This window comes from Gouania willdenowi, chromosome 18 (genome assembly GCF_900634775.1).
Source record: "Gouania willdenowi chromosome 18, fGouWil2.1, whole genome shotgun sequence".
Taxonomy (NCBI): domain Eukaryota; kingdom Metazoa; phylum Chordata; class Actinopteri; order Blenniiformes; family Gobiesocidae; genus Gouania; species Gouania willdenowi.
In genome coordinates, this window is record NC_041061.1 from 23319264 (window position 1) to 23391352 (window position 72089).

General features: G+C 38.8%; 1 protein-coding gene and 1 long non-coding RNA gene across 2 annotated transcripts in view; both read left to right on the top strand.

The window, feature by feature from the left end:
• The first annotated feature begins 26859 nt into the window (after window positions 1–26859).
• Window positions 26860–39395, top strand: LOC114480183 (lymphocyte antigen 75-like). Its single transcript, XM_028474079.1, has 5 exons — window positions 26860–26911; window positions 34054–34413; window positions 34507–34860; window positions 36666–36751; window positions 39255–39395. Exons 1-5 carry the CDS (start codon window positions 26875–26877, stop codon window positions 39393–39395), a joined length of 978 nt encoding a protein of 325 aa, XP_028329880.1. The 5' UTR covers window positions 26860–26874.
• Window positions 39396–69880: 30485 nt separating this feature from the next.
• Window positions 69881–72089, top strand: part of LOC114480877 (uncharacterized) — a 5035-nt gene continuing 2826 nt past the window's right edge. Inside the window, exons 1-2 of the long non-coding RNA XR_003676174.1 lie at window positions 69881–70004; window positions 71839–71924. This is a non-coding gene — a long non-coding RNA (uncharacterized LOC114480877). The remainder of the gene's footprint in view (window positions 70005–71838; window positions 71925–72089) is intronic.

Sequence of the window (72089 nt, forward strand, 5' to 3'; positions counted from 1 at the left end):
CTGTGTTCTGCTAACTCTAATCAAACTTGTTGTCATTGATATTTTAGCCTTGAAAACACTTGTTTTAATTTTTTACCGTAGAGTTAAACGTACGAAGCTTAAATAAAAAGCAATCTCGCCTCTTATAGGCAGTGTAATCTCCTTTAAACTTCCTTTTGTCCTTAGCTTAGCTTAGCTTAAATTTAGCACCTATGGCTTCTCTCTCCTCCCCTCCGCTCTCCTGCCCGGTGTGTCAGATGTTTAGTTACTCCTTGTCCTCCTTTAGGGACAATGGTAGTTGCATAAAGTGTAGCGTACTGTTAGATATGGAGGCGAGGATCAACAATCTGGAGAAGCGGTTCCGCACCCCTGATACCAAAACCGAAGCTAGCAAGCAGGACCTAGCCGGTGCGGACCGTGCTAGCTCTAGCTTAGCCTCCTCCCCGGCCAGCAATGAGTGGGTTACTGTCCGTGGTAAGCATAGTCGATGGTCAAAAAGCCGCTCGGGACACCACCATGTTCACGTCTCAAACAGGTTCTCCCCCCTCCGTGAGGACAACACACTCACCGGGGAACAAACTCTGATAATTGGCGACTCCATAGTGAGAAACGTGAAGCTAGCGAAGTCAGCGGGCATTGTGAGGTGCATCCCAGGGGCCAGAGCGGGCGACATAGAATCAAATCTAAAGTTGCTGGCAAAGAGTAATCGTAAGTTTGATAGGATAGTCCTCCATGTCGGCACTAATGACTCCCGACGTCGTCAGTCGGAAGCAACCAAAGTGAACATTGAATCAGTTTGTGCTCATGCTAAAACAATGTCGGACTCCGTAATTTTCTCTGGTCCCTTACCAAATCTGACCAGTGATGACATGTATAGCCGCATGTCATAATTTAACCGCTGGCTATCGAGGTGGTGTCCAGAAAACGAGGTGGGCTTCATTAATAATTGGAGATCCTTCTGGGGAAAACCGAACCTGATAGGAAGAGATGGAATCCATCCTACTTTGGAGGGAGCATCTCTACTATCAGAAAACATGGCACAGTCACTGTTATGACATCTCATGAATGAGACCATGTTACAGAGGGGGAGTCCTCCACGCCCCTCTGCGCTTGCCTTAGGACAGTTTACCTCCCATTGCTATTATGATAGCTGTGTTCATCGCCATGACAACTGTTGTGATGGTGATGAATATTAATTTATAGAGACGGTGTCTGTCCCCCGACCCATATTTCACAATGATTTTAACATAAAATCAAATAAAAGAGCTATCAATTATAAAAATCTGAAAAAAATTAAAATCTCAAATCTAGAAACACCAAAACATAAAACCATTAGATGTTCTCTATTAAATATTAGATCACTGAGATCCAAATCTCTACTAGTAAATGACCTTATCTCAGAAAATAACTTTGATTTATTCTGTTTAACTGAAACATGGCTGTATCAAGATGAATATGTTAGTTTAAATGAAGCCACTCCTCCCAGTCATTTAAATACTCATATGCCACGAGACATAGGCCGTGGAGGTGGTGTAGCAGCTATTTATCATTCCTCTCTCCTAATCTATCCTAAACCAAAGGCCAATTACACTTCCTTTGAAAGCCTGGTTCTAAATTTATCTCATACCAAATCAAAAACCTGCCAGCCAGTCTTATTTGCGATAATTTACCGTCCTCCAGGCCCTTATTCTGAATTTCTATCAGAATTCTCTGAGTTTATATCAAACTTAGTCCTCAGTTCTGATAAAATACTGATAGTAGGAGATTTTAATATCCATGTGGACAAAGACAGTGATAGCCTGAGCTCAGCCTTTATGTCCCGAATAGACTCAGTTGGCTTTTTTCAAACTATTAAAGAAGCTACTCATTGTTTAAATCATACTCTTGATCTTGTTCTAACATATGGCCTTGATATTAATGAACTAAAAGTCTACCCTGAAAATCCTCTGCTATCAGATCACTTTTTAATATCTTTTAACATTATCCTAGAGGATCTCGCACTGTGCAATAAAATAGTTACGAGTAGAAATCTGTCCAATAGTGCTGTGGCTAAATTTAAAGAGGCCATTCCTGCTGCCTTAAACTCAGTGCACCATCCAATAAATAACTATGACATTAATTATAACCCCTCTCAACTGGATTTGCTTGTCGATAGCTCTGCTAGTCTACTAAAATCCACCTTGGACTCAATTGCCCCATTGAGGGAAAAAACTATTAAACGTCAGAGGAAAGCTCCGTGGTTTAGCTCTGAAACTTACACACTCAAACAAACAACCCGTAAATTAGAGAGAATGTGGCGCTCCAATAAAACAGAGGAGTCATGAATACTCTGGCAAGAAAGCCATAGTAAATACATGACAGCCTTACGACATAGTCGATCTACATACTATTCCTCACTAATTGAAGAAAATAAAAGTAATCCGAGGTACCTTTTCAGCACTGTAGCCAGGCTAACACAAAGTCAGAGCTCTATTGAGCCCATGATTCCTCTAGCCCTCAGCTGTGAGGACTTTATGACATTTTTTAACGATAAAATTCACAAGATTAGAGATAAAATTAGCCACTCCCTGCCTTCACCTGGGCCTGCTGTACCATTAAATGTAAATAGGCCTAACCTAAACTGTTTCACACATATAGGACTTCAGGAACTTAACTATTATTTCATCCTCCAAACCATCGACCTGCCTTTCAGATCCGATCCCAACTAAGCTGTTTAAAGAAGTTATTCCCCTAGTCTGCCCATCTTTGTTGGAGACAATAAATATATCCCTATCAATAGGCTACGTGCCACAGTCCTTTAAAGTAGCTGTAATCAAACCCCTTCTTAAAAAAACTACTCTTGATTCCAGCACTTTAGCAAACTACAGGCCTATATCTAATCTTCCTTTTATTTCAAAGATTCTTGAGAAAGTTGTGGCGGCTCAGCTCTGTGAATTTCTTCAAAACAACAGCCTGTTCGAGGACTTCCAGTCAGGTTTTAGAGCTCAACACAGCACAGAGACTGCTTTAGTTAAAGTAACTAATGATCTACTCTGGGCTTCAGATGAAGGACGACTCTCAGTGCTGGTTTTATTAGATCTTAGTGCAGCTTTTGACATTATAGATCACTATATTCTACTAGAGAGATTAGAGAAATTACTTGGAATCACAGGGACTGCCCTAAACTGGTATAAGTCCTACCTATCTGATAGGTACCAGTTTGTACACGTGAATAATAGGTCTTCTGTGTACACTAAAGTAAGCTACGGGGTTCCTCAGGGCTCTGTGCTAGGTCCAATCCTGTTCTGTATCTATATGATCCCCCTTGGTAATGCTATGAGAAAATACTCTGTTAACTTTCACTGCTATGCTGATGATACCCAACTGTATGTATCAATGAAGCCAGGTGAGACAAATCAGCTATCTAAACTTGAGGCCTGTCTAAAGGACATTAGGGCCTGGATGGACCAAAATTTTCTTCTTCTCAACTCAGACAAGACTGAGGTCATTGTACTGGGCCCACGACACCTTAGAGAAACCTATGCTAGCCTAACTGCCCTAGATGGCATTACTCTGGCACAAAGCACAACTGTTAGAAACCTTGGGGTTCTATTTGATCAGGACTTATCCTTCAACTCTCACATAAAACAAACTTCAAGAACTGCCTTCTTTCATCTCCGTAACATTGCTAAAATCAGATCTATCCTGTCTCAGGGCGACGCCGAAAAACTAGTCCATGCTTTTGTTACCTCTAGACTGGATTATTGTAACTCTCTTTTAGCAGGCTGCCCGAGCAAGTCGCTTAAGACACTTCAGCTGGTTCAAAATGCTGCAGCACGTGTACTGACTAAAAGATCACATTACTCCTGTATTAGCCTCTCTGCATTGGCTTCCCATAAAATATAGAATAGAATTCAAGATTCTTCTTCTCACTTATAAAGCCCTAAATGGACAGGCACCAGTCTATCTCAAGGAGCTTGTAGTGCCATACAATCCCCCCAGAACACTACGCTCTTAAAATGCTGGACTACTCGTTGTTCCATTCGTCTCTAAAAGTAGTATAGGAGGAAGAGCTTTCAGTTATCAGGCCCCACTTCTCTGGAACCTTCTACCAACCACGGTTCGGGGGGCAGACACCCTCTCTACCTTTAAGGTTAGGCTCAAAACATTCCTCTTTGGTAAAGCTTTTAGTTAGGAACCAGCTCATAGCTCATAATTAAGATGCAATAGGCATAGACTGCCGGGGGGGGGGTCTGGCATGCTCGGTTGGAGAGAGGTTGGAGAGGGCGTTAAGAGAGAGGTCATTTAGGTTAGAGAGGGACCGGAGAGGGTCCCATTCCTCTCTCAAACACTCCCTCTATGTCTGCTTCTTCCCTTGTGTGTTTGCTCCTGTACTCCTTCTGGCTTTTGTCTTGCAGGTCCGTGGGATCCTTAGTGTGGAGTTACAGAGTCTCAGCGGCTCTGTCTCCACCCTTTCCTCTGCACACACCCAACACAGCATAACGTGGATGGCTGTTCATCATAGGAATGGGATCCACACAAGGTTCCTGCTGCTTAACAGAAGGTTTTCCTTGCCGCCATGATGAATTCATGTTGGGTGTGGGATACATATGTATGTGTATATACGTATATATGCATATGTGTGTATCCATAAAATGAAGAGTCCGTCCTTAAGACTGCTCTACTGTAAAGTGTCTTGAGATACCATTGGTTATGATTTGGCACTATACAAATAAAGATTGATTGATTGATTGACAACGGATTTAAAACTTAAGGTTAGCCACAGGTGCAGGAAAGTTGATGGTAAGTAGAGGTTGTAGGAGTTGAAGTAGGAAAGTGGCAGTTATTGCTTAACGTGATTTATTTTTATGTTAACCAATTGTTTTATCATCATTTTATTTGATGTTAATGTCATTAATCATCAACATCCTCTGTACAATAATAAATAACATTTAATTATTTTAAAGCTACAAAGAGCCATTGCAAAAGAGTCAAAGAGCCACATGAGGCTCCAGAGCCGCAGGTTGCAGACCCCTTGAGTATGTACACCTCTTTGTACATCCAACCTTTAAACACATTCTCATTTAGCCATAATTGACTACTCTACTTAAGCCCCCACGATATGAATACATACTTCCGACAGGCATTGTACTGGTGTATATAATAATTGTAAAAAAACAAAAAAAAAAAACAAAGACTTTATGGCTGATTAATCTTTCTGTAAATCCGGTCCTTGTATTTTTTCAACGTAACAGGCACATGTACACATATTACAGTTAACATCTTTACGTTCAGTATATAGATAATACAGAATTTCAGTTTCACTTTTAGTAGCCGTTAAACCACCTTGTATCAACTTTTTTGAGACCCAATGCAACGCAGCGGTTGGACAAAACAATGAACTATCATCTTTAATAGACTATTCTTGCGAATGGAAGAGATGAGGAGGAGAAGAAAGCAATATAGCCGCCTATGTGAGGGTTTGAAGCAGCTGACTCAGCTGATAGTTGAGAGTTTACTTTCCTGTGGCGCAGAGCGAGCAGTCACTATCAGTTCCATTTTTAGAAGCAGTTACACCGCCTCATATCGCTTTTTTGGGATGATCTGACGTGTTTATGACCAAGTGTAACACAGCAGTTGGACAAAACAATGAACTATCGTCTTAAATGAACTATTTCTGTGAGGTGAGGAGGAGAAGGAAGACTGTTGATGATTAACTGCTGCTGTTACTGTGATGAACACATGCTGAAGTAGTGTGCGTGTGTTTACGTCTACTCATGCATAGGCAGCTTGTTTTTGTGAGCGCTCTGAAAGTGACTTTTCAAAAGGCTAAAACTCCAGAAAATAGCTATGTTTGGGAAAATAAACCTCAAATTCTATGTTGTTGGGGTTTTTAGAACAAAGTAAAATACTGGATCTTTAAAGGTAAAGATGCATGATCAACATACTTCTGACTGAATCTTGTATTTGTGTTAGTGTGGAGTTTAGTTACTCTTTAAAGTAACTTTGGTCCTTTGTTGTCATACATTAAGTCAGACTTCTTCAATCCCCTGCATGTACATTGTGCTTCCACATTCATTAAAGTGTCTATTTCTCCACAGGTTGGTCTTACTCCACATGCCTACAGTACCACTATGTTGCTGATCAAAAGACTTGGACTGAAGCTCAGACCTACTGCAGGCAGACTTATGCAGACCTGGCCACAATTGGAAACAAAGAGCAGAACGACCAGCTTCTAGACACCATTACATCAGCTGGTCAGAGCTCAGAGGTCTGGATGGGTCTGTACAGCACAATCGACTGGAGATGGTCAGATGGATTCTCAGGAGTCGGTGCTAACTATAGTAACTGGGAAGGTGTTGAACCTGACTTTATTTCAGCTAATGAGTTTTGTGTTGTCGGAACACAAGTATGGTTTGATGTGCTTTGTTCATCTAAGCGGCATGTTGTTTGTTACAATGGTGAGAATATGAAAAATCAAATCTTCATTTCTATAAAATATAATCATAGTGTAAGAATACTCCTCTCTAAAACCCTAATGATTGTCTCAACAGGGTCACAGTTGGATCCCAACGTTTTTTTTGTGAATTCTTCCAAAACTTGGCCAGTTGCACAGAAATACTGTCGAGAAAATTATGTGGACCTGGTGACTGTGACAAATATCCGAGTGGTGGAAAAGATTAACAATGAGACAGGGGGCTCACAGGTATGGATTGGGCTACACAGAGCTCCAAACTTTTTCTGGTCTGATGGAAGCAACTTCACCTTCAGCAACTGGGACTTTGTTCGTAATAAGCTCAACTCCATGAAAGTTATCTGTGCTGTGACCTCATCAACCAAGGGGGGAAAATGGAAGTTTTTATCTTGTGAAGAAAAACTGCCATTTGTCTGCTACAGTATGCCTCATGGTTAGTGGGATAATGATAATCATTAAGTGAAACTGGGAAAGTGTTTTATAAATTAGGCAAATACTGCCTAACATTTTTTACCCTAATCCAAAACATTATTAGTGAAAAGGTGGAACTATTATTGGGAAGATGTTGGACAATCTAGACGTGGATATAAAAGAGGAAGTGGTGTCTAAACAAAGGTCCTTTTATTAAAAAAACCGAAACTATTCAAATTACAAAGCAAACATAAGGAAAAGTAGAAACCAAAGCTACCTAAATAACTGACTAATTGACATTGATGACAATCCAATCACAATGCAGTAAACATGCCGAGTGCAAACACTTCTTTAAATGGTGAGGGAAGACAATCAGTACACACGGCCCACCTGAGTGGAAACACAAGGGACTCAATGCAAACACAGTCTACTTAACAAAACAGGGTGTGTGGAAACACACAGACATGAACCACACACACAGACAACCAACTAAATACCAAAAAAATAACTGAAAACTAAATAAAACCAGGTTCACTGACAAAATGGAAACTCATAGAAAATAGAAAACCAATAGGGTTTGAACCTAAAACCTTCTCGACACAGATTGTGCCACTTATAAAACTAGATATAAATAGTTGCAAAACAAACACAGAAGATAGGTGTACAACTGATACAACTATTTACTTCTTGTACGATACAACTAAAGTTTTAATCATAGTTTTTGTCGACTACATTTTTAAAAATGACAATGGTAAATGGACTTGATTAATATAGCGCTTTATCACCACTCTGGAGTAGTCTCAAAGCGCTTCACAATATCAGGGAATTCACCCATTCACACACCAATAGGACTGAGCTGCTATGCAAGGCACTAGTCGACCACTGGGAGCAACTTAGGGTTCAGTTCTTGCCCAAGGACACTTTGTGAGACGAGAATCGAACCTTCAACCTCTCAATCAGAAGCCGACCCCTCTACTACCTGAGCCCCGGTCTCCCAAATGTCAAAAGCTAGACTATGGCTAACTAAAATAAATACATGTGAACAAAAACAACATTAAAATGTATCAATATTTTTGTTAGTTTATAAAAATGTAACTATAATTTCATCACATGGAACGAAATCCAATCAGAACTCATGTGATTATATGATTTTACGCATTGATCACATCAAATACGTCATTGAATTTAAAAACATTAAATCAGGTTGATCAATGACAACTGAAACTTGAAAAAATGTATAAACTCCTAAGCTTTGTATTTAGGTCTATTATTTCTGTAACAGATTTAGTCGACTAAAATCTTAATATCATTTATTGACTAAAACTATATCTAAAATAATCCTGATAACTTCATTTTGACTGAAACTATGCTGCATTTTAGCCCAAAGACTATAAATAAAACTAAATAAAACATCTGCTGTCATAATTAACACTGATTGTAACCTTGCATATTGGATGATATTGATTGTACCCACTGTTATTACTTATTTTGTAGTGAGGATTATTAGAAAAGACTTGATCATGTGATATTACTCTAACAGAAAACATTAATCAGCAACAGGTATGAGAAAAAACTGGCCCATTCATTATTAACCAATGGATTATGGAGATGTCAACCTTTAAATTTAGAATGCTCTACAACTGAATACAAATAATAATAATAACAATAAAAAGATTTTAAAAAACTCAATAAATCCAATAAAAACTATATATCATGTTAGAAATTTTAGATGCAGGCCAATATATTCCGATTTGTTTGTATTTTCAAAATAAATGTTGTTAAAATACAGCATTACAATTAATGGCATTACTACGAACACTAATTAAAGCTTTTTCTTTTTTCTGATGAGCAGCATATAGACTGCAGCTTAAGATAACTTCTGGGAATTCTGCCTTGGACCTCAATGACCCAGCAGTGAAAAAGGACCTCCTCAAAAAGGTGAATCCCAAACTTTCAAAGGCCAATTTTAAGGTTTTTTATAATAACACAAGGCTTGAATCAGACAGATCTTGTCTTCATGTGAGGGCTGGCAAAGGTGACCATTATAGCTTAATGACACCAATCTGAAATGTATACACCTGCTATAAAGGCAAACTACAAGGTGACCCTAGGTCAGGGTTGGCAATATGTGGCTCTGGAGCCATGAATAGACACCTCATTGGCTGTGGAGGGACATGCTGAAAGTGCTGCCATCTTGGTGCATGTACATCTACAGGGGTTTTGGTAAGAGGTGGAGAATTATTCACTGAATCTTCCAAACTTTTTTATTTATTAAAAATATCACACATGTACAATAGCTAGTACACAGGATGCTTAAATATTTTGAAAATGCTGGTTTTATTATGTTATTACAAATTTGACTTACAATCTTGTGGATGTTTAAATGAACCAACATACAAACCACATTCTGTGGAATCACTTTTCACAGGTAATGTTTACGTACAGGTAATCAAACTATGATTCTGAATCAACGCCATGTTTCAATTTAAAACTAAACTGAAGGCAAAGGTATTAATTGAAAACAGCTATTGACAAATGTTGCTGGGGGTGGGGTACTGCAAAGTAACCCCTTAGCCCTTCAGCTGGCTGCTCCGAGAGGTGACAAAAATGTTTAATCTTTGAAGAAGAACATTCAAACAGCCATAACTTCTTCAAATATTAATAGATTTCTATGTGTGTGACATCAATGGAAAGCTTAGAAACCACACTTTCAGAATCTGAAAATAACTCAAAATTATTTCTGACAATTAGTATGATTTATATGTGTCTTTTACATTTAAAGTCATTCAAAATGCCCCATAGGACAATTAGTTTATATTTTAATATCAATTTTAGAAAGAGATTGTTCTAAGGGTATATGATTTTTTTTCAATGGCTACATTTACATGAGAGCTTTAATTCCCCTTTAATTCAGAAAAAAAATGTAATCCTCTTTAAAAAGATTATTAATTCCCTTGTAAACACGTAATTCCTAATTAAAAAGGCCAATTCGAAGTCGGCGGTTGGTTTGTTCTGACTTTAATTCAGAATTGAATAATTCCTCAATCTTGTATACGTTTTGTTCCGCTTTAAATAACTACTGGTCGTTCTGCCATGCTCATCCTGTCACGATGATGTGCTGACGACGCCCGAAGCAAGCGTTGGACTTGAGCCGAGATTATTTAAGAGCCTTAGAAAATATGGATATAATGAAAAAAGTGGATGGACGGACATATTACACGCACGCACGCACGCACGCACGCACGCACACACACACACGCACGCACACACAGAAAAATACACAGGCTTCATTGGGTGGCATGAAGCACTGCATCAGGCCACATAGCTTCACAAATGTTGTGCGGGTCATTGAAAGTTCTCCTTCTACTCAAAATCCTGTAGAGTGGAGGTAGAGCAGCCATTGCACAAACTCCTGGCTTTGATTGGCTACAGTATGGTCTTCTGCCTCTATTCTCTGGTACTCTATCTCACTTCTCCTGCTCAGCTGACGAAAGTAAAACAGTGTGTTATTGTCAAGCTGCTGCTTCAAAACAGTCAAAATAAAAGTGAAAATAGTAGCTATTAAGTGGTCTTTCTCTGTTGTAGCCGAAAAGAAAGGGTTTGTTTTTATTTTTTTCCGGTAGACGTGAATACGTTTTGTTCGCCCCCTGTCCAATCAGAAGCCTTCCCAAACCACAGGCCTGAAGCAGATCCGAATGAAGGCGATTAAACATGTTTTCGATGTAAACCTCAATTCGGAATTACTATTTCCATGTAAACACGAAGCAGAACACTTTAATTCTGTAATATTTAATTCTGAATAAATGATTCAGAATAAAAAAAAAGCATCATGTAACCGTGTTAATTGTTTAAAAAAGCCACCTTCAGCGTTTCAATCGTGTGTAAAGTTCAGAAATCGCCCAATGCAGGGGGCTGAACAGACCATTAGAAGTGCTGAGTAAGGAGAGTCTGCAGAAAAAGGTATTAGGCCAGCCAATGAAATAACAGAAGAGGTGTCAAGTTCAAGGCACTTTAAAAGTGTAGGGTTTTCAGCTGTGTTATAGTCTCAGTGTTTTATGATCTGATCTTTTGGCTCTTGCTAACATTTTCATGTAACTCACAACTGGAAAACTCTCCTCACATTTTGTACATGCATTGTCATTGTTTGTGTTTTAGGGGGATTGGTTTTGGGGTAGTGCAAGATTAGACAAATATCATTATAAAGTTCTTTTAGAGTCTGAGTAGTAGCTCGTAAATCTTTCCATAAAAACCTAGAAGTTTAAATCATGTTCATCCAGAGTCATTCAGTGATTTTGTGTCTAAAGTTGTTAGAAAATACAGAGCAGAAATCATTCTGAATGACTGAAGGAGGCAGAAAAAGGCTGACAGACCTCAGGAAATGAGCAACAAACTAATGTTCTTAACTCAACTCTAAAGGAAAACATTTGAACCCTAAAGTTGTGTGTGAAATGATTTTGAATTGTGTAACAATCTCAGACAAACTGTTTTCCAGCTTGAAGAAAGAATGAAGTCGAAAGTAGAGAGAAAAGTCACCCTGAAGTGGAGAAACCCACAAGATGGGAAGGTCTTCAAAAAGCTTCATACAGTTGTGGACAGTAATGATCCTGAAGACTGTGATGGAGATTATGTTTAAGTGCTGTAGTCATACTTTAGGTTGAAACTTTAACAACAAATACTGGACTTTCTACTCAACTACATCAAGGCTGTAGGGAAACTAAGTACTGATACTATAAGTAGATGTTCTAGTACTTCATTCTGCAATATTTGTTCTTTATAAATAGTTGATCACAGATAGACTTTGATGCATTTTACTTTATCTAACACTGTGGAAGAAGAAACCACAAAGATTATCCTTAAAGCTGCTGCTGGCTCTCCTTATCACCTTTTTTAACACAGATAAAGACATAAAGTATGTAAATATAACTGTGTTTCCATTACAGATCTTTGCAAAATAAAAGCAATATTTCTAAATGTCGACAAAGTATAATTGTGCTTTGAACGCGTTTCCATTCAACGTTGTTTTGGGCTGGAGCCTCGTAGCTCCCGTGAAATCTCATCCCGCGAGACTTCGCTGCAGAAAGTCAGACTCTCCAAACCTCTTTATAACACTCTGTATTCCTTTGTTGTTTCACGTCTAATGTTGCAGTAATAATTTTAAAGTATAATGCTAAAAACTGTCCCGGTCTCCTCTGCTGTCCACACGTACCGCATCATGTTTTCTCAGAGAGCAGTGGTCATGTGACCGAGTACGTCACATGTAATTGCAGAAAAAGTGGCACTTTTGTGACACATTTTATTTTTAAATGTTTGAAATTCCTTCTCATGAAAGCGTCAAAACTTTTGAGCGATTTTTGAGTGTTTTTTCGAAAGTCAGGTGTTTCCATTTCAATTGTGCTATTTAGATTTTCTGCATTTCTAAAGATAATGCTTGTGACTTCAGGGAAACAAAGTGGAAATATTTAATGACAGATTCCATCAAGGATAGCCTAAACTTGACACAGAGCAACTTTGCTGCATCTTCAATAATATTCTACAATACAAAGTTAGACTGAAGTTTAAAGTTACATTTCTTATATTTAAGAAGCGTTTTGACTTAATTTTTACTGTGATATCTTGTGTTTTTTAGCCAAACTGTGATTCACTTGATGTTATTTTTGTTCCGGTTTGTTTGTGGTGTGATATGACGTCACTCCTCAAGATTTTGGCACAACTTTCAATCCGTGAAAAAAAACAGAAATGTAAGGGGAATTGCTTTGTTAGTGTGTTTGGGGTCACACTGGCATCAGTAGAGGACGAGAACAACTTTGGAATGAAAAACAGGTTCAGTTTTTAAAATGCTAGGAATCGTCACCAGCAGCTTTAATTTCAAACTAACAACTTTTATTTCAGTGCAGAATACATTTGTCTGATATTTTGTCATTTAAACTTTATTATGTCACACCAGTTTGTGTGTCTGTAGGAAGAACTGATTAATAAATAATAATTAAAATAGACTTTACAATGTCCAGCTCTTAGTTGTGCTGTGCCTTTCTTTCTGTTTGTCTTGCAACAGCTTAGAAAAAGGTATAACACCCTTAGCACTGCTCTCAATGACTGTTTTACTCGTATAAACTATCCTGAATGTAAGAAATAAAATGCCTGAAAATGTGTCTAATAATATGTAAATAAAATAACTCACATGACCATCACTATGTTTGTTGTCCAATAATGTCTGTCCTGAACAAACCACAAAGATTAACACCAGATTGTCTATGACTCCAGAACATCTTCCATGCTCCGCTGTCCATTAGTTATGGTGGACATATTAGAGTAATGCATTACTAAGTAACTAAGTTACTGGCATCTGTGCCTCTCAAGGCAAATTTATTTGTATAGCGCATTTCATACACAAGGCAACTCAATGTGCTTTACATGATAAAACATTCAATTGTTTAAAATCAACACGAACAATTAAAATCACCAGTAAAATCAATTAAAATCAATTAAAATCACCAGTAAAATCAATTAAAATCATCAGTAAAATCATCAACAAACACATGACATCAACAACATGACCAAAAATCTCTCTCTCAATCATACGCATTATGATTTAAAAATGTTCACATTGGATGCTGACTTCAACTCTGCTGGCAGTTTGTTCCACTTCTTTGCAGCATAACAACTAAAAGCAGCATCACCATGTTTACTGTGAGCTCTGGGCTCCACTATCTGACCTGTGTCCATATATCTGAGAGACCTGCTGGGTTCATACCTGACTAACATGTCACTGATGTATTCTGGACCAAACCCATTCACAGATTTATACACCAGCAGCAGAACTTTAAAGTCTATTCTGAGGCTGACTGGGAGCCAGTGTAAAGACTTTATAAACACAAAGAGCCTTCAGCCAAATCAGGTTAAAACTCAACGAAAAACACAATATTCCATCTCCAGGGCTCTCAAGTTTTGAATTCAGTTCAGAGTGAGACTTTGGCTGCAGCGGTGGTTAGGGTACAATCTGATAAAAGACACATACATTTGTACAAAAAAAATTTAGCATTTAACATTTCTTACTGCAGGGGTGCTTATCAAGTGCATGTGTTTATGGTTAGTGTTGTTCAATGTAGGTGTTAGTGGCAGGTTTTGAGGCCTTCAGCACAGGGGAAATTACGTCATTGCCTACTTTGATTATTTGTCCATTTGCATGTTAGTGTAATGGATGCTGCAGGGGAAGAAGAACCTCACACAAAAAGTTAGTAAAAAAACACCTTCAATATGTTTAAAACTACAAATGCTTAACTTCACTAATCAATCAATCTTTATTTATATAGCGCCAATTCACAAAACAACACTCAACTAAACTTTATTTATATAGCGCAAATTACAAAGTCATCTCAGTGCGCTTAACAAAATATAAAGTTCATAGAAAGAAAAAGAACCCAACAAGACCCACATGAACAAGCATTAAAAGACAGCGGGAAGAAAAAAACGTCCCCTATTTTATAGGAAGAAATCTCCAGTGGAACCAGGTTCAGAGGTGGCAGCCATCTTGTTTGACTGGTTGGGTTAGTGAACAAAAGGGCAAATTTCAGTGTATGCACCCTGTATTTTTTATTGAAGAAATGTGAAAAACTTTTTTTCCCCTAAAACCACAGTGAGTTTGGTAGGTTGTCAATAAATGCAATCCAGATACACAAAACACATGTGCTGACAACATCAACTGAAAAAATAACTATTAAACCACATTTCTACATGATTTTGCATTAATTTAATACAACAACAAAAATAAAAAAAAAATTGGCTTTTGCTCACTTTTTTTGTCAATACTTTCATCTTTACATTGGCAATCAACTATTCCACCAAGTTATGGCATCAGTCAATATGCCATTCTTTTCATCTAACTGTATACTCATTCCACATAAAAAATGATAAAAATCCAACCTATACCAATAGAACTCACTGGACTAAAAGGACACAGGGTAAAGTAGTCCCAGTTTTAAAAGTTAATAAAACAAACATGGTGCAAAATAATGCGTTTTGTTAGGTATAGATCTTCTAATAGCGACATTTAAAAGGTTTTAGGCAACATTTGTAAAAACAGTGGATGATCCCTTTAAAACACGTCTTTTTTAGGCAATATATTGATTCTATTGGAATTAACTATGTGCACTCTTGCACATTTAAATGCTGGTACAATCATTTTAAATGTCAAATCTTAATTGAAAATAAACTTATTAGGAGTTATACCCCTTTCCCCGCCCCCCAAACAATGACATGTTTTGTCACAAACACAATATTCCATTATCCACTAAAATATAGTAGAACAGCTTTATAAAATACAAGCAATGGATATGGAGTCATTAGGTTATTGTGAATAAATAGAAATGATTTTATATAATTATGCAAGAATACTAGTATAGTTTCCTGGCAAGAAAATAAGTGTACATAACTTACAGAAGGGGCACAACAAGATGGTTTGTACTGAGTGCCCAAAATGTGGTGCTATGCCCCTATGGGTACCAGCTCATGTAGAGGTAGAGGGCCAGAGGGGGCTGATTCTACCGCTAAAATATAATTCATGACAATGTTGATAATTCAATTGCTTATGAACTTCCTGAATATTCTGAAATAATTAAGACTTTAATAATTGATTGTTGTTTAAACTGTTGGGTAAATGATAGTAAAGGAATAGCTTATTTTGCTATCCATGCCACAGTGAGAAATGGAAAACCTATTATTATTATTGGGATCTGATGGTCAGACAAGCTTCACTATGAAGGATCTCCTCAATCTGGACAGCTGGAGTAAAATTAAATTGAATAGATAGTTGAATATCTTCAAACTGTTGGATTATTAAACTCAATTTTAAACATGGAATCAGTTGAAGACTGAACAGCAGGTGGCAGCAAAGTATTGTCTGGTCTGCTGTAGGAAAAGAAGATATCCCAGGGATTCTGAACTCATTTTGGGGGACACGTTGATTTAAATGACTGTAACTCTGCTAATATTTACTCTATCGCAGAAATTCCACCAGTTTCTGAAAGCTGAGGAATTGCTTCTGAGAACCAGTATCATGTCATTTTGGTAATTTTAGACAAACGTGACAGAATCATTACAGATGTGCTTTGCTTTGACATACAGAGAGAAGACTAAAGTCCAAGAAGAATTAAGAAACCAGATGATGGTGGATTTAATTGAGAAACATCAACAGGAATAAGCTCCTGGAAGATAAAACCTCCATGGAGGTTCAGAGAGGAATTTGAAAAGGTTTTTAAATTAACATTTACAATAAAGTGCACCACATGTCATGTGAAATTATTGATACAAAATGCATGATATGACAACACACAATAACTAAGAATAAAAGGAAAGACAAAAACAGCTGGGAAACATTTTAGTGATTTTCAGGTTTACAGTGTTTACAGAATGAATGGTACGGTTTAACAGCTTTTTCTTTTTTCAACATATTTTATAGTATTGAATAAATTGATGATCAAAATGATGTCTGTTTGGTTTTGTCTGTGCCCATTTTGTTTCATGTATTTTACAGGAAATGAAGTCAGTCATGGTGGGACTGCAGCTCCCTCTAGTGTCAATAACTGAGTTTACAGCTCACATAGTGTAATGTGAAAAGGAAGAGTGGAGATATGTTTGAAATGTTTGGAGAGCTCTGCATCTTCTCAGTGTCACACATGCTGCTCCTGTTAGTGACAGTTCATGAGATATCATTAGTAGTTTGTAACTTTACTGTTTCTCAGTCCATCTGTGACTGTTTCATCAACTGAACTTTGATGATCTCTTTCTATCACGTCTTACAGAGACCACCATCAACTTTATTCATGACAGCAGCTGCCTCTTACCGTGCAGATTCAAACATGGGACCACTATAATCATCCAGTGGAATAAGCCTTTTCACACACTGGAAATGCGCATGCGTGACCTGGGGGTGGGGTCATAGGTCGAGAGGGATAAAACCTAAACAAGCTCATTCACTCTGTTGATATTTCCAACCTAACAGTGTTTGTAATGTTATCTCAAACTAGACATTCTGCCTGCATGGAAACACCTGGTGCTAGACTATGTGTGAGTGGAATAAGAATGACTATGGGGTTGCGTGGACATCAGTAAGCAATGTGTAAGTAGTGTGATGTATACAACAGTGGTCAGAAGTGGGGAATTAACTACAACCCCAAACATAATATTAACATGACAAAAAATTCCCACTTCCTATTACCAAAATACATGATATTTCAAAAAATACATAAGTACTGTGACTATTTTATATTATTATGTTCAAATGTGCACTATTTATCAGTGCACTATTTAATGTGTGCTGTAGACTATGGTTCTTACTTACCCCAGTTTCAGGGGGACATGTCTAAGAGTAAGTCAGAATCCGGACCGCGAGGTGAAGTAGAGAGTGACTTTTATGCTGAGCTGTATTGCCGTGTTGGTATGTTCCCAAGTGGAGGAAATAAAGAGAAAACTAGGGTTAAGACTATCGTATCCCGTTTTTACTCAACGCCAGAAGGACCTGGAGTGAAAAGAGGGTTACAGTACATTCAACTCAGGAGGTAAATAAAGAAGGTTTTCACTAATGGATCACATAATTATTTGCTAACACCAACAGTAGAAAGAGTATAAAATGAGGGACTCAAAAGGGTCTGATCAGATTATTGGTGTAGCATTTTAGTTAAGAAGAAAATGACATGATGAGTAGGGTTGGGCATTGTTTAGATCAGGGGTCACCAACCTTTTTTTAACCAAGAGCTACTTCTTGGGTACTGATTAATGCGAAGGGCTACCAGTTTGATACACACTTAAATAAATTTTCAAAAGAGCGGGGGGGGGGGGGGGGTAGTTTGCTTTTTAAAGAGAAAATGAAATAATTCAATTTCACAGTGTTCTTTTATTTGAAAAACACATATAAAGTAAAGAAAAAAATTCCACAGTACCCGTGCAAATGGTAACTGGTGGTAGTAGTAGAATAAATAAAATAAATAACATAAAATTAAACAAAAAAGGCATACATTGCATAAATTATCCATCAATCTATGCAATGTATGCTTGAAATAAAAATAATCAACAAAAGGAAAATTAAACATAGCCTATACAACAACGGCTATAACCATAACAGAAACACTTCCCTACACATGGTTGGATTTGATTTTCTCTCACTGACATTGTCCGGGCGGACCATCCTCACTGAGCGTCGTTTCCGGCCGGACAATAATAACGATTACACCTCTTCTTATGCGGTGTAATCGTTATTATTATTACAACAATATTATTATTACAATAATATAATTACACCGCATAAGAAGAGGAAGAAGAGTCTTCTTCCTCTTCTTATGCGGTGTAATCGTTATTATTGTCCGACTGGAAACGACGCTCAGTGAAGGATGGTCCGCCCGGACAATGTCGGGCAGAAATCAGGAGAAAATCGGGAGAATGGTGGCCCCGGGAGATTCAGTGATACCCTCACTGGTAAGTGCTGCTATTTGAGCTATTTTTAGAACAGGCCAGCGGGCGACTCATCTGGTCCTTACGGGCGACCTGGTGCCTGCGGGCACCGCGTTGGTGACCCCTGGTTTAGATTTTAACGATTCTGATTCTGACTCTCAGTTTTGATTCCTGTTCTAAACAATTCTCAATTTTGATTCTTTGAGTTGTGCAGGTCAGCAGTTTACAGATTTCACAGGATAATGTTTTCATTTGAAAAAGCCTTTACACAGCCCATTTTGATTAATTCACTGAGTTGATACAGTTTAATGTGGTTGCTGTACTGTAACTAGGGTATTCAGTTACAAAGGTCCCCAACTGTAACTGTAAAAGTGAAACTTGCTGAAATAAAACTACAAACAAGTTGTCATCAGTGTAAAAAACAGAGCTGCAGCCCAGGTAGATGTGAAACTATATAAAACAAACTCAAACCCTGGAGCAGTCATATGACAAATCAATCAACAGTTTTTGTTGAGAAAGATTACGTTAATTCGGGTCGTTCTGCGCTTGTGCGACTTACGGAGATATTGATGACATAATCCAAGATGGCGGTGGCCTGGACTCCAGCCTAGAATATTTAATAAGAGCCTTAAAAGACATGAATATAATAAAAAGAGTGGATGGACGGAAGTATAAACATGCAGATTTTCACACGGACTTATTAAACACACACGGACCTCGGTAAACACGTGCTCCGTTTAAAGTTGAGTAATATTAGAGGTGCCCAATAAAGTCCTGACAGTTGTGCGAAGTTTTCCCTCGGTAGGGGAACGAGGTGGAGTTATTCCCAAACCCCTCATTCTTTAGGGGCGGCGGTTGAGTTTCTTGCTGATTCTGAGGTTTTTATTAACTTTCTGGAGACGGACAGCGGTTGAGTTTGGTTATTAGTGCACGGCCGTGCCATTTCTGCCTGATCAGCAGATAGCAGACTGTCAGTACTACCATGGGCAATAATCTAAGTGTAGACTCCGCCAAGATGGAAGTAAAAAGGAGCGTACCTCTTATTAATCAGATGATACCAGTAAAAAGCAATTAATTAACGCTAAAAGGTTGCCAAGCATGGGGGGACAATAAGAGCTCATTGACCCGAGAGAGGAGGTGGACTGGCTATCGCCGCTGGTGGGTTAGATGAGGCCTATATTCTATTTAGACACTATGCAGCAAAACCTTGTGAATGCATGAAAGTGAAAATTGAGGCATGAACGTGTACGGTGCATGAATGACAGAATGATGACACATTATGTATGCCTGAGAGAACCACGTTGTGAGTGCGAATGTGCCGTGGACGTGTCATTGAGTGATTGACCGATGAATGGCTGTTTGACTACACATGTTACTCTGTTTCACCTTCCTTTCCTCCTGGGTTTTGATGCACTAGATCTTTTCCCTGTTTTTCCCAATTATGTAGTGGGGTGTTCAGATCTCACTGCTGCTTGTTAATAGAATTATGGTTTTAGGCCTTGGGCCTTCTAAAAAGTTTACCAGGTTTTAAAGGTTATTTTTCTGGGTGTTTAAAAACACCAAACGACATTTTTAATATATAATAGCACTTTCAGTGGAATGACTGGCTTTGACCTTGACTGACCTTACTGTTCATGTTCAGTGTCCATGTTTTTGTTGTTGTATGTGTATACTCGTTGTTGTGTGCACTTGTCTATGTCTTCGTCTTAGTTGTTGTTCACTTGTCTATGTCTTCATCTTAGTTGTTGTTATTGTGTTGTTTTTTTTCCAATATACAGGTCGCTGTATACTCAAAGGAGACAAATCAAATCCAACTAAAGAAAAGGGATATTTTAAATTATTCATTTAAGTCTTAATGTTTTCCTCTCTTTCTGTTTCTGAGTGTTTCCGAACAGAAAATGCCACCGCCTTTTCGACTCCGATCCTGCCTCCTACAGCCGTCATGCCTGGTCACTGCTTCTTATGATGAAGGATGAGAATTAAAGGGAAGTATTGTCCATAACTATAACTGGGAAGCAAAGGGGAAATAGATTGAAATAAACACGTGACAATATGACATATTGTGGATGTTCTAACATAATATCTATTCCAGAGACTACAGAGACTTCCAATCTAACTGCGAAAGTGGGGACAGATCTTCAAATTTCCAAAGGGAGCGTACAGTTGACCCTGGCTTTGACCTTTATGGCTGAGGAGGAGGAGGTCGAGCAGGCTGGAGGGCACAAAAGCAGGCGGACACAAGAGAGAGGAAAACGGAGACACATCCAAAATGATCAGATAAGTGATTTTCCAATGACATTTATCATATGGTTTTAAGAATCCAAATGCATTCTTATGTAAAAAAAAAAAAAAAAGGGAAGGGAGAGGGCCAACGTCCCTCTGATTTTTGATTTATATTTTATCATGGGAAAATAATATACCTCAAAACCCTCCAACCATTTTCTTCTTGTTCCACCAGCACTTAGCGTGCAAGACCATAAAACACCTTCACTGGGTTTAGACACATTTAAGGGAAAAATTAAGTGTTCTCAACATTGGGTTGGTGGCCCAATCTGGGTCACCTGAGAGTTAAAAAGGGTCCTCCTGAAATTCTTGATAATTGATTGATATAACAGATAGTTTAATGTTAAGTAACTTCCAACCATTTAAGGAAGCTCTCCAAACCGTGCTAGGGCTCGTCACTCCTACGAATGGGATAAACACAGAGCCTTAAAGGGCCAATAATCTTGCTTAACTCTGGTTCAGACACGGAATAGGAGACACTTTTGCCACCAATTTACCTTCAAAATTAAGTAAATTACATCTCAAATAATAATTATGAGGGAAAATAATGAAATAAATGAACTGACTAATTCAGCTCTATAAAATAATTAGGTTATTTTATTAGGTGTGGAGTGTTAACATTATTCAGAATAAATAAAGGATAGAATAAGATTTATCCTTCATAAATAAGAGATAGCAAAGAAAAATAAAACAAACAATTTAAATAAATAAATAACATTATTTATTTATTTGGTTAAACTTATTTAGCTTTCTCACAACTCCATGTCTCCCAATTGTATGTATTCATCTTGAGAAGACATGTAGTCACACTCCACACTTCTCCGTCTGACTTGCATGCCCTTGTATACAGTGGTTCTCAAATTGTTGCTTCTCACCAGGTATCAGCGTACCACTGGTAGTAGACGTACCACAGTTTGAGAATCACTGCAACTCCAGCTATGCTTCTCCTTGCTCCAGGAAAGGAGAATCGAATTAATACTTCCTGCTTTTCTTTCAGCCTCATATTTTCCCACTCACGTGTGAATGGGCTACAGAAAACATTGAGCTAGCAAGGCTAAAAGCTCACTAACCCACACCTAACCATTGTGTGATTGTGCAGCAGCACCTTTTAGGATCTGAAAAGCTCTCAGATCCTGACTAACTATCCATTTAGTCAGTTAACTAACCCTAACACCCCTACTCTTTAAATTTTATTTTATTTTATTTTATTTTATTTTATTTTATTTTATTTTATTTTATTTTGTTTTGTTTTGTTTTGTTTTGTTTTGTTTCCCCCCCCCCCCTTTTCTTCTGTTCAGGTACCAACCGATCCCAAGAGAGGTTGCCAGGTGTGTGGAGACTACCCTTCCTCTGACAACAACTGATCATCTACACGATATTCGGCCTAATGACTTCGTGATCATCTACAACCCGAGACGAAAAGGGTGGACCGACCGAAGGTGAATCGGCCCTTTTCAGGTTCAACTGACGACACACACGGCTGTGAAGGTCGCAGAGCGAGCCACGTGGATTCACGCATCACGCTACAGGAAGGTGCCAACACCAGCCGACCCTAATCTTGAGGCGACTGGTCCAACGAAGGAAGAACCAACATCACCACTGATCGAGGAACCGCAGTAAGGAGCGTTTCCTCTCTTCTGGATCGGGAGCAGTGCTTTGATGAGCTTTCAGTTGCTTTAAAAGTTGCAAATGAAAGGGAAAAGGAAAAGACCTCGGGGGGTCACCAGCTGACCTTTCTTACGGGGCATACGGTCTGTTGAAGCCTTTGAAATCCAACCTTGATGACATCGTGGGAGAAAAGAGGTCACAAGCCTTTCTCGCTGTGATTGAAGTTGGTCATCGATTGACGCAATGGTCCTGTCAGCAATTCCAGTACTCCTCTGGCTCCTGGCCTCCAAGGGGGCAATCGAGGACACTGGGCTTGAACCAATGAATGCAAGTGTTGATCCTGATGTGAATGTTTCCTTTTACAGGGTTACTAATGCTAGCAGAAATAAACGTTGGATAGACGCGACCAATGTTACTCATCCGTTTTTCACGAACACCTGGTACCGATACGCGCACTATCAAGCTAAAAGTAGGAGCCTATACAACTGTTATGTTTGCTCTTACATGCCTGTGTCATCAACACACCCCCGCTTAACCGTGATACCAATGGATGCTTCCAACTCCTTTTGTTATTTGTCTTACTCTAACTTCGGCATGGGGGACCCCAACCGTTGTTCTAAACAGCCAGTAAAAAACTGGCTACACTACGCGATGAGACATCTTCCACTATGTACATAGATTACACGTGATCCACACTGTTTCCCTTCTGTTTCGCCAGAAATGGAACTCATAAACTAGGCCAGATTCCCGGTCACAATTGCAATTATACCCTGGGTCCTGAATGCGACACCGCACATAATTTGCACACATGTGCCCACGTTCATACACCCGGGACTAATGGCACGTTTAATTTAGCAAACGGTTTTTGACTATGCTCAACTATTCCCCTTTTGTCACGACGTAAATTCGAATCCCACACTCCTTTGGGCTTTAATCCACACGACGCGATCTGGGGCACGGACGTTCCCCCCGAACATAAACTGTGGACGACAGGCCAGAAAGTTACTTATTCGATGTTTCCCTGGGCTGGGGTGGGCAAAACACTGCTGCGCGTCGAAACCTTAGTCCTACAAAATAGAATGGTCCTAGACCTACAGACCGTGGCATTGGTAGGTGCATCTTGTTGCAGTTTTATCCCGAATAATACCGCCGACGGTCAGATTATTGCAGAGGCAGCCAAAAACATTTCCAGGCTACGCGACGCCATGCCACGTCCTATAACCCTACCGCCGCCGGAAGTCCAGCCTGAAGTGTTCATGATGCGTGTTTTGATGTCTCAGATGATGACTCTGCTTACTGATGACACCTACATATGTTTTTGTTGCTGTGCTGATATTTTTACCATGTGTGTTTTTGCTACTAGTGATATATATATATATTCCATATTCATTGCCGTGATTGCCAATGATTTTAGTAGCTAAGGATATTTGATTTTATTGTGCATATGACCTTGTCTCACGTAATATTCATTATGTGTTTATGGGGTTCTTTGCCTTTTCCTCCTTTCTTCCTGCTCCAACCTTGGGGATGCCTGTGTCCCCTGAAAAACAATGCATATATCCATAGTGTTATGACGGTGTCAGTATCGTTTGTCCTACAGACCACGAGAGGTTGAGCTACAATCCCACTAACTTTTTTGAGTAAGTTTTATGTGTTTTAGGCTGTGCTAAGGTTAGACATTTTCACTAACTAATTTTGCCTTTTTTTTATGTGTTGGACTTTGTCCAAAAAGGGTGGATTGTCAGGGCCAAAATTGTCAGTTATGTTTATTAACATATTTACTCATAGACCTTATTCTTTTTAAGGCTTTAAGTTGAGACTTTTCATTTCTGCTGTCTCATGTTTTCTGCTCTCTTCTCAAGGTCATCTTCCCAAAACACATCTTATCTCTCAGACACGGAGGCATCACACAGTCACATACCTACACACACTCACATAGTCACACATACACACCCAATACACATCCATTCATACACACAAACACCATACACGCACACACCTCCGAAACTCACGACATTCAGGAGATACCAGAGAACTGGTTGTTTTGACCCAAAGAAGAAACTGTCTCTTTTCACCCTCTTCTTTCACCTCCACCCTGTCCTCTTTATCTCCTGGAGGGAGGAGGGAGGGGGACTGAGGGGGAATATACGTGATGAGTTAGAACTGTGTGCCACTCGATCATCGGACGTCCGCCCGGGCGGTCACTAATTTTGTCCATCTTTGTACTCTTTATTTAGTTTTATAATAAACCTTTTTTATAAAATCAACAATGCCTCGCCTGGACTCCATCACTCAACCAGAGCAATAAATCATGTCTCCAAATGAGACCAACCGTAAATTTGCCGTGACATGAGACAGAGAGCTTACAGTACCTTCCTAAAGAGCAGCAGGATAGGACACAGTTACACGTTCTGTTAGATTAATAACTTCGATTTTAGCGTCTCCCACAGCGGAAGGAACCACGTAAGTCAGCATGAAAAAAAATCAGCCAATCACAAGCACCATAAATATACACTCCATTCAAAAAGTGTTAAAGAATGTAAAGTGTGCAACAAATGTGTCTAATAAGTCATTAGTGACTACCAGAGAACCCTATGAGTGAGCATGAGAAATTAAAATAAAATATGTAATGAAAATAACATGTAAATGTCAAACTTAAAGACAAGCAATGTGAAATTAACAGTAAATATGCAACGTGTTGACTTGTATATAAACTGTAAGTATATTAAATAAACACATGTGCTTCATATACACATTTAAGTTTTTATTTAGGCTGTTTTATAATTTAGGAATTAGGGCTGGGCGATATATCTCCCGCTTAGCCGTTTCCGGGTCGCGGGGGCAGCATCCTCAGTAGGGAGGCCCAGACTTCCCTCTCCCCGGCCACTTCCTCCAGCTCTTCCGGGGGGACCCCGAGACGTTCCCAGGCCAGCCGAGAGACAAGTCTCTCCAGCGTGTCCTGGGTCTTCCCCGGGGCCTCCTTCCGGAGGGACGTGCGCTGAACGCCTCACTAGGGAGGCCTCACTAGGGAGGCGTTCAGGGGGGCATCCTAATTAGGTGCTCGAGCCACCTCATCTGGCTTTTCTCGATGCGGAGGAGCAGCGACTCTACTTTGAGCCCCTCCCGAATGACTGAGGTTCTCACCCTATCTCTTAGGGAGAGCCCAGCCACCCTACGGAGGAAACTCATTTCGGCCGCTTGTACCCGTGATCTTGTTCTTTCGGTCATGACCCAAAGTTCATGACCATAGGTGAGGGTTGGAACGTAGACCGACCTGTAAATCGAGAGCTTCGCTTTTTGGCTCAGATCCCTTTTTACAATGACGGACTGGTGCAGACTCCGCATCACTGCAGACGCCGCACCAATCCGCCTGTCGATCTCTCGCTCCATCCTTCCCTCACTCGTGAACAAGACCCTGAGGAACTTGAACTCCTCCACCTGGGCAGAAACCTCATCTCCAACCCGGAGAAGGCACTCCACCTTTTTCCGGTCGAGAACCATGGACTCGGATTTGGAGGTGCTGATTCTCATTCCGGCCGCTTCACACTCGGCTGCGAACCGATTCATTTATCAATATAAGTATATATTATATCTTATTATGTATATAAAGTACTAGTTTTAGGAGTCGCTGCTTTTACTTCTCAGAACAGCATGTAAATCTTAGTTAAATGGATTATTTGATTAAGGTCATTATAAACAAATCTTTGCTTATCCTTGTTTTCAAGGTGACCTTGGGCAACAAGAAAAAGCAAGTAGAAAATTTGTTTAAATCACTTCCTAATGTTTACACAATCTAGAGTGAAACAATCCACTGAACATATAAGGATGAAAATGATCTTACTCACCCTCATGTGTCTTTCCGGTTAGTAGTCAATTATCTGGATCTCTTTTGGAAGAAAGTTCTGATCTGAAAAGATCTAAACGTGACAAAGACAGAGAACAGTTATTTTTAAAGCTAACTACTGTAGGTGTTGCATCTTGTGGTGTGGATGACGATAACAAAAAGGGGATGTGAAAGTAGTCTTTGGGACAACTGATATGTAAATAATAGGCAGTTTAATAATACAATCAGAGTCCTGAACAAGTAACAAAAAATGAGACCTGTGAGATCACTGCATACTCTGCCTGGTCAGGGAAAACGAACCGTATATCTCCAACAAAGACATAACTCCAAAAATTGCTCATTACCCTACAGGGAATCAGTTTACTCTGGACAATATGACAGAAGAAATGGTTTATCAATCAAATTGGTACTTGAACCAGAATACAAGCCTGTCTAGCTCCGGCAGATAATGTATACTAACGTAATTATGGCATACATCTGGTATCCTGTCTATGGAATCATTATGTCTTACTGCACACACAGATCAGCAGAATAAACATCTTTCAAATAACTAATCCTTTGCTGACAACAACAGTAGAGAGGATAAAATGAGGCACTGAAAAAGATCTGATGAGATTATTGGTCGACACTTTTCAGTCAAGAAGAAAATTACATAATGACTAATATCTTTTCCACAGTGTGAACCACAGAGGAATTAGCATTTCATTTGATTAAGGTCATGATAAACAAATCTTTGCTCGTCCTTGTTTAAAGGTGACCTTGGGCAACAAGAAAAAACAAGTCGTGAATTTGTTTAAATTGTGCCCTAATATAAACACAATCTAGAGTGAAACAATCCACTGAGCAGATCAGGATGGCGAGGATCTTACTGGCTCTCATGTGTCTTTCAGGTTAGTAGTCAATTATTTGGTTCAGAAAGTTATGATATGAAGACCTAAAAGTGGCAAAAACAATAAGCAGTTACTATAACTGACTATAACTATTTAAAAGGTTTACAGACTGAATGACAGCTTTTGAAGAAAACTATTGTAAACAAGTTTGTTCTACTGGACCTGTGAGTTTGGCAACAAGTTGGAGCTATCTTGTTGTTAAAGTTTGAAAATAAAAGTTAATATTCTGAAATCTCATAAATGTTGAAGAATATTAAAAAATGAGCAGGTTGTAATAGTACCATTAAAAAATAATGATTATGGTTTAAAGCTCCTAAATATTTGTAGGTATTTGCTATTCTTAAATGATTGTAATGTGCCTGTAATTTCAGCATCACATGTTGTTTTAACAATGAATGATAGTGTTTAACTGCATGAATTGATTAATATAATCGAGACATTACCAGATAAAATGTTTTCTAATCTCTGATTCTTTCTGCAACCTTGCACAAAATGTCCTATGTCTATCACACAATGTTTTTCTATTAAGTTGAAGAGAAATGTTTGCTGATTAACATGAGATCACAAATCTGAAATCAGTCTGTACTGTGTTAGATGGTAACGTAAGCCACCTTATAAGGGCTGGATTTGGTATCAGATATACTCCGATCCATTTTGGGGGATAAATTAATCTATTTGCCCGTCATCCTTCCAATATTTTGAACGTTCCAACAAAGACGCAGTGATCCACTTTAACATGTGTTTTTGTCTGCAGTTAAATTAGCACATTTTTACATATGCGAACCTTTAGCAATTAAGGTCCTGAGTGCTTCTTTTTTAATAATTATGAAGTGGTGTTATGGTGGTTTTAGATGAGGATGCAAAGTCAATATGGACTGTTTAGGGAACTCTGACTAAGAGATGATCAGGCCTGGGAGAGATAATAGTTCTGGAATTAACCATTTCAATCCCTCCTTTGTTACAATTAAGGTCTAAATATATATTGTACATAATTATTTTAATACAATTATAATAAGTACAGAACTACCAGAGAGAGACCAAGGCACCAATTCATAGTTATCCCATAATCACTAAACAAGATCCCATCACCCCAGGTATGCAGTCTGTTACTTTCCTTATTTTCCAACTGACCACTGCCCCAAAGACGTACACACCAACTGGGAAGAATCTGGGAGCCAGTATCCTGATAACCACCTCCCAGTTTTCAGATGATATACAGCCTACTGGTGACATTGACTTGTACATTTTTATATCAAAGAAGATTAAACTGTACCTGGTCCCTGACTTTAGGTCAGCCATTGTCCCTGTTGACTGTGTAGATCTTAGGAGTCGGTTGGTAGTAGTTTAAGAGCTAAGATAAGTTCTGATCCAGTATAAATCCCAACCTCCTGGCCAATCAGTTATCTCGGAAAACGACCAGCCTTAGAATAGGTGGATCAATCTCTGGACATGCTGCTGTGTGATTGGATCTGACATCTGACAGGACATGAAATATTTAGGCATCGATGCAATCCTTTCATTTACCTGGTGAGATCCTAAAGGAAAGATATAGATTTTTATCTAAAGGACTGACCAACATTAATCAGCTGATAAAACGTTCCTGGTTTAAACCAATGTGTTGACATCAAGCTCTGCAAAAGCACGATAAGGAGCCATTAATTTGCTTTATAAACACGAGACAGAGCGTGGAGGCTGGGCGTTCACTGGTACATGCATAGACTGTCGAAAATACATACATAGCACTGCGTGAAGGACGCTGAAATGCTCCCCTTCATAGGGGTTTTCATGTTTACATGTCAATGACAGCAGAGAGCTTCCTGGAGGCGGGGCTTCTCCAGCTCAGTGCCACGTCAAATTTGTCATCAAGGCGGGAGGTGTTTGTGCTCGCTCTGCAGTAAGAAAGGAGCAAATCACCCTCTAACTAACAATTGAGGGAATCAATGAAACAAACAAGGTGATTTAGCGTAACATGGGACTTTAATGGAAACCTATCAGCTGAGCTGTTGTTTCGCAGCATATACGCATCCAGTGAAAATCCAGGGTGACAAAGTATATTATTGCCAGTACATTCCGCGGTCAGCAGCTCTTGGCGGCCGAACACAACGGTGTAAAAAACAATAGCTGCCCTTTTCGATGCCTGAACAAAATGAAACATAGGAAATCTATCTATAAATTCAAGGAAGGTCTGTGTGTGTAGGTGCGTGTGTGTGTGTGTGTGTGTGTGTGTGTGTGTGTGTGTGTGTGTGTGTGTGTGTGTGTGTGTGTGTGTGTGTGTGCGTGCGTGCGTGCGTGCGTGCGTGCGTGCGTGCCTGTAGCAAATATCTCCCCGACACGGTATGAGTTCAACCTGAATCTTCGTCAATGGGTTCCAAATACCCCAAGTGTGTGCACCCGTTATTTTGGAGTAATTTGGCGTCTCAAAACGTTAATTTTAAAATTACGGCTCCCTCGGTAAGAGCGCGGTATTGAGCGCACTACTTCCGGTTCCGGGTTCATGATGTCACTGTGTCGCAGTTTGTTTGGGTTAAAAAAAGAAAAGGTCAACATTAAAAATGTTTTTATACTGCTAAAAGTCACACACACACACACACACACACACACTATAAATATAATAAAATACTAAATGAGTAAAATAAAACAAAACACTAAACCTAAAACACACAAAATGACTCCAAAAAACATACATTTCAGAAAATTATGAAATTGACTCAAAATACACAAAACTACATATTTATACACAAAATGACAACAGAAATGCACAAAACTACACCAAAGAACATACAAAAATAGTCAAAATGATTCCAGAATCACAGTACAATGGCAACAAAAAACAAACTATACAAAAAAATCCAGATCCAGAATCAGACGGTGCAAAAACAGACACCGCAAACAGTTCCAGGTTCACAGTTTTTACTCATTGCTTAAACAAAAGTAAGTATTGAAGCTGTTTTTACCATACCTTAAACAAAGTATAACCATACCTTTAACAAAAGTGCTGCTTTGCACTTTAGTTGCATTTCTTTAACACACTTGTTCCTGCACACTACACACTTTTTCATACATTAGACACTTAGTTCAAAAAGGAAATCTCAGGGTACCGTTGGGAAAACACATCAATTCAAAACACAATACACATTGGGTAATTGAAAATACTTTGACACACAACTGAAAATACTTAGTGACAAAATTGGAACCAATCAGCAGCTACAAAAAGGCCTCAGTTAAGCCATACATGAACTGCTGGGTGCAGTGTTGCTTCACCATTTACATACTGATCAGAAGATGAACCAACCTAAAGTCTCAAAAGTTTGGGGCTATTTTACTGAAAACTTACACACAGCACATAATCACAGCTTGAGCTATAGAATATGTTAATGTTTAGTTCAGTCACAACTTTGAATCAAAACTATTTCTACTTGTTTTTATGGCAAACGCTTACTGTAATCCACCATATGTGGGCAACCAGTAAGCAGCCAATCCAGGCATGGAGACAGTGAACTTGTGTAGAACTAACTGAAAAACTTTCCAGAACCAGTCAAATCAAACCCAATTCACTAAAGTTTAACATTATCAAGTCGTACGAATGCTCACATTTTCTAAACAAGCTCCATTTTTACTCCCATGATGCTTTAATGCTACAGCTGTGAGCTCCAGGTTTCCCATGTTTCTGTTGGCTGCAGAGAGACTGGGAGGCAGTCACGCCCTGTTACACACCCTCACTGTTTCCACTGTTCCCACTGTTCCCACTGTACTCCGCACCAACGAGGAAGTGAGAGACACATTGACAGAGCTGCAGAGGGATGTCCAAGGAGGATTCTTCTATTACAGGACTGTCAAACTCATTTAAGTTCAGGGAACAAATACCGACCAGTTTGATCTGAAGTGGGCCTCAGATAATAGGTGGAGAAAATGATAGAAATGTTACACAATATATGTAAAATAATAAGTGAGAGATATCCGTCCCTGCGGGATTAGAACTTCAATTTTCTTAAATTTGTGATTTTTAAAAAAATTTGAGCAAAATTGAAACACTTCAGAAAAAAATATTTGAATTCTTTAACAATTTCAGATTGAAATTGACTGCCATCGTGTGATATTAGGAGGAAAACTGTGATCCCTTTTGTTAAATGTGGGTATTTGGCGGGACTGAGTAATCTACAACTGAATTAGTTGGTCAGTTAATGATTAATTTTTAAATGTCCATTTGACTTTCTCCTGCTGGCTAAATTAGATGAACCAAAAGGAGATTTGGTCCGCAGGCCTTGAGTTTAACACATGTACTATTAGATCGAGTTTAGTATTATTTCTGCCATAATACATAGTCATCTTAAAGATGTAAATCCTTGTTTTAATCAGAAATAAAATGGGTTAAAAGTGACCAAAAATGGTGGAAATATTGGGGAAATGGGATTTTAAAAACCACAGAAATTGGTTCAAAGTTGCAAATTAGAGTGGACAAAAACAGACAAAAAAGTGTTATAAAGGGTTCAAAGTGTCAATATTGGCTTAAAAGTGGCAGAAATGGGGGGAGGGTGGTTGAGACAAAGTAATTTAGCAAATAATGAGCATGACAAATTGTGAATGTGGTTAAATTGGCAAAAAAAAAAAGCATGAAATATGGCAAAAAGTGGTTAAAAGTTACAATATTGGGTCAACATATGTGACATTAGGAGGAAAAGTGATGTACATGGGAGTAATGCAGTAAAAATGCATTAAAATGAGCAAAAAAAACGGCAAGAAAAAGATGAAAATGGTGAGTTTGGTGTAGTTGCAGAAAAAAGGGTGAAATTAAGCAAAAATGGGCTCAAATTGTTCAAAAATATATTCTTAGTTTCTTGAAGGCATCTGGCAACCCCTTCCCAGTGTCTCGCGGTCCCAAGGTTGAGAACCAAAGTTGCCCACGTGTGCACTACAGTAAGTCTAACATGCATGACTTTATGATGCAAAAAAATAAACACACACACAAACTGAAGAACATGCAAATCAATTTGCTGCTTATTTAAAAGAATTACAGCTGTCAACGTGCACACACAGTTTATTTATATAAATATATATATATATAAATCCTGAGCTGCACCACAAACCACACGTACCTCCCTCAGTAACAGATATAGCATGTGGCATAGGAGTGCCTGTTAATCACACACACACACACACACACACACACACACACACACACACACACACACACACACACACAATATATATATATATATATAATAAATACTAAATGAGTAAAATAAAACAAAACACTAAACATACATTTCAGAATATTATGAAATTGACTCAAAATACACAAAACTAAATATTTATACACAAAATGACAACAGAAATGCACAAAACTACACCAAAGAACATACAATAATAGTCAAAATGATTCCAGAATCACAGTACAATGGCAACAAAAAACAATAATTATGCAAAAGTTTCACAAAAACACGACAGAAAGATACAAACATACACATAATGACTCAAAAAAACATACATTACAAAAAAATACACCAAACAAAAAAATATAAAAAATTCTTGCAACATATCAAGCTTGCATATTAAGGCTGCATATTGGCAATTAAATATTTTTTTTTCTTTCCACAGACTCTATTTTCTTCCAAAATAATCTTTTTGTTACTTTAGTTATCTTACAACGGATTTAAAACTTAAGGTTAGCCACAGGTGCAGGAAAGTTGATGGTAAGTAGAGGTTGTAGGAGTTGAAGTAGGAAAGTGGCAGTTATTGCATAACGTGATTTATTTTTATGTTAACCAATTGTTTTATCATCATTTTATTTGACGTTAATATCATTAATAATCAACATCCTCTGTACAGTAAGAAATAACATTTCATTATTTTATTTTATTATTATTTTTAAAGCTACAAAGAGCCATTGCAAAAGAGTCAAAGAGCCACATGAGGCTCCAGAGCCGCAGGTTGCAGACCCCTTGAGTATGTACACCTCTTTGTACATCCAACCTTTAAACACAAACTCATTTAGCCATAATTGACTACTCTACTTAAGCCCCCACGATATGAATACATACTTCCGACGGGCATTGCACTAATGTATATAATAATTGTAAAAAAAGAAAAAAAAAAACAAATACGTTATGGCTGATTAATCTTTCTGTAAATCCAGTCCTTGTATTTTTTTAAACGTAACAGGCACATGTACACATATTACAGTTAATATCTTTACGTTCAGTATATAGATAATACAGAATATCAGTTTCACTTTTAGTAGCCGTTATACCACCTTGTATCACCTTTTTTGGGATAATCTGACGTGTTTGAGACCCAATGCAACGCATCGGTTGGACAAAACAATTAACTATCATCTTAAATGGACTATTGTCTTAAATGGACTATTCTTGTGACCGGAAGAGGTGAAGAGGAGAAGAAAGCAATATAGCCGCCTATGTGAGGGTGTGAAGCAGCTGACTCAGCTGATAGTTGAGAGTTTACTTTCCTGTGGTGCAGAGCGAGCGGTCACAATCAGTTCTATTTTTAGTAGCAGTTATACCGCCTCGTATCGCTTTTTTGGGATGATCCGACGTGTTTATGACCCAGTGTAACCCAGCGGTTGGACAAAACAATGAACTATCGTCTTAAATGAACTATTTCTGTGAGGTGAGGAGGAGAAGGAAGACTGTTAATGATTAACTGCTGCTGTTACTGTGATAAACACATGCTGAAGAAGTGTGCGTGTGTTTACGTCTACTCATGCATAGGCAGCTTGTTTTTGGGAGCGCTCTGAAAGTGACTTTTCAGAAGGCTAAAACTCCAGAAAATAGCTAAGTTTGGGAAAATAAACCTCAAATTCTATGTTGTTGGGATTTTTAGAACAAATGGAGATGGGTGAAAAATAGCAAAATACTGGATCTTTAAAGGTTTAGATGCATGATCAATATACGTCTGACTGAATCTTGTATTTGTGTTTTAGTGGTCAAGTGATGTGGTGTGTTTGGTGATCAACAACACTACCATATACACAGACACTTAAATTCAGCAGAAAAAAGTGGTTTTAGAGTTTAGTTACTCTTTAAAGTAACTTTGGTCCTTTGTTGTCATACATTAAGTCAGACTTCTTCAAACCCCTGCATGTACATTGTGCTTCCACATTCATTAAAGTGTCTATTTCTCCACAGGGTGGTCTTACTCCACATGCCTACAGTACCACTATGTTGCTGATCAAAAGACTTGGACTGAAGCTCAGACCTACTGCAGGCAGACTTATGCAGACCTGGCCACAATTGGAAACAAAGAGCAGAACGACCAGCTTCTAGACACCATTACATCAGCTGGTCAGAGCTCAGAGGTCTGGATGGGTCTGTACAGCACAATCGACTGGAGATGGTCAGATGGATTCTCAGGAGTCGGTGCTAACTATAGTAACTGGAGAAGTGATCAACCTGACTTTAATGCAGCTCATGACTTATGTGTTGCAGTAAGAAATGTATGGAGTGATGAGCTTTGTTCATCTAAGCGGCATGTTGTTTGTTACAATGGTGAGGATATGAAAAATCAAATCTTCATTTCTATAAAATATAATCATAGTGTAAGAATACTCCTCTCTAAAACCCTAATGATTGTCTCAACAGGGTCACAGTTGGATCCCAACGTTTTTTTTGTGAATTCTTCTGAAACTTGGCCAGTCGCACAGAAATACTGTCGAGAAAATTATGTGGACCTGGTGACTGTGACAAATATCAAAGTGGTAAAAAAGATTTACAGTGAGACAGGGGGCTCACAGGTATGGATTGGGCTACACAGACCTCCAAACTTTTTCTGGTCTGATGGAAGCAACTTCACCTTCAGCAACTGGGACTTTGTTCATAATAATCTCAACTCCATGAAAGTTATCTGTGCTGTGACCTCATCAACCATGTGGGGAAAATGGAAGTTTTTATCCTGTGAAGAAAAACTGCCATTTGTCTGCTACAGTATGCCTCATGGTTAGTGGGATAATGACAATCATTAAGTGAAGCTGGGAAAGTGTTTTATAAATTAGGCAAATACTGCCTAACATTTTTTACCCTAATCCAAGACATTATTAGTGAAAAGGAGGAACTATTATTGGGAAGATGTTGGACAATCTAGACGTGGATATAAAAGAGGAAGTGGTGTCTAAACAAAAGTCCTTTTTTTAAAAAAAACGAAACTATTCAATTTACAAAGCAAACATAAGGAAAAGTAGAAACCAAAGCTACCTAAATAACTGACTAATTGACCTTGATGACAATCCAATCACAATGCAGTAAACATGCCGAGTGCAAACACTTCTTTAAATGGTGAGGGAAGACAATCAGTACACACGGCCCACCTGGGTGGAAACACAAGGGACTAAACACAAACACACTCTACTTAACAAAACAGGGTGTGTGGAAACACACAGACATGAACCACACACACAGACAACCAACTAAATACCAAAAAAATAACTGAAAACTAAATAAAACCAGGTTCACTGACAAAATGGAAACTCATAGAAAATAGAAAACCAATAGGGTTTGAACCTAAAACCTTCCAGACACAGATTGTGCCACTTATTAAAATAGATATAAATAATTGCAAAACAAACACAGAAGATAGGTGTACAACTGATACAACTTTTTTACTTCTTGTACGATACAACTAAAGTTTTAATCATAGTTTTTGTCGACTACATTTTTTAAATGACAATGGTAAATGGACTTGATTAATATAGATCTTTATCACTACTCTGGAGTAGTCTCAAAGCGCTTCACATTATCAGGGAATTCACCCATTCACACACCAATAGGACTGAGCTGCCATGCAAGGCACTAGTCGACCACTGGGAGCAACTTAGGGTTCAGTTCTTGCCCAAGGACACTTTGTGAGACTGGAATCGAACTTTCAACCTCTCAATCAGAAGCCGACCCCTCTACTACCTGAGCCCCGGTCGCCCAAATGTCAAAAGCTAGACTATGGCTAACTAAAATAAATACATGTGAACAAAAACTACATTAAAATGGATCAATATTTTTGTTAGTTTATAAAAATGTAACTATAATTTCATCACATGGAACGAAATCCAATCAGAACTCGTGATTATATGATTTTACGCATTGATCACATCAAATACGTCATTAAATTTAAAAACATTAAATCAGGTTGATCAATAACAACTGAAACTTGAAAAAATGTATAAACTCCTAAGCTTTATATTTAGGTCTATTATTTCTGTAACAGATTTATTCGACTAAAATCTTAATATCATTTATTGACTAAAACTATATCTAAAATAATCCTGATAACTTCATTTTGACTGAAACTATGTTGCATTTTAGCCCAAAGACTATAAATAAAACTAAATAAAACATTTGCTGTCATAATTAACACTGATTGTAACCTTGCATATTGGATGATATTGATTTGTAGTGAGGATTATTAGAAAAGACTTGATCATGTGATATTACTCTAACAGAAAACATTAATCAGCAACAGGTATGAGAAAAAACTGGCCCATTCATTATTAACCAATGGATTATGGAGATGTCAACCTTTAAATTTAGAATGCTCTACAACTGAATACAAATAATAATAATAACAATAAAAAGATTTTAAAAAACTCAATAAATCCAATAAAAACTATATATCATGTTAGACATTTTAGATGCAGGCCAATATTTTCCTTTTTGTTTGTATTTTCAAAATAAATGTTGTTAAAATACAGCATTACAATTAATGGCATTACTACGAACACTAATTAAAGCTTTTTCTTTTTTCTGATGAGCAGCATATAGACTGCAGCTTAAGATAACTTCTGGGAATTCTGCCTTGGACCTCAATGACCCTGCAGTGAAAAAGGACCTCCTCAAAAAGGTGAATCCCAAACTTTCAAAGGCCAATTTTAAGGTTTTTTATAATAACACAAGGCTTGAATCAGACAGATCATGTCTTCATGTGAGGGCTGGCAAAGGTGACCATTATAGCTTAATGACACCAATCTGAAACGTATACACCTGCTATAAAGGCAAACTACAAGGTGACCCTAGGTCAGGGTTGGAAATATGTGGCTCTGGAGCCATGAATAGACGCCTCATTGGCTGTGGAGGGACATGTTAAAAGTGCTGCCATCTTGGTGCATGTACATCTACAGGGGTATTGGTAAGAGGTGGAGAATTATTCACTGAATCTTCCAAACTTTTTTTATTTATTAAAAATATCACACATGTACAATAATGTTTACGTAAAGGTAATCAAACTATGATTCTGAATCAACGCCATGTTTCAATTTATAACTAAACTGAAGGCAAAGGTATTAATTGAAAACAGCTATTGACAAATGTTGCTGGGGTGGGGTACTGCAAAGTAACCCCTTAGCCCTTCAGCTGGCTGCTCCGAGAGGTGACAAAAATGTTTAATCTTTGAAGAAGAACATTCAAACAGCCATAACTTCTTCAAATATTAATAGATTTCTATGTGTGTGACATCAATGGAAAGCTTAGAAACCACACTTTCAGAATCTGTAAATAACTCAAAATTATTTCTGACAATTAGTATGATTTATATGTGTCTTTTACATTTAAAGTCATTCAAAATGCCCCATAGGACAATTAGTTTATATTTTACTATCAATTTTAGAAAGAGATTGTTCTAAGGGTATATGATTTTTTTTCAATGGCTACGTTTACATGAGAGTTTTAATTCCCCTTTAATTCAGAATAAAAATGTATTCCTCTTTAAAAGGATTATTAATTCCCTTGTAAACACCTAATTCCTAATTAAAAAGGCCAATCCGAAGTACGTGGTTGGTTTGTTCTGATTTTAATTCAGAATTGAATAATTCCTCGATCTTGTATACGTTTTGTTCCGCTTTAAATAATACTGGTCGTTCTGCCATGCTCATCCTGTCACAAAGACGTGATGACGAGCACATAATCCAGGATGGCCGCCCGAAGTAAGCATTGGACTCGATCCAAGATTATTTAGGAACCTTAGAAGTTATGGATATAATGAAAAGAGTGGATGGATGGACAAATTACACACGCACGCACGCACGCACACACACACACACACACGCACACACGCACACACGCGCACACACACACACGCACACACACACACACACACACACACACACACACACACCAGAAAATGTCACAAGCTTCATTGGGCAACATGAAGCATTACATCAGGCCATATAGCTTCACAAATGTTGTGCGGGTCATTGAAAGTTCTCCTTCTACTCAAAAAATCCTGTAGAGTGGAGGTAGAGCAGCCATTGCACAAACTCCTGGCTTTGATTGGCTACAGTATGGTCTTCTGCCTCTATTCTCTGGTATTCTATCTCACTTCTCCTGCTCAGCAGACGAAAGTAAAACAGTGTGTTATTGTCAAGCTGTTGCTTCAAAACAGTCAAAATAAAAGTGAAAATAGTAGCTATTAAGTGGTCTTCTCTTTTGTAGCCGAAAAGAAAGGGTTTGTTTTTATTTTTTTCCGGTAGACGTGAATATGTTATGTTCGCCCCCTGTCCAATCAGAAGCCTTCCCAAACCACAGGCCTGAAGCAGAATTGAATGAAGGCGATTAAACATGTTTTCCATGTAAACCTCAATTTGGAATTACTACTTCCATGTAAACACGAAGCAGAACACTTTAATTCTGTATTATTTAATTCAGAATAAATGATTCAGAATTTAAAAAAAGCACCATGTAACCGTGGCCATTGTTTAAAAAAGCCACCTTCAGCGTTTCAATCGTTTCGATCGTGTGTAAAGTTCAGAAATCGCCCAATGCAGGGGGCTGAACAGACCATTAGAAGTGCTGAGTAAGGAGATGAGTTTGCAGAAAAAGGTATTAGGCCAGCCAATGAAATAACAGAAGAGGTGTCAAGTTCAAGGCACTTTAAAAGTGTGGGGTTTTCAGCTGTTATAGTCTCAGTGTTTTATGATCTGATCTTTTGGCTCTTGCTAACATTTTCATGTATCTCACAACTGGAAAACTCTCCTCACATTTTGTACATGCATTGTCATTGTTTGTGTTTTAGGGGGATTGGTTTTGGGGTAGTGCAAGATTAGACAAATATCATTATAAAGTTCTTTTAGAGTCTGAGTAGTAGCTCGTAAATCTTTCCATAAAAACCTAGAAGTTTAAATCATGTTCATCCAGAGTCATTCAGTGATTTTGTGTCTAAAGTTGTCAGAAAATACAGAGCAGAAATCATTCTGAATGACTGAAGGAGGCAGAAAAAGGCTGACAGACCTCAGGAAATGAGCAACAAACTAATGTTCTTAACTCAACTCTAAAGGAAAACATTTGAACCCTAAAGTTGTGTGTGAAATGATTTTGAATTGTGTAACAATCTTAGACAAACTGTTTTCCAGCTTGAAGAAAGACTGAAGTCGAAAGAAGAGAGAAAAGTCACCCTGAAGTGGAGAAACCAGCAAGATGGGAAGGTCTTCAAAAAGCTTCATACAGTTGTGGACAGTAATGGTCCTGAAGACTGTAATGGAGATTATGTTTAAGTGCTGTAGTCATACTTTAGGTTGAAACTTTAACAACAAATACTGGACTTTCTACTCAACTACATCAAGGCTGTAGGGAAACTAAGTACTGATACTATAAGTAGATGTTCTAGTACTTCATTCTGCAATATTTGTTCTTTATAAATAGTTGATCACAGATAGACTTTGATGCATTTTACTTTGTTATCTAACACTGTGGAAAAAGAAACCACAAAGATTATCCTTAAAGCTGCTGCTGGCTCTCCTTATCACCTCTTTTAACACAGATAAAGACATAAAGTATGGAAATATAACTGTTTCCATTACAGATTTTTGCAAAATAAAAGCAATATTTCTAAATGTCGACAAAGTATAATTGTGCTTTGAACGCGTTTCCATTCAACGTTGTTTTGGGCTGAAAAACAATGAAATCTCATCCCGCGAGACTTTGCTGCAGAAAGTCAGACTCTCCAAACCTCTTTATAACACTCTGTATTCCTTTGTTGTTTCACGTCTAATGTTGCAGTAATCATTTTAAAGTGTAATGCTAAAAACTGTCCCGGTCTCCTCTGCTGTCCACACGTACCGCATCATGTTTTCTCAGAGAGCAGTGGTCATGTGACCGAGTACGTCACATGTAATTGCAGAAAAAGTGGCACTTTTGTGACACATTTTAGTATTTAAATGTTTGAAATTCCTCCTCATGAAAGCGTCAAAACATTTGAGCGATTTTTGAGTGTTTTTTCGAAAGTCAGGTGTTTCCATTTCAATTATGCTATTTAGATTTTCTGCATTTCCAAAGATAATGCTTGTGACTTCAGGGAAAGAAAGTGGAAAGATTTAATGACCGATTCCATCAAGGATAGCCTAAACTTGACACAGAGCAACTTTGCTCCATCTTCAATAATATTCTACGATACAAAGTTAGACTGAAGTTTAAAGTTACATTTCTTATATTTAAGAAGCGTTTTGACTTAATTTTTACTGTGATATCTTGTGTTTTTTAGCCAAACTGTGATTCGCTTGATGTTATTTTTGTTCCGGTTTGTTTATGGTGTGATATGACGTCACTCCTCAAGATTTTGGCACAACTTTCAATCTGTGAAAAAAAACAGAAATGTAAGGGGAATTGCTTTGTTAGTGTGTTTGGGGTCACACTGGCATCAGTAGAGGACGAGAACAACTTTTGAATGAAATACAGGTTCAGTTTTTAAAATGCTAGGATTCGTCGCCAGCAGCTTTAAGTTCAAACTAACAACTTAATTTCAGTGCAGAATAAATTTGTCTGTCATATTTTGTCATTTAAACTTTATAATGTCACACCAGTTTGTGTGTCTGTAGGAAGAACTGATTAATAAATAATAATAATTAAAATAGGCTTTACAATGTCCAGCTCTTAGTTGTGCTGTGCCTTTCTTTCTGTTTGTCTTGCAACAGCTTAGAAAAAGGTGTAACACCCTTAGCACTGCTATCAATGACTGTTTTACTCGTATAAACTATCCTGAATGTAAGAAATAAAATGCCTGAAAATGTGTCTAATAATGTGTAAATAAAATAACTCACATGACCATCACTATGTTTGTTGTCCAATAATGTCTGTCCTGAACAAACCACAAAGATAAACACCAGATTTCCACTGGATGTGTAACAACAGAACATCTTCCATGCTCCGCTGTCCATTAGTTATGGTGGACATATTAGAGTAATGCATTACTAAGTAACGAAGTTACTGGCATCTGTGCCTCTCAACTAGCGAAACACAAAGAGCCTTCAGCCAAAACAGGTTAAAACTCAAGGAAAGACACAATATTCCATCTCCAGGGCTCTCAAGTTTTGAATTCAGTTCAGAGTGAGACTTTGGCTGCAGCGGTGGTTAGGGTACAATATGATAAAAGACACATACATTTGTACAAATAAAATTTAGCATTCAACATTTCTTACTGCAGGGGTGCTTATCAAGTGCATGTGTTTATGGTTAGTGTTGTTCAATGTAGGTGTTATTGGCAGGTTTTGAGGCCTTCAGCACAGGGGAAATTACGTCATTGCCTACTTTGATTAATTGTCCATTTGCATGTAAGTGTAATGGATCCTGCAGGGGAAGAAGAACCTCACACAAAAAGTTAGTAAAAAAACACCTTCAATATGTTTAAAACTACAAATGCTTAACTTCACTAATCAATCAATCTTTATTTATATAGCGCCAATTCACACACCGAATTTGTTTAAATCACTTCCTAATATTAATACAATCCAGAGTGAAACAATCCACTGAACATATAAAAATGAAAATGATCTTACTCGCCCTTATGTGTCTTTCCGGTTAGTAGTCAATTATCTGGGTCTCTTTGGGAAGAAAGTTATGATCTGAAAAGATCTAAACGTGGCAAAGACAGAGAACAGTTATTTTTAAAGCTAACTACTGTAGTTAAAGGCTTACAAAATGACTGATGCAGCTTTTGAGGAAAGCTATTGTAAACTAGAACTTTCTTCTGGATCTGTAGGTTCAGCAACACGTTGGAGTTATCTTGCAGTTAAAGGACTCCTAACTTGAATGAATGTTAATGAATACGAAAAAAAAAAACGGGGCCTAAAATATGCCCTCAACACTCTTCATGCAAAGTTTGTGATTTAAAAAAAATAAACATAGCATGAGAATGTGAGCACCGGTGCGGTAACACGGACATTTTGGAGAAGTGGGAAAACGATGTTACCAATGATGAGGTGGTGAATTAAAGCCAGATTCATTGCATAAATTTAATGCACTCACATATCAGAATTATAGATCTAAGTAATCTTACCCAAGCCTGGTGTGTTATAAATGTGAACAGTGAGCCATTAGGTCATGTTTTCAAATATGTTCATAATAAGGCTCTGAGTGTATCGCTTCATGAACCGCAAAATGGGAATATGATCTACAATCGGACACACTTGGTGCACGGTGGCATCAACACATGATCCATGTGTTCTGGCTCTGTTGTGGACCAACAACAGTTTCAACTGGGAAGGTGTGATGGAGGGTGGGCACAAGTGTGTCCTGCAGCAAAAACACCCTCTACCGGGGTGTGAGAGAGTGTGAAGCCACTGGAGGGTGGCACCGAGGCAGCTGCGGGGTGCTTTGCATTCCTTCCGTAGGGAGGGTTGGTGATAAACATAATGTTAGGCAATAAAAAAACATAGAAAGCCATTGTAAAAAGATTGCACTACATTGTTCACGTAAAAAAAAAAAGAAAAATTCGGTTTTATAAGATTGACGACATTTCTCTTCAGACGTTTCTCTGTCTCTATTGCTATGTCCAAGGAACAGATAATAGAATACAATCAGGTCATATTACAGATTTATTAAATATGCTTTCAAAGAAGTAATGCTTTGCCGACAACAACAGTAGAGAGGACAAAATGAGGCACTGAAAAATATCTATCAGATTATTGGTCGACATATTTCAGTCAAGAAGAAAATTACATAATGACTAATATCTTTTTCAAAGGGCGAACCACAGAGGAATTAGCATTTCATTTGATTAAGGTCATTATAAACAAATCTTTGCTTGTCCTTGTTTTCAAGGTGACCTTGAGCAACAAGAAAAAGCAAGTCGCGAATTTGTTTAAATTGCTTCCTGATGTTTACACAATCTAGAGTGAAACAATCCACTGAACATATAAGGATGAAAAGGATCTTATTCGCCCTCATGTGTGTTTCCGGTTAGTAGTCAATTATCTGGATCTCTTTTGGAAGAAAGTTATGATCTGAAAAGATCTAAACGTGGCAAAGACAGAGAACAGTTATTTTTAAAGCTAACTACTGTAGTTAAAGGCTTACAAAATGACTGATGCAGCTTTTGAGGAAAGCTATTGTAAACAAAAACTGACTTCTACACCTGTAGGTTCAGCAACACCTTGGAGTTATCTTGCAGTTAAAGGACTTTTTTAACTTGAAGATCAGACTTTTTTTTTGAAAACTCATGAATGTTAATAAATAAACCCCCCCCCCAAAAAAAAAAAAAAAAACGGGGCCTGAATTATGCGCACAACACTATCCACGCAAAGTTTGTGATTTATAAAAATAATCATAGCATGAGAATGTGTGCACCGGTGCGGTAACACGAACCCTGGCGCACGGACATTTTGGAGAAGTGGGAAAATGATGTCACTTTTGAGGTGGTGAATTGAAGCCAAATTCATCTCATACATACAATAATGCATGAAAGGTCTGCATGCATGGGTGTTTGTGGAGCAAATCTCTCCCTGATGTAATGTTTGTTTGACCTGAAACTTTGTCAACAGCTTCCAAATACCACGAGTTTGTGCATCCGTTATTTTAGAGTAATTTGAGCACGCTACTTCCGTTTCCGGGTCACCGGTCACTGTGTTGCAGTTAATTTGGGTTTAAAAAAGATCAATTTTAAAAATGAATACAAATATTAAAAACTTTTTTGTTCTGCTAAAAGTTATTTAAGGTAATATTTCACGGTTATTTAAAATGATTCCCGTGATGACAAACTTCCTTTAAATCATGGGTCACGGAGTCCACCTCCTCTGTCTCCATCACTGTGCGCAGTGACACCATATCACAAACTATCTGGTTCTTCAGACAGAGGAATGTAAATTTTTTGTGAACGGATGGGTCTAGAACACAGCTCCACGATGATTATCGTTTGTTCTGCGCAAAGGTGAGTGTTTCTTCTTATATTATTCTGTGTGTTGAGATGATAGCAGCTACAATGTATATGTACACAAACACACACGACTAATGCACGTGCGTGTGTGTGAGAGAGTGCCGGAATGCACATGCAGAACACACACAGAGCCGTTTAGAGAAAGAGTTGTGACTTTGGTGTTGCAAAATGTTTATTTGTCGTGGTATTCAACAACCTGTGATGGATTATGTTGAATGGAGGAGATTGGGAGAGTCCCACACGACAAAGGAGCGCGTACGCACACGCACACGCGCGTACACACACGCGTACACACACGCACACGCGCGTACGCGCGTGTGCGTGTGTAAAATAAAACAAAACACTAAACCTAAAACACACAAAAGGACTCAAAGAAACATACATTTCAGAAAATTATGAAATTGACTCAAAAAAAACAAAACTACATATTTATACACAAAATGACAACAGAAATGCACAAAACTACATCAAAGAACATACAAAAATAGTCAAAATGATTCCAGAATCACAGTACAATGGCAACAAAAAACAATAATTATGCAAAAGTTTCAAAAAAACACGACAGAAAGATACAAACATACACATAATGACTCCAAAAAACATACATTACAAAAAAATACACCAAACAAAAAAAATATAAAAAATTCTTGCAACATATCAAGCTTGCATATTAAGGCTGCATGTTGGCAATTAAATATTTTTTTTTCTTTCCACAGACAAATACAATCTCTTTTTTCTTCCAAAATAATCTTTTTGTTACTTTAGTTATCTTACAATGGATTTAAAACTTAAGGTTAGCCACAGGTGCAGGAAAGTTGATGGTAAGTAGAGGTTGTAGGAGTTGAAGTAGGAAAGTGGCAGTTATTGCATAACGTGATTTATTTTTATGTTAACCAATTGTTTTATCATCATTTTATTTGACGTTAATGTCATTAATCATCAACATCCTCTGTACAATAATAAATAACATTTCATTATTTTATTTAATTATTATTTTTAAAGCTACAAAGAGCCATTGCAAAAGAGTCAAAGAGCCACATGAGGCTCCAGAGCCGCAGGTTGCAGACCCCTTGAGTATGTACACCTCTTTGTACATCCAACCTTTAAACACAAACTCACTTAGCCATAATTGACTACTCTACTTAAGCCCCCACGATATGAATACATACTTCCGACGGGCACTGTACTAGTGTATATAATAATTGTAAAAAAAAAAAACAAATACATTATGGCTGATTAATCTTTCTGTAAATCCAGTCCTTGTATTTTTTTAAACGTAACAGGCACATGTACACATATTACAGTTAATATCTTTACGTTCAGTATATAGATAATACAGAATATCAGTTTCACTTTTAGTAGCCGTTATACCACCTTGTATCACTTTTTTTGGGATGATCTGACGTGTTTGAGACCCAATGCAACGCATCGGTTGGACAAAACAATTAACTATCATCTTGAAAGGACTATTGTCTTAAATGGACTATTCTTGTGACCGGAAGAGGTGAAGAGGAGAAGAAAGCAATATAGCCGCCTATGTGAGGGTGTGAAGCAGCTGACTCAGCTGATAGTTGAGAGTTTACTTTCCTGTGGCGCAGAGCGAGCGGTCACAATCAGTTCTATTTTTAGTAGCAGTTATACCACCTTGTATCGCTTTTTTGGGATGATCCGACGTGTTTATGACCCAGTGTAACCCAGCGGTTGGACAAAACAATGAACTATCGTCTTAAATGAACTATTTCTGTGAGGTGAGGAGGAGAAGGAAGACTGTTAATGATTAACTGCTGCTGTTACTGTGATAAACACATGCTGAAGAAGTGTGCGTGTGTTTAAGTCAACTCATGCATAGGCAGCTTGTTTTTGGGAGCGCTCTGAAAGTGACTTTTCAGAAGGCTAAAACTCCAGAAAATAGCTAAGTTTGGGAAAATAAACCTCAAATTCTATGTTGTTGGGATTTTTAGAACAAATGGAGATGGGTGAAAAATAGCAAAATACTGGATCTTTAAAGGTTTAGATGATCAATATATGTCTGACTGAATCTTGTATTTGTGTTTTAGTGGTCAAGTGATGTGGTGTGTTTGGTGATCAACAACACTACCACATACACGGACACTTAAATTCAGCAGAAACAAGTGGTTTTAGAGTTTAGTTACTCTTTAAAGTAACTTTGGTCCTTTGTTGTCATACATTAAGTCAGACTTCTTCAAACCCCTGCATGTACATTGTGCTTCCACATTCATTAAAGTATTTATTTCTCCACAGGGTGGTCTTACTCCACATGCCTACAGTACCACTATGTTGCTGATCAAAAGACTTGGACTGAAGCTCAGACCTACTGCAGGCAGACTTATGCAGACCTGGCCACAATTGGAAACAAAGAGCAGAACGACCAGCTTCTAGACACCATTACATCAGCTGGTCAGAGCTCAGAGGTCTGGATGGGTCTGTACAGCACAATCGACTGGAGATGGTCAGATGGATTCTCAGGAGTCGATGCTAACTATAGGAACTGGAGAAGTGATCAACCTGACTTTAATGCAGCTCATGACTTATGTGTTTCAGTAAGATATGTATGGAATGATTTGCTTTGTTCATATAAGGCGTTTTTTGTTTGTTACAATGGTGAGGATATGAAAAATCAAATCTTCATTTCTATAAAATATAATCATAGTGTAAGAATACTCCTCTCTAAAACCCTAATGATTGTCTCAACAGGGTCACAGCTGGATCCCAACGTTTTTTTTGTGAATTCTTCTGAAACTTGGCCAGTTGCACAGAAATACTGTCGAGAAAATTATGTGGACCTGGTGACTGTGACAAATATCAAAGTGGTAAAAAAGATTTACAGTGAGACAGGGGGCTCATTGGTATGGATTGGGCTACACAGACCTCCAAACTTTTTCTGGTCTGATGGAAGCAACTTCACCTTCAGCAACTGGGACAGTGTTCGTAATAAGCTCAACTCCATGAAAGTTATCTGTGCTGTGACGTCATCAACCATGGGGGGAAAATGGAAGTTTTTATCCTGTGAAGAAAAACTGCCATTTGTCTGCTACAGTTTGCCTCATGGTTAGTGGGATAATGATAATCATTAAGTGAAACTGAGAAAAGTGTTTTATAAATTAGGCAAATACTGCCTAACATTTTTTACCCTAATCCAAAACATTATTAGTGAAAAGGAGGAACTATTATTGGGAAAATGTTGGACAATCTAGACGTGGATATAAAAGAGGAAGTGGTGTCTAAACAAAAGTCCTTTTATTAAAAAAACCGAAACTATTCAAATTACAAAGCAAACATAAGGAAAAGTAGAAACCAAAGCTACCTAAATAACTGACTAATTGACATTGATGACAATCCAATCACAATGCAGTAAACATGCCGAGTGCAAACACTTCTTTAAATGGTGAGGGAAGACAATCAGTACACATGGCCCACCTGAGTGGAAACACAAGGGACTCAACACAAACACACTCTACTTAACAAAACAGGGTGTGTGGAAACACACAGACATGAACCACACACACAGACAACCAACTAAATACCAAAAAAATAACTGAAAACTAAATAAAACCAGGTTCACTGACAAAATGGAAACTCATAGAAAATAAAAAAACGAATAGGGTTTGAACCTAAAACCTTCTCGACACAGATTGTGCCACTTATAAAACTAGATATAAATAATTGCAAAACAAACACAGAAGATAGGTGTACAACTGATACAACTTTTTACTTCTTGTACGATACAACTAAAGTTTTAATCACAGTTTTTGTCGACTACATTTTTTAAAATGACAATGGTAAATGGACTTGATTAATATAGATCTTTATCACCACTCTGGAGTAGTCTCAAAGCGCTTCACATTATCAGGGAATTCACCCATTCACACACCAATAGGACTGAGCTGCCATGCAAGGCACTAGTCGACCACTGGGAGCAACTTAGGGTTCAGTTCTTGCCCAAGGACACTTTGTGAGACTGGAATCGAACCTTCAACCTCTCAATCAAAAGCCGACCCCTCTACTACCTGAGCCCCGGTCGCCCAAATGTCAAAAGCTAGACTATGGCTAACTAAAATAAATACATGTGAACAAAAACAACATTAAAATGTATCAATATTTTTGTTAGTTTCATAAAAATGTAACTATAATTTCATCACATGGAACGAAATCCAATCAGAACTCATGTGATTATATGATTTTACGCATTGATCACATCAAATACGTCATTGAATTTAAAAACATTAAATCAGGTTGATCAATGACAACTGAAACTTGAAAAAATATATAAACTCCTAAGCTTTATATTTAGGTCTATTATTTCTGTAACAGATTTATTCGACTAAAATCTTAATATCATTTATTGACTAAAACTAATCTAAAATAATCCTGATAACTTCATTTTGACTGAAACTATGTTGCATTTTAGCCCAAAGACTATAAATAAAACTAAATAAAACATTTGCTGTCATAATTAACACTGATTGTAACCTTGCATATTGGATGATATTGATTGTACCCACTGTTATTACTTATTTTGTAGTGAGGATTATTAGAAAAGACTTGATCATGTGATATTACTCTAACAGAAAACATTAATCAGCAACAGGTATGAGAAAAAACTGGCCCATTCATTATTAACCAATGGATTATGGAGATGTCAACCTTTAAATTTAGAATGCTCTACAACTGAATACAAATAATAATAATAACAATAAAAAGATTTTAAAAACTCAATAAATCCAATAAAAACTATATATCATGTTAGAAAATTTAGATGCAGGCCAATATATTCCTTTTTGTTTGTATTTTAACAATATAAATGTTGTTAAATTACAGCATTACAATTAATGGCATTACTACGAACACTAATTAAAGCTTTTTTCTTTTTTCTGATGAGCAGCATATAGACTGCAGCTTAAGATAACTTCTGGGAATTCTGCCTTGGACCTCAATGACCCAGCAGTGAAAAAGGACCTCCTCAAAAAGGTGAATCCCAAACTTTCAAAGGCTAATTTTAAGGTTTTTTATAATAACACAAGGCTTGAATCAGACAGATCATGTCTTCATGTGAGGGCTGGCAAAGGTGACCATTATAGCTTAATGACACCAATCTGAAATGTATACACCTGCTATAAAGGCAAACTACAAGGTGACCCTAGGTCAGGGTTGGCAATATGTGGCTCTGGAGCCATGAATAGACGCCTCATTGGCTGTGGAGGGACATGCTGAAAGTGCTGCCATCTTGGTGCATGTACATCTACAGGGGTATTGGTAAGAGGTGGAGAATTATTCACTGAATCTTCCAAACTTTTTTATTTATTAAAAATATCACACATGTACAATAGCTAGTACACAGGATGCTTAAATATTTTGAAAATGCTGGTTTTATTATCTTATTACAAATTTGACTTACAATCTTGTGGATGTTTAAATGAACCAACATACAAACCACATTCTGTGGAATCACTTTTCACAGGTAATGTTTACGTACAGGTAATCAAACTATGATTCTGAATCAACGCCATGTTTCAATTTATAACTAAACTGAAGGCAAAGGTATTAATTGAAAACAGCTATTGACAAATGTTGCTGGGGGTGGGGTACTGCAAAGTAACCCCTTAGCCCTTCAGCTGGCTGCTCTGAGAGGTGACATAAATGTTTAATCTTTGAAGAAGAACATTCAAACAGCCATAACTTCTTCAAATATTAATATATTTCTATGTGTGTGACATCAATGGAAAGCTTAGAAACCACACTTTCATAATCTGTAAATAACTCAAAATTATTTCTGACAATTAGTATGATTTATATGTGTCTTTTACATTTAAAGTCATTCAAAATGCCCCATAGGACAATTAGTTTATATTTTATGATCAATTTTAGAAAGAGATTGTTCTAAGGGTATATGATTTTTTATCAATGGCTACGTTTACATGAGAGTTTTAATTCCCCTTTAATTCAGAATAAAAATGTAATCCTCTTTAAAAAGATTATTAATTCCCTTGTAAACACCTAATTCCTAATTAAAAAGGCCAATCCGAAGTAGGCGGTTGGTTTGTTCTGATTTTAATTCCGAATTGAATAATTCCTCAATCTTGTATACGTTTTGTTCCGCTTTAAATAATACTGGTCGTTCTGCCATGCTCATCCTGTCACGAAAACGTGCTGACAAGCACATAATCCAAGATGGCCGCCCGAAGTAAGCGTTGGACTCGAGCCGAGATTATTTAGGAGCCTTAGAAGTTATGGATATAATGAAAAGAGTGGATGGATGGACATATTACACACACACAGACATACAAAGACACAGGCACAGACGCACACACACACGCACACACACACACATCAAAAAATGACACAAGCTTCATTGGGCAACATGAAGCATTACATCAGGCCATATAGCTTCACAAATGTTGTGCGGGTCATTGAAAGTTCTCCTTCTACTCAAAAAATCCTGTAGAGTGGAGGTAGAGCAGCCATTGCACAAACTCCTGGCTTTGATTGGCTACAGTATGGTCTTCTGCCTCTATTCTCTGGTACTCTATCTCACTTCTCCTGCTCAGCAGACGAAAGTAAAACAGTGCGTTATTGTCAAGCTGTTGCTTCAAAACAGTCAAAATAAAAGTGAAAATAGTAGCTATTAAGTGGTCTTTCTCTGGTGTAGCCGAAAAGAAAGGGTTTGTTTTTATTTTTTTCCGGTAGACGTGAATACGTTATGTTCGCCCCCTGTCCAATCAGAAGCCTTCCCAAACCACAGGCCTGAAGCAGAATTGAATGAAGGCGATTAAACATGTTTTCCATGTAAACCTCAATTCGGAATTACTACTTCCATGTAAACACGAAGCAGAACACTTTAATTCTGTATTATTTAATTCTGAATAAATGATTCAGAATTAAAAAAAGCATCATGTAACCATGGCCATTGTTTAAAAAAGCCACCTTCAGCGTTTCAATCGTTTCGATCGTGTGTAAAGTTAAGAAATCGCCCAATGCAGGGGGCTGAACAGACCATTAGAAGTGCTGAGTAAGGAGAGTCTGCAGAAAAAGGTATTAGGCCAGCCAATGAAATAACAGAAGAGGTGTCAAGTTCAAGGCACTTTAAAAGTGTGGGGTTTTCAGCTGTGTTATAGTCTCAGTGTTTTATAATCTGATCTTTTGGCTCTTGCTAACATTTTCATGTAACTCACAACTGGAAAATTCTCCTCACATTTTGTACATGCATTGTCATTGTTTGTGTTTTAGGGGGATTGGTTTTGGGGTAGTGCAAGATTAGACAAATATCATTATAAAGTTCTTTTAGAGTCTGAGTAGTAGCTCGTAAATCTTTCTATAAAAACCTAGAAGTTTAAATCATGTTCATCCAGAGTCATTCAGTGATTTTGTGTCTAAAGTTGTTAGAAAATACAGAGCAGAAATCATTCTGAATGACTGAAGGAGGCAGAAAAAGGCTGACAGACCTCAGGAAATGAGCAACAAACTAATGTTCTTAACTAAACTCTAAAGGAAAACATTTGAACCCTAAAGTTGTGTGTGAAATGATTTTGAATTGTGTAACAATTTCAGACAAACTGTTTTCCAGCTTGAAGAAAGACTGAAGTCGAAAGTAGAGAGAAAAGTCACCCTGAAGTGGAGAAACCCACAAGATGGGAAGGTCTTCAAAAAGCTTCATACAGTTGTGGACAGTAATGATCCTGAAGACTGTAATGGAGATTATGTTTAAGTGCTGTAGTCATACTTTAGGTTGAAACTTTAACAACAAATACTGGACTTTCTACTCAACTGCATCAAGGCTGTAGGGAAACTAAGTACTGATACTATAAGTAGATGTTCTAGTACTTCATTCTGCAATATTTGTTCTTTATAAATAGTTGATCACAGATAGACTTTGATGCATTTTACTTTGTTATCTAACACTGTGGAAGAAGAAACCACAAAGATTATCCTTAAAGCTGCTGCTGGCTCTCCTTATCACCTCTTTTAACACAGATAAAGACATAAAGTATGGAAATATAACTGTGTTTCCATTACAAATTTTTGCAAAATAAAAGCAATATTTCTAAATGTCGACAAAGTATAATTGTGCTTTGAAAGCGTTTCCATTCAACGTTGTTTTGGGCTGGAGCCTCGTAGCTCCTGTGAAATCTCATCCCACGAGACTTCGCTGCAGAAAGTCAGACTCTCCAAACCTCTTTATAACACTCTGTATTCCTTTGTTGTTTCACCTCTAATGTTGCAGTAATAATTTTAAAGTATAATGCTAAAAACTGTCCCGGTCTCCTTTGCTGTCCACACGTACCGCATCATGTTTTCTCAGAGAGCAGTGGTCATGTGACCAAGTACGTCACGTGTAATTGCAGAAAAAGTGGCACTTTTGTGACACATTTTAATATTTAAATGTTTGAAATTCCTCCTCATGAAAGCGTCAAAACTTTTGAGCAATTTTTGAGTGTTTTTTCGAAAGTCAGGTGTTTCCATTTCAATTATGCTATTTAGATTTTCTGCATTTCCAAAGATAATGCTTGTGACTTCAGGGAAACAAAGTGGAAAGATTTAATGACAGATTCCATCAAGGATAGCCTAAACTTGACACAGAGCAACTTTGCTGCATCTTCAATAATATTCTACGATACAAAGTTAGACTGAAGTTTAAAGTTACATTTATTATATTTAAGAAGCGTTTTGACTTAATTTTTACTGTGATATCTTGTGTTTTTTAGCCAAACTGTGATTCGCTTGATGTTATTTTTGTTCCGGTTTGTTTATGGTGTGATATGACGTCACTCCTCAAGATTTTGGCACAACTTTCAATCCGTGAAAAAAAACAGAAATGTAAGGGGAATTGCTTTGTTAGTGTGTTTGGGGTCACACTGGCATCAGTAGAGGACGAGAACAACTTTTGAATGAAATACAGGTTCAGTTTTTAAAATGCTAGAAATCGTCGCCAGCAGCTTTAAGTTCAAACTAACAACTTTTATTTCAGTGCAGAATACATTTGTCTGTCATATTTTGTCATTTAAACTTTATAATGTCACACCAGTTTGTGTGTCTGTAGGAAGAACTGATTAATAAATAATAATAATTAAAATAGGCTTTACAATGTCCAGCTCTTAGTTGTGCTGTGCCTTTCTTTCTGTTTGTCTTGCAACAGCTTAGAAAAAGGTGTAACACCCTTAGCACTGCTCTCAATGACTGTTTTACTCGTATAAACGATCCTGAACGTAAGAAATAAAATGCCTGAAAATGTGTCTAATAATGTGTAAATAAAATAACTCACATGACCATCACTATGTTTGTTGTCCAATAATGTCTGTCCTGAACAAACCACAAAGATAAACACCAGATTTCCACTGGATGTGTAACAACAGAACATCTTCCATGCTCCGCTGTCCATTAGTTATGGTGGACATATTAGAGTAATGCATTACTAAGTAACGAAGTTACTGGCATCTGTGCCTCTCAACTAGCAAAACACAAAGAGCCTTCAGCCAAAACAAGTTAAAACTCAAGGAAAGACACAATATTCCATCTTCAGGGCTCTCAAGTTTTGAATTCAGTTCGGAGTGAGACTTTGGCTGCAGCGGTGGTTTGGGTACAATCTGATAAAAGACACATACATTTGTACAAAAAAAATTTAGCATTCAACATTTCTTACTGCAGGGGTGCTTATCAAGTGCATGTGTTTATGGTTAGTGTTGTTCAATGTAGGCGTTAGTGGCAGGTTTTGAGGCCTTCAGCACAGGGGAAATTACGTCATTGCCTACTTTGATTAATTGTCCATTTGCATGTAAGTGTAATGGATGCTGCAGGGGAAGATGAACCTCAGACAAAAAGTTAGTAAAAAACACCTTCAATATGTTTAAAACTACAATTGCTTAACTTCACTAATCAATCAATCTTTATTTATATAGCGCCAATTCACAACACAACACTCAACTAAACTTTATTTATATAGCGCAAATTACAAAGTCATCTCAGTGCGCTTAACAAAATATAAAGTTCATAGAAAGAAAAAGAACCTGTCGGGGCAAAAATTGTTAGTTATGTTTATTAACATTTTTACTCATAGACCTTATTCTTTTTAAGGCTTTAAGTTGAGACTTTTCATTTCTGCTGTCTCATGTTTTCTGCTCTCTTCTCGAGGTCACCTTCCCAAAACACATCTTATCCCTCAGACACGGAGGCATCACACAGTCACATGCATACACACACTCACATAGTCACACATACACACCCAATACACATCCATTCATACACACAAACACCATACACGCACACACCTCCAACACTCACGACAATCAGGAGATACCAGAGAACTGGTTGTTTTGACCCAAAGAAGAAACTGTCTCTTTTCACCCTCTTCTATCACCTCCACCCTGTCCTCTTTATCTCCTGGGGGGAGGAGGGAGGGAAACTGAGGGGGAATATACATGATGAGTTAGAACTGTGCCACTCGATCATCGGACGTCCGCCCGGGCGGTCACTAATTTTGCCCATCTTTGTACTCTTTATTATTTAGTTTTATAATAAACCTTTTTTATAAAATCATCAATGCCTCGCCTGGACTCCATCACTCAACCAGAACAATAAATCATGTCTCCAAATGAGGTCAACCGCAAATTTGCCGTGACAAACCCAACAAGACCCACATGAACAAGCATTAAGGGACAGCGGGAAGAAAAAAACGTCCCCTATTTTATAGGAAGAAATCTCCAGTGGAACCAGGTTCAGAGGTGGCAGCCATCTTGTTCGACTGGTTGGGTTAGTGAACAAAAGGGCAAATTTCAGTGTATGCACCCTGTATTTTTTATTGAAGAAATGTGAAAAACTTTTTTTCCCCTAAAACCACAGTGAGTTTGGTAAGTTGTCAATAAATGCAATCCAGATACACAAAACACATGTGCTGACAACATCAACTGAAAAAATAACTATTTTCAATACTTTCATCTTTACATTGGCAATCAACTATTCCACCAAGTTATGGCATCAGTCAATATGCCATTCTTTTCAACTAACTGTATACTCATTCCACATAAAAAATGATAAAAATCCAACCTATACCAATAGAACTCACTGGACTAAAAGGACACAGGGTAAAGTAGTCCCAGTTTTAAAAGTTAATAAAACAAACATGGTGCAAAATAATGCGTTTTGTTAGGTATAGATCTTCTAATAGCGACATTTCAAAGGTTTTAGGCAACATTTGTAAAAACAGTGGATGATCCCTTTAAAACACATGTCTTTTTTAGGCAATATATTGATTCTATTGGAATTAACTATGTGCACTCTTGCACATTTAAATGCTGGTACAAATATTTTAAATGTCAAATCTTCATTGAAAATAAACTTATTAGGAGTTTATACCCCTTTCCCCGCCCCCCAAACAATGACATGTTTTGTCACAAACACAATATTGCATTATCCACTAAAATATAGTAGAACAGCTTTATAAAATACAAGCAATGGATATGGAGTCATTAAGTTATTGTGAAGAAATAGAAATGATTTTATATAATTATGCAAGAATACAGGTATAGTTTCCTGGCAAGAAAATAAGTGTACATAACTTACAGAAGGGGCACAACAAGATGGTTTGTACTGAGTGCCCAAAATGTGGTGCTATGCCCCTATGGGTACCAGCTCATGTAGAGGTAGAGGGCCAGAGGGGGCTGATTCTACCGCTAAAATATAATTTATGACAATGTTGATAATTCAATTGCTTATGAACTTCCTGAATATTCTGAAATAATTAAGACTTTAATAATTGATAGTTGTTAAAACTGTTGGGTAAATGAAAGTAAAGGAATAGCTTATTTTGCTATCCAAGCCACATTGAGAAATGGAAAACCTATTATTATTATTGGGATCTGATGGTCAGACAAGCTTCACTATGAAGGATCTCCTCAATCTGGACAGCTGGAGTAAAATTAAATTGAATAGATAGTTGAATATCTTCAAGCTATTGGATTATTAAACTCAATTTAAACATGGAATCAGTTGAAGACTGAACAGCAGGTGGCAGCAAAGTATTGTCTGGTCTGCTGTAGGAAAAGAAGATATCCCAGGGATTCTGAACTCATTTTGTGTAACATGTTGATTTAAATGACTGTAACTCTGCTAATATTTACTCTATCGCAGAAATTCCACGATATGATAACAGACAATAACTAAGAATAAAAGGAAAGAGAAAAATAGCTGGGAAACATTTTAGTGGTTTTCAGGTTTACAGTGTTTACAGAATGAATGGTACGGTTTAACAGCTTTTTCTTTTTTTTTAACATATTTTATAGTATTGAATAAATTGATGATCAAAATGATGTCTGTTTGGTTTTGTCTGTGCCCATTTTGTTTCATGTATTTTACAGGAAATGAAGTCAGTCATGGTGGGACTGCAGCTCCCTCTAGTGTCAATAACTGAGATTACAGCTCACATAGTGTAATGTGAAAAGGAAGAGTGGAGATATGTTTGAAATGTTTGGAGAGCTCTGCATCTTCTCAGTGTCACACATGCTGCTCCTGTTAGCGACAGTTCATGAGATATCATTAGTAGTTTGTAACTTTACTGTTTCTCAGTCCATCTGTGACTGTTTCATCAACTGAACTTTGATGATCTCTTTCTATCACGTCTTACAGAGACCACCATCAACTTTATTCATGACAGCAGCTGCCTCTTACCGTGCAGATTCAAACATGGGACCACTATAATCATCCAGTGGAATAAGTCTTTTCACACACTGGAATTGCGCATGCGTGACCTGGGGGTGGGGTCATAGGTCGAGAGGGATAAAAACCTAAACAAGCTCATTCACTCTGTTGATATTTCCAACCTAACAGTGTTTGTAATGTTATCTCAAACTAGACATTCTGCCTGCATTTAAACACCTGGTGCAAGACTATGTGTGAGTGGAATAAGAATGACTATGGGGTTGCGTGGACATTAGTAAGCAGTGTGTAAGTAGTGTAATGTATACAACAGTGGTCAGAAGTGGGGGATTAACTACAACCCCAAACATAATGTTAACATAACATAAAATTCCCACTTCCTATCACCAAAATACATGATATTTCAAAAAATACATAAGTACTGTGACTATTTTATATTATTACGTTCAACCAAGATGGCGCCGCGGATGGTTGCCTCGGTACTGCGCTCTCTCTTGTTGTTACGTTTTTCTTCTTTTTTGTAGTTTCTTGCTCCCCTTCTCTGGTCTCTTTCACCAGAGAAGAACTTATAAACGTAGGACAGTCCTCTGCTGATCTTTTTTCACCGGTTCTCATTGAACCAGAAAGTTATGAGGAGATTCTCACCGGAGGAGCAGCAGGTCTCTATGGAATTTGCAGGAGACGCCGCAGACGCAGAAGGGGTAAACGAGCAGGCGTGCTCGTCAAACTGAGGCAGCGGGGATTACGCACTGCGCTTCCATCCATTCACCTGGCGAATGTCCGCTCTCTGGCAAATAAAATGGAACTGCTGCTCCTAAACACCAGAAACTCGGACTTTTGCAGATCCGCCGCCCTGTGTTTTACTGAAACCTGGCTCAGTGAACTCATCCCGGACAGCTCTCTACATCTACCGGGCTTTCAGCTCCTCAGAGCGGACCGCGTAAAAGAGCTCTCTGGGAAGACGAGGGGAGGCGGAATATGCTTTTACATTAACCAAGGTTGGTGTACAGATGTCACAGTGTTGAAGCAGACATGCAGCCCTAATCTGGAGAGTTTTTTTATAAATTGTAAACCGTTTTATTCTCCGCGGGAGTTCTCCTCGTTTGTTATGGTTGGTGTTTACATCCCACCTCAGGCTTGTGTAACAGAGGCGTTACAGCACCTGACCAACCAGATAGCAGACGTGGAGAAAAAACATCCCGACTCTTTGCTTATCATTTTCGGGGATTTTAACAGAGCAAATCTAATCCACGAACTCCCTAAATACAGACAACATATAAAGTGCCCCACCAGGGGTGCTAACACACTGGACCACTGCTACACTGCAATAAGGGATTCATATCACTCTGTTCCCCGTGCAGCTTTGGGACTCTCAGATCACTGTCTGATTCACCTCATCCCGACCTACAGGCATAAGTTTAAATCTGCTAAACCTGTAGTAAGGACTGTTAAGAGGTGGACAGAGGAGTCAAAGCAGGTGTTACAGGACTGCTTTGACTGCACTGATTGGAGTGTTTTTGAAGCTGCATCAGACAACCTAGATGAACTGACTGACACTGTGACATCTTACATCAGCTTCTGTGAGGACATGTGTGTGCAGACCAAGACTTTCTGCACATACAACAACAACAAACTCTGGTTCACACCTCAACTCAGGATGCTGCGTCAGGCTAAGGAGGAAGCCTACTCGAGTGGGGACTGGGTCCTGTTTAAGCAGGCTAAGTACACACTAACCAAGGAGATCAGAGTAGCCGATGGCAACTCTGGCTGGTTGAGCCGATGGTTGCCATCGGCGGAGTCAGACATGTTGTCCGCGAGTCGCGCTATCAACAGCTGATGGGATTAGGCGCACCGATGACGTAGACGGCAGCGCGGATTGATGGAAACGGAAGAGAAAATAGTGCCGATTAAAACTGGAGGTATGAATTTTTTTTGTGGGCGGTTTTGTGATGTAAATGAATCAAGCTTTCAAACGCATATCTTTTTTTCTATTAAAAATGCACAGTCATGTGGCCCCGGAAACTAACCGGGACTACTTTCTTGACCAACTTCAAACGGCCAGAACTCGGACCAGGGAGGTGACCACTGAGTGAGACAATGTGTATGCACTATAGTGATGGTGAGGATTGCATACAACGTCATGTCTAAAATAGGCGAAATATCCCTTTAAGGAAGGGTAAGAAACACTTGTGTTTATTGAGTTATGTAATCAAGCCAGTCTGGTGATAAGTGTGAAGCTTTGGTATAATGGTGGTGGCTGTGGACAGAGGGAAGGAGTGAGTGGTAATACCTCAAACAGGTATTTGGGATCAACGTGTCTAAAGTTAAGCCCAGTACGAGGCATGCCAGTGCATTGTAGACCAGTGTATGTGCAAAAACCGCCACTGCAAACCCAGGCACCACACGGAGCCTGAAGATGCAGCCAAGCAAGCAGAAAAAGCGGGGGCCAAGGAGCCTCAGGCCCCCCGATGGCCAAGCAGCCTCCCAGACACCCCCAAGATCCCAAGCCGAGAGGCACCCACCCACACCTCCGCACCCAACCCCCCGAGGGGGAGACTGTCAATGACTTTTCACAACTATTACAGTTGTGATATGGTGGTGTTACTCATGATAAGTTCTTCACTGGAGTGCCAAGTATCTTAATCAGGCTCGTGAGAAAAGCAAAGATGAGAACTGTTGCCACAGGTAATCATTTCTTTTTATGTGCTCAACTACCACAAGCTGCACTTCTGGAGGGTTTCAATCATGTGCAGAAATGGCTGGCATACTGTGTTTGGTTTGTCAAGCTTAGTTGTACACCTCTCGTGCTGTCAGTTGGTTCAGATGACTCAGTTACAAGTTCCTGAATAGAAACATTTATCTGTGACATCATGTCTTTCAGGACATCGACATAGTTTCTACCGCTTGTCTGAGCTAGATTTTCCCAATACTTTGTGCGTAAACACCAGCAAGAGACTGTATCTTAAAGCGAACCCCACTTTCAGATACATGAACAATAGGAGCAGAACCAAAAGCATTTACAGCTGCTCCTGAGTTGTACTCATGTAACAGGGTCAAATATCTGTGCATGTAAAATATTTTGTTATAAATACACAAAATCTGTCATCTTAAGTTTATTTTATTTTATTAGTTCATACCTGACAAGTTGAGTTTCCAAATCAGTATGTGGAACCTTAATTCATGTGTGTATCCCCACGTTCAGTTTCAAATGTGGCACTTCCGCCTTTGACTTGTTTTCCCGCGCCCTTACCTCTTCCCTTTTGTTAACGATCACCCGTAAGTGGCTTTGCTGTCTGGATAAAAATCTCTTTATTAGTTATGTTTCCAAGTTAGTTGGCTGAATTGAACCTGTTCTGAAGTGTTTCCGATGTATTGTAACACGTTTGTGTCATTTGATTTGTGTAGGGGCATGTTTGTGGGAAAAACTGACTGGAGGATTTTTGTGCGTGATCCTGCTGCTGTCAGAATAAAACATCTTTAAACACAACGCAGAGTCTCGACCGGTTACACTCAACAATGACACTCTGGTGAAACTTACCCAACATGACTAACAAACATCCATCCATCCATCTTCTTCCGCTTTTATCCGGGGCCGGGTCGCGGAGGCAGCAGTCTCAGCAGAGACGCCCAGACCTCCCGATCCACGCACACCTCCTCCAGCTGTTCTGGGGGGACCCCGAGGCGACACCAGGCCAGCTCAGAGACATAGTCCCTCCAGCGTGTCCTGGGCCTTCCACGAGGCCTCTTCCCAATAGGACATGCCTGAAACACCTCCCGAGGGAGGCGACCAGGAAGCATCCGAAACAGATGCCCGAGCCACCTCAGCTGGCTCCTTTCGACGTGAAAGAGCAGCGACTCTACTCCGAGCTCCTCCTGAGTGACTGAGCTTCTCACCCTATCTCGAAGGGTGCGCCCAGCCACCCTGCGAAAGAAACTCATTTCGGCCGCCTGTATCCGCGATCTTGTCCTTTCGGTCATTACCCAAATCTCATGACCATAGGTGAGAGTAGGAACGTAGATCGGTCGGTAAATTGAGAGCTTTGCCCTTCGGGTCAGCTCCCTCTTCACCACAACAGTCCGATACAGCGACCGCATCACTGCTGACGCCGCACCGATCCGTCTATTGATCTCACGCTCCATTCTACCCTCACTCGTGAACAAGACCCCGAGATACTTAAACTCCTCCACTTGAGGCAAGGACTCTCCACCGACACAGAGAGGAGAAGCCACCTTTTTCCGGTGGAGAACCATGGCCTCAGATTTGGAGGTGCTGATCCTCATCCCAGCTGCTTCACACTCGGCTGCAAACCGCCCCAGTGCACGCTGAAGGTCCTGGTTTGAGGAAGCCAACAGAACAACATCATCTGCAAACAGCAGATATGTAATCCTGAGGTTCCCAAATCGGACCCCCTCCGGTCCCTGGCTGCTAGAAATTCTGTCTATAAAAGTAATGAACAGAACCGGTGACAAAAGGCAGCCCAGGCGGAGACCAACATGCAGTGGGAACAGGTCTGACTTACTACCGGCAATTCGAACCAGGCTCCTGGTGCAGTCATATGGGAATAGACAGCTCTTAGCAATGGGCCCCGGACCCCATACTCCCGCAGCACCCCCCATAGGGCTCCACGAGGGACAAGGTCGAACGCCTTCTCCAGATCCACAAAGCACATGTGGACTGGTTGGGCGAACTCCCACGAACCCTCGAGCACCCGGTGAAGGTCCAGTGTGCCGTGACCGGGATGAAAAACACATTGTTCCTCCTGGATCCTCCTCTCCAGCAACCTGGAGTAGACTTTGGCGGGGAGGCTGAGGAGTGTGATCCCTCTGTAGTTGGAGCACACCCTCTCCCCCCTTCTTAAAGAGAGGGACCACCACCCCGGTCTGCCAATCCAGAGGCACTGTCCCCAACTGCCACGCGATGTTGCAGAGACGTGTCAACCAAGACAGTCCTACAACATCCAGAAACTTAAGGTACTCAAGACGAATCTCATCCACCCCCGGAGCCCTGCCCCCGAAGAGCTTTTCAACCACCTCGGTGACTTCAGCCCGGGTGATAGGCTAGTCCTCATCGGAAAACGTGGCAGTGGGATTGAGGAGACCCTCGAAGTACTCCTTCCACCCCCCAACAACATCTCCAGTTGAGGTCAGCAGCTCCCACCCTGCACTGTAAACAGTGTTGGTTAAGCATTGCTTCCCCCTCCTGAGGCGCCTAACGGTTTGCCAGAATCTCTTCGAGGCCGACCGATAGTCCCCCTCCATGGCTTCTCCGAACTCCTCCCAGACCTGAGTTTTTGCCTCTGCGAAAGCGCAGGCTGCAGCACGCTTGGCCTGCCGGTACCTCTCGGCTGCCTCCGGAGTCCTACCAGCCAAAAAGGCCAGGTAGGTCTCCTTCTTCAGCTTGACGGCATCCCGTACTTCCGGGCGCCACCACTGGGTTCGGGGATTGCCGCCACGACAGGCACCAGAGACTTTACGGCCACAGCTGCGAACGACCGCACCGACAATGGAGGAAGAGAACATGGTCCACTCGGACTCCATGTCTCCCACCTCCCTAGGGATCCGGGAGAAGCTCATCCGGAAGTGGGAGTTGAAGACCCCACTGACAGAGGGATCCACCAGACGTTCCTAACAGACCCTCACTACACGTTTGGGCCTGCCAGGTCTGACCGGCTTCCTCCCCTGCCAGCGGATCCAGCTCACCACCAGGTGGTGATCAATTGACAGCTCGGCCCCTCTCTTCATCCGAGTGTCCGAGACACGCGGCCGGAGATGAGGTGACACAACTACAAAGTCAATCATCGACCTCCGGCCTAGAGTGTCCTGGTGCCACGTGCACTTATGGACACCCTTGTGTCCCTTCCCAGGGACTCCAAGAAGGCCGGGTACTCTGCGTCGATGTTGGGCCCGTAGGCCGAAACAACGGTGAGAGACCTGTCCCCAACCCGAAGGCGTAGGGACGCGACCCTCTCGTTCACTGGGGTAAACTCCAACACGTGGCGGCTGAGCTGGGGGGCAATAAGCAAGCCCACCCCAGCCCGCTGCCTCTTCCAGCGGGCAACGCCAGAGAAGTGGAGCGTCCAGCCTCTCTCCAGGAGTTGGGATCCAGAGCCCAAGCTGTGCGTGGAGGTGAGTCCGACTATATCTAGCCGGTACCTCTCAACCTCCCGCACAAGCTCAGGCTCCTTCCCCCCCAGCAAAGTTACGTTCCATGTCCCAACAGCCAGAAGCTGTGGACGCGGACCGGGCCGCCAAGGCAACCCCCCTCGACCGCCACCCAGTCCTCTCTGCACCCGACCCCTACGGATCCCTCTGCGAGTGCTGGGTCCACAGGAGGGTGGGCACAAGTCGTCCTTTCAGGCTAAACCCGGCCGGGCCCCGTGGGCAAAGGCCTGACCACCAGGCGCTCGCATTCTAGCCCCAGCCCCAGGCCTGGCTCCAGGGTGGGACCCCGGCTGCGCCATACCGGGCGACGTCACGGTCCTTGCTTTTATAATGTCCATAGAGGGTCTTCTGAACTGCGCTTAGTCTGAACCGTCACCAAGGACGGGTTTGACATGGGAGACCCTACCACGGGCATAATGCCCCAGACAACATAGCTCTTTGGATCATTCGGGCACTCAAACAACCCCACCATGTTAAGGTGGCAGTTCACGAGGTTGGACTAACAAACAATTCAATTAAAGTCAACTCGAATTATATAGCAAAAATTACAACAGTACACACACACACACGACTAATGCACGTGCGTGTGTGTGAGAGAGTGCCGGACATGCAGAACACACACAGAGCCGTTTAGAGAGAGAGTTGCGACTTTGGTGTTGCAAAATGTTTATTTGTCGTGGTATTCAACAACCTGTGATGGATTATGTTGAATGAGCGCGGTTGATGCGTGTGCGTGTCTGTGAGAGAGAACCCACGGAGGAGATTGGGAGAGTCCCACACGACAAAGGAACAAGTACACACACACACACACAAACACATACACACACACCTCAAATTTGCCCTCAAGGTATTTATAATAAAAATATACCAAATGAGTAAAATACAACAAAAAACTAAACAATATTTATACAAAAAGTACACAAAACAACAACAGAAATGCACAAAAATATACCAAAAGGCTCCAAAAACACACAAAATGACTCCAAAAAACATACAGTACAGAAAAATATACCAAACAACAAAATTATGAAAATGACTCGAAATACACAAAACTAAATATTTATACAAAAAAAACACAAAATAACAACATAAATACACAAAATTAGACTAAAAAAGATAAAAACAAATACACAAAATTAGACTAAAAAAGATAAAAACAAATACACAAAATTATTCCAGAATCACACCCCACTATATGAATACATAATTCCGGATGGTGGTGGTGATGTGTGTGTGTGCGCGCTTTGGGTTCCTTCCTTAGGGGGAGTTGGTGATTAGCACAATTTTAAGCAATAAAATAAATGTAATTTTGTTGCAATAATAAAACATAAAAAGCTGCTGTAAAAAGATTGCACTGCATTGTGAAGGAAAAAAAAAAAAGAAAAAGTATGTTTTAAAGAGATTGACGACAGGTATTTGTCTTACTCACACAATTGTTTCTCTGTTTCTATTGCTATTGCTAACTAATCCTTTGCTGACAACAACAGTAGAGAGGATAAAATGAGGCACTGAAATAGGTCTGATCAGATTATTGGTCGACACTTTTCAGTCAAGAAGAAAATTACATAATGACTAGTATCTTTTCCACAGGGTGACCCACAGAAGAATTTGCATTTCATTTGATTAAGGTCATTATAAACAAATCTTTGCTCGTCCTTGTTTAAAGGTGACCTTGGGCAACAAGAAAAAACAAGTAGTGAATTTGTTTAAACTGTGCCCTAATATAAACACAATCTAGAGTGAAACAATCCACTGAGCAGATCAGGATGGCGAGGATCTTACTGGCTCTCATGTGTCTTTCAGGTTAGTAGTCAATTATTTGGTTCAGAAAGTTATGATATGAAGGCCTAAAAGTGGCAAAAACAATAAACAGTTATTATAACTGACTATAACTATTTAAAAGGTTTACAGACTGAATGACAGCTTTTGAGGAAAACTATTGTAAACAAGTTTGTTCTACTGGACCTGTGGGTTTGGCAACAAGTTGGAGCTATCTTGCAGTTAAAGTTTGAAAATAAAAGTTAATATTCTGAAATCTCATAAATGTTGAAGAATATTAAAAAAAGGAGCAGGTTGTAATAGTACCATTAAAAAATAATGATTATGGTTTAAAGCTCCTAAATATTTGTGAGTATTTGCTATTCTTAAATGCTTGTAATGTGCCTGTAATTTCAGCATCACATGTTGTTTTAACAATGAATGATAGTGTTTAACTGCATGAATTGATTAATATAATCGAGACATTACCAGATAAAATGTTTCTAATCTCTGATTCTTTCTGCAACCTTGCACAAATTGTCCTATGTCTATCACACAATGTTTTTCTATTAAGTTGAAGAGAAATGTTTGCTGATAAACATGAGATCACAAATCTGAAATCAGTCTGTATGGTGTTAGATGGTAACGTAAGCCACCTTATAAGGGCTGGATTTGGTATCAGATATACTCCGATCCATTTTGGGGATAAATTAATCTATTTGCCCGTCATCCTTCCAATATTTTGAACGTTCCAACAAAGACGCAAAATTGCATTTTTATAAGAGAAAAATTTGCCAAAGAGATAGCTTGTGTTAATTTGCCTGTTTGACGGATACAATCCTTGATGCACTCAGCTAGTGATCTACTGTAACATGTTTTTGTCTGCAGTTAAATTAGCACATTTTTACATATGCGAACCTTTAGCAAATAAGGTCCTGAGTGCTTCTTTTTTAATAATTATGAAGTGGTGTTATGGTGGTTTTAGATGAGGATGCAAAGTCAATATGGCCTGTTTAGGGAACTCTGACTAAGAGATGATCAGGCCTGGGAGAGATAATAGTTCTGGAATTAACCATTTCAATCCCTCCTTTGTTACAATTAAGGTTTAAATATATATTGTACATAATTATTTTAATACAAATATATTAATTACAGAACTACCAGAGATAAACCAAGGCACCAATTCATAGTTATCCCATAATCACTAAACAAGATCCCATCACCCCAGGTATGCAGTCTGTTACTTTCCTTATTTTCCAACTGACCACTGCCCCAAAGACGTACACACCAACTGGGAAGAAGCTGGGAGCCAGTATCCTGATAACCACCTCCCAGTTTTCAGATGATGAACAGCCTACTGGTGACATTGACTTGTACATTTTTATATCAAAGAAGATCAAACTGTACCTGGTCCCTGACTTTAGGTCAGCCATTGTCCCTGTTGACTGTGTAGATCTTAGGAGTCTGTACTATGACTCTGGATTTCCTCTTATTGCACGGTTGGTAGTAGTTTAAGAGCTAAGCTAAGTTCTGATCCAGTATAAAGCCCAACCTCCTGGCCAATCAGTTACCTTGGAAAACGACCAGCCTTAGAATAGGTGGATCATTCTCTGGACATGCTGCTGTGTGATTGGATCTGACATCTGACAGGACATGAAATATTTAGGCATCGATGCAATCCCTTGATTTACCTGATGAGATCCTAAAGGAAAGATATAGATTTTTATCTAAAGGACTGACCAACATTAATCAGCTGATAAAACGTTCCTGGTTTAAACCAATGTGTTGACATCAAGCTTTGCAAAAGCACGATAAGGAGCCATTAATTTGCTTCATAAACACGAGACAGAGCGTGGGGGCTGGGCGTTCACTGGTACATGCATAGACTGTAGAAAATACATAGATAGCACTGCGTGAAGGACGCTGAAATGCTCCCCTTCATAGGGGTTTTCATGTTTACATGTCAATGACGGCAGAGAGCTTCCTGGAGGCACGGCTTCTCCAGCTCAGTGTCACGTCAAATTTGTCATCAAAGCGGGAGGTGTTTGTGCTCGCTCTGCAGTAAGAAAGGAGCAAATCACCCTCTAACTAACGATTGAGGGAATCAATGAAACAAACAAGGTGATTTAGCGTAACATGGGACTTTAATGGAAACCTATCAGCTGAGCTGTTGTTTCGCAGCATTTACGCATCCAGTGGAAATCCAGGGTGACAAAGAATATTATTGCCAGTACATTCCGCGGTCAGCAGCTCTTGGCGGCCGAACACAACGGTGTGAAAAACAATAGCTGCCCTTTTCGATGCCTGAACAAAATGAAACATAGGAAATCTATCTATAAATTCAAGGAAGGTCTGTGTGTGTAGGTGCGTGTGTGTGTGTGTGCGTGTGCGTGTGCGTGTGCGTGTGCGTGCGTGTAGCAAATATCTCCCCGACACGGTATGAGTTCAACCTGAATCTTTGTCAATGGGTTCCAAATACCCCAAGTGTGTGCATCCGTTATTTTGGAGTAATTTGGTGTCTCAAAACGTTAATTCTAAAATTACAGCCACTCCCTCGGTAAGAGCGCGGTATTGAGCGCACTACTTCTGGTTCCGTTTTCATGACGTCACTGTGTCGCAGTTTGTTTGGGTTAAAAAAAAGTCACACACACACACACACACACACACACTATAAATATAATAAAACACTAAATGAGTAAAATAAAACAAAACACTAAACCTAAAACACACAAAATGACTCAAAAAAACATACATTTCAGAAAATTATGAAATTGACTCAAAATACACAAAACTAAATATTTATACACAAAATGACAACAGAAATGCACAAAACTACAACAAAGAACATACAAAAATAGTCAAAATGAATCCAGAATCACAGTACAATGGCAACAAAAAACAATAATTATGCAAAAGTTTCACAAAAACACAACAGAAAGATACAAACATACACATAATGACTCCAAAAAACATACATTACAAAAAAATACACCAAACAAAAAAAATATAAAAAATTCTTGCAACATATCAAGCTTGCATATTAAGGCTGCATGTTGGCAATTAAATATTTTTTTTTCTTTCCACAGACAAATACAATCTCTATTTTCTTCCAAAATAATCTTTTTGTTACTTTAGTTATCTTACAACGGATTTAAAACTTAAGATTAGCCACAGGTGCAGGAAAGTTGATGGTAAGTAGAGGTTGTAGGAGTTGAAGTAGGAAAGTGGCAGTTATTGCATAACGTGATTTATTTTCATGTTAACCAATTGTTTTATCATCATTTTATAGGACGTTAATGTCATTAATCATCAACATCCTCTGTACAGTAAGAAATAACATTTCATTATTTTATTTAATTATTATTTTTAAAGCTACAAAGAGCCATTGCAAAAGAGTCAAAGAGCCACATGAGGCTCCAGAGCCGCAGGTTGCAGACCCCTTGAGTATGTACACCTCTTTGTACATCCAACCTTTAAACACATTCTCATTTAGCCATAAATGACTACTCTACTTAAGCCCCCACGATATGAATACATACTTCCGACAGGCACTGTACTAGTGTATATAATAATTGTAAAAAAAAACAAAAAAAAAACAAAGACATTATGGCTGATTAATCTTTCTGTAAATCCAGTCCTTGTATTTTTTCAACGTAACAGGCACATGTATACATATTACAGTTAATATCTTTACGTTCAGTATATAGATAATACAGAATATCAGTTTCACTTTTAGTAGCCGTTATACCACCTTGTATCACCTTTTTTGGGATGATCTGACGTGTTTGAGACCCAATGCAACGCATCGGTGAAGAGGAGAAGAAAGCAATATAGCCTCCTATGTGAGGGTTTGAAGCAGCTGACTCAGCTGATAATTGAGAGTTTACTTTCCTGTGGTGCAGAGCGAACAGTCACAATCAGTTCCATTTTTAATAGCAGTTATACCACCTCGTATCGCTTTTTTGGGATGATCCGACGTGTTTATGACCCAGTGTAACACAGCGGTTGGACAAAACAATGAACTATCGTCTTAAATGAACTATTTCTGTGAGGTGAGGAGGAGAAGGAAGACTGTTAATGATTAACTGCTGCTGTTACTGTGATAAACACATGCTGAAGTAGTGTGCGTGTGTTTACGTCTACTCATGCATAGGCAGCCTGATTTTGGGAGCGCTCTGAAAGTGACTTTTCAGATGGCTAAAACTCCAGAAAATAGCTAAGTTTGGGAAAATAAACCTCAAATTCTATGTTGTTGGGATTTTTAGAACAAATGGAGATGGGTGAAAAATAGCAAAATACTGGATCTTTAAAGGTTTAGATGATCAATATACGTCTGACTGAATCTTGTATTTGTGTTTTAGTGGTCAAGTGATGTGGTGTGTTTGGTGATCAACAACACTACCACATACACAGACACTTAAATTCAGCAGAAAAAAGTGGTTTCGGAGTTTAGTTACTCTTTAAAGTAACTTTGGTCCTTTGTTGTCATACATTAAGTCAGACTTCTTCAAACCCCTGCATGTACATTGTGCTTCCACATTCATTAAAGTGTTTGTTTCTCCACAGGGTGGTCTTACTCCACATGCCTACAGTACCACTATGTTGCTGATCAAAAGACTTGGACTGAAGCTCAGACCTACTGCAGGCAGACTTATGCAGACCTGGCCACAATTAGAAACAAAGAGCAGAACGACCAGCTTCTAGACACCATTACATCAGCTGGTCAGAGCTCAGAGGTCTGGATGGGTCTGTACAGCACAATCGACTGGAGATGGTCAGATGGATTCTCAGGAGTCGGTGCTAACTATAGTAACTGGAAACATGGTCAACCTGACTTTTATGCAGCAAAAGAATTTTGTGTTGTAATAGGAAATGTATGGATTGATGTTAGTTGTTCATCTAAGTGGCGTTTTGTTTGTTACAATGGTGAGAATATGAAAAATCAAATCTTCATTTCTATAAAATATAATCATAGTGTAAGAATACTCCTCTCTAAAACCCTAATGATTGTCTCAACAGGGTCAAAGCTGGATCCCGAGGTTTTTTTTTGTGAATTCTTATGAAACTTGGCCAGTTGCACAGAAATACTGTCGAGAAAATTATGTGGACCTGGTGACTGAGACAAAAAACAAAGTGGTGGAAAAGATTTACAGTGAGACAGGGGGCTCATTGGTATGGATTGGGGTACACAGAGCTCCAAACTTTTTCTGGTCTGATGGAAGCAACTTCACCTTCAGCAACTGGGACAGTGTTGTTAATATGCTCAACTCCATGAAAGTTATCTGTGCTGTGACCTCATCAACCAAGGGGGGAAAATGGAAGTTTTTATCCTGTGAAGAAAAACTGCCATTTGTCTGCTACAGTATACCTCATGGTTAGTGGGATAATGACAATCATTAAATGAAACTGGGAAAGTGTTTCATAAATTAGGCAAATACTGCCTAACAGTTTTTATCCTAATCCAAAACACTATTAGTGAAAAGGAGGAACTATTATTGGGAAGATGTTGGACAATCTAGACGTGGATATAAAAGAGGAAGTGGTGTCTAAACAAAAGTCCTTTTATTAATAAAACCAAAACTATTCAAATTACAAAGCAAACATAAGGAAAAGTAGAAACTAAAGCTACCTAAATAACTGACTAATTGACATTGATGACAATCCAATCACAATGCAGTAAACATGCCGAGTGCAAACACTTCTTTAATTGGTGAGGGAAGACAATCAGTACACATGGCCCACCTGGGTGGAAACACAAGGGACTCAACGCAAACACAGTCTACTTAACAAAACAGGGTGTGTGGAAACACACAGACATGAACCACACACACAGACAACCAACTAAATACCAAAAAAATAACTGAAAACTAACTAAAACCAGGCTCACTGACAAAATGGAAACTCATAGAAAATAGAAAACTAATAGGGTTTGAACCTAAAACCTTCTCGACACAGATTGTGCCACTTATAAAACTAGATATAAATAATTGCAAAACAAACACAGAAGATAGGTGTACAACTGATACAACTATTTACTTCTTGTATGATACAACTAAAGTTTTAATCATAGTTTTTGTCGACTACATTTTTTAAAATGACAATGGTAAATGGACTTGATTAATATAGCGCTTTATCACCACTCTGGAGTAGTCTCAAAGCGCTTCACATTATCAGGGAATTCACCCATTCACACACCAATAGGACTGAGCTGCTATGCAAGGCACTAGTCGACCACTGGGAGCAACTTAGGGTTCAGTTCTTGCCCAAGGACACTTTGTGAGACTGGAATCGAACCTTCAACCTCTCAATCAGAAGCCGACCCCTCTACTACCTGAGCCCCGGTCGCCCAAATGTCAAAAACTAGACTATGGCTAACTAAAATAAATACATGTGAACAAAAACTACATTAAAATGTATCAATATTTTTGTTAGTTTATAAAAATGTAACTATAATTTCATCACATGGAATGAAATCCAATCAGAACTCATGTGATTATATGATTTTACGCATTGATCACATCAAATACGTCATTGAATTTAAAAACATTAAATCAGGTTGATCAATGACAACTGAAACTTGAAAAAATGTTTAAACTCCTAAGCTTTATATTTAGGTCTATTATTTCTGTAACAGATTTAGTCGACTAAAATCTTAATATCATTTATTGACTAAAACTACATCTAAAATAATCCTGATAACTTCATTTTGACTGAAACTATGCTGCATTTTAGCCCAAAGACTATAAATAAAACTAAATAAAACATTTGCTGTCATAATTAACACTGATTGTAACCTTGCATATTGGATGATATTGATTGTACCCACTGTTATTACTTATTTTGTAGTGAGGATTATTAGAAAAGACTTGATCATGTGATATTACTCTAACAGAAAACATTAATCAGCAACAGGTATGAGAAAAAACTGGCCCATTCATTATTAACCAATGGATTATGGAGATGTCAACCTTTAAATTTAGAATGCTCTACAACTGAATACAAATAATAATAATAATAACAAAAAAAAGATTTAAAAAACTCAATAAATCCAATAAAAACTATATATCATGATAGACATTTTAGATGCAGGCCAATATATTCCGATTTGTTTGTATTTTAACAATATAAATGTTGTTAAATTACAGCATTACAATTAATGGCATTACTACGAACACTAATTAAAGCTTTTTCTTTTTTCTGATGAGCAGCATATAGACTGCAGCTTAAGATAACTTCTGGGAATTCTGCCTTGGACCTCAATGACCCAGCAGTGAAAAAGGACCTCCTCAAAAAGGTGAATCCCAAACTTTCAAAGGCCAATTTTAAGGTTTTTTATAATAACACAAGGCTTGAATCAGACAGATCATGTCTTCATGTGAGGGCTGGCAAAGGTGACCATTATAGCTTAATGACACCAATCTGAAATCGATCTTGTATACGTTTTGTTCCGCTTTAAATA

Coding starts and splice junctions, on each gene's coding strand:
- LOC114480183 (XM_028474079.1), top strand. CDS start 26,875: ATGGCGAGGATCTTACTGGCTCTCATGTGTCTTTCAG. Junction 26,912..34,053: donor GGCTCTCATGTGTCTTTCAG/GTTAGTAGTCAA, acceptor ATTTCTCCACAG/GGTGGTCTTACTCCACATGC. Junction 34,414..34,506: donor GCATGTTGTTTGTTACAATG/GTGAGGATATGA, acceptor TTGTCTCAACAG/GGTCACAGTTGGATCCCAAC.